Source organism: Salmo trutta, chromosome 22 (assembly GCF_901001165.1).
Source record: "Salmo trutta chromosome 22, fSalTru1.1, whole genome shotgun sequence".
In the NCBI taxonomy this organism is placed as follows: Eukaryota; Metazoa; Chordata; class Actinopteri; order Salmoniformes; family Salmonidae; genus Salmo; species Salmo trutta.
In genome coordinates, this window is record NC_042978.1 from 27018976 (window position 1) to 27091064 (window position 72089).

Here is a 72089-nt window from a genome sequence, read left to right on the forward strand (position 1 = left end):
ACTTCCCTCTGGGCAGGTGCCTAGGGCCTTGCACTGGGCACACATGGAGCAGGAGGAAACATAAACCCTCACGTCCTTGGCCAAGGTGGACCCCCAGTACTTCCCACTAAGACAGCGCACTGTCCGACCGATGCCAGGATGACCAGAGGAGGGTGACGTGTGGGCCCAATAAATCAAATGGTCGCGGAAAGCAGACAGAACGTACAGACGCCCAGCTGGACACTGGAGGGGAGTGGGCTCTGTACATAACGCCCGCTCGATGTCCGCGTCCAGCTCCCACACTACCGGTGCCACCAGGCAAGAGGCCGGAAGTATGGGAGTGTGATCTATGGACCGCTCCTATGTGTCATACATCCGGGACAGTGCGTCTGCCTTAGCGTTCTGGGAACCTGGTCTGTAGGACAGGGTGAAAACAAAACGGGTAAAAAACATGGCCCACCTTCACTGGCGAGGGTTCAGTCTCCTCGCCACACGGATGTACTCCAGATTGTGGTGGTCAGTCCAGATGAGAAAAGGGTGTTAAGCCCCCTCAAGCCAATGTCTCCACGCCTTCAGAGCCTTGACAACAGCCAAAAGCTCACGGTTCCCCACATCATAGTTTCGCTCTGCTGGGCTGAGCTTCTTCGAAAAGAAAGCACAGGGGGGAGCTTTGGTGGCTCCTATCCCACGTGTAAAATATGATTCTGGCCCGCGATGGCAAAAATATATTCTAATATGGCCCTCAATGGAAAATAATTGCCCAGGCCTGTGCTACTGACTCAGTGTTTACTGGAAGACTCCAATTTACCTGGCTGAGCACTGAGGAGAAACGCATGTGTGTTTCCGCTATTGGAAAGCTGTGCGTATGTCGGGTGTGTGTGCGCGTGTGAGGCTGGTTAGCAGTTATTCATAAAAGGCAATCAATCTCACAGAACTGTGAACAACACAACTTTTTCACACTACAATCTTAGAAAAAAAGTGCTATCTAGAACCTAAAAGGGTTCTTTGGTTGCCCCTATAGGAGAACCCTTTGAAGAACCCTTTTTGGTTGCAGATAAAACCCTTTTGGGTTCCATGTAGAACCCTTTCCACAGAAAGTGTACACAATTCTTTCACTACGTAACTACAACGCTTTAACAATATAACCACAACTATCACATCATATGGGTAACTACATCACTTTCACAATGTCAATGCAACCATTCCATAATAGTTTCTAAACGACAGATACGTTGTGTTTGCTAAAACGCAGTGAGAACATAACTTCACGGTTGCTAACAACCCCCCAGGGAAAATAAATCCCATAATGCTTGTGGTTGTCTGGGTCAGAGTTTACTCTTTACAGAGGTAAGAAAACACATCTAAGACCCCAGAAATATTTGGGTGCTTTGCACCTGTAATGCCTGACTGCGGGTCTAAATATAGTATTGTTAATGGGTGTGTGTCAATACAAGCTGGACAGACCTCCACAGGGACACAAAGTTATGAAACATGTATAAATACCATATAAATAAAGTATAAATAATATCAGAGAGGAAGACTCACACCCTTCCTCATCCTCGCCTATTTCCTTATGGTTCCTGTTTTCAGGAAGTACTTTATAGAGTATCAATAATGCACACACACACTCTACAGCCCTACTCTAGAGGAAACAGGGCTGTTGTGAACGTTTAAACAAAAAGACAATTTTAGAAAGTTCCTCCTGAGCAGGGAAACAAAGGAGGGAAGAGAGATGACGTCGCACAGCAGGAACTAGAGGGTCAACTTTTGGCACGGACGACACACCCAGGGACTTCACAGTACAAAGTTTACACACACACACACTTAATGTAACCTTTCACACATGTAATACACCCACATTAATAAACACACACACCCAAGGTCTTCTGTGCCGGTCTTCTTATAGCCGTTTCCTTTTCCTCTATGCTTTGGTGGGAAGGATATTTACTGTAGGGGTCATGAGGATGTTGTATCTGTGTGTGTATACTGTGTTTTTATAGCTATATTGGGATGCATTTACAGTTGAAGTCGGAAGTTTACATACACCTTAGCCAAATACATTTAAAGTTTTTCAAAATTCCTGACATTTAATCCTCGTTAAAATTCCCTGTCTTAGGTCAGTTAGGATCGCCACTTTATTTTAAGAATGTGAAATGTCAGAATAATAGTAGAGAGAATGATTTATTTCAGCTTTTATTTATTTCATCAAATTCCCAGTGGGTGAGAAGTTTACAATGAGTATTTGGTAGCGTTGCCTTTAAATTGTTTAACTTGGGTCAAACGTTTCGGGTAGCCTTCCACAAGCTTCCCACAACAAGTTGGGTGAATTTTGGCCCATTCCTCCTGACAGGGCTGGTGTAAATAAGTCAGGTTTGTAGGCCTCCTTGCTCTCACACGCTTTTTCAATTCTGTCCACAAATGTTCTATAGGATTAAGGTCAGGGCTTTGTGATGGCCACTCCAATACCTTGATTTTATTGTCCTTAAGCCATTTTGCCACAACTTTGGAAGTATGCTTGGGGTCATTGTCCATTTGGAAGACCCATTTGCGACCAAGCTTTAGCTTCCTGACTGTTGTCTTGAGATGTTGCTTCAATATATCCACATAATTGTCCTTCCTCATGATGCCATCTATTTTGTGAAGTGCATCAGACCCTCCTGCAGCGAAGCACCCCCACAACATGATGCTGCCCCCCCCATGCTTCACGGTTGGGATGGTGTTATTCGGCTTGCAAGCCTTCCTCTTTTTCCTCCAAACATAACGATGGTAATTATGGCTAAACAGTTCTATTTTTGTTTCATCAGACCAGAGGACATTTCTCCAAAAAGTATGATCTTTGTCCCCATGTGCAGTTGCAAACCGTAGTCTGGCTTTTTCATGACGTTTTTTTAGCAGTGGCTTCTTCCTTGCTGAGCTGCCTTTCAGGTTATGTCGATATAGGACTTGTTTTACTGTGGATATAGATACTTTTGTACCTGTTTCCTCCAGCATCTTCACAAGGTTCTTTGCTGTTGTTCTGGGATTGATTTGCACTTTTCACACCAAAGTATGTTCATCTCTAGGAGACAGAACGCTTCTCCTTCCTGAGCAGTATGACGGCTGCGTGCTCCATTGGTGTTTATACTTGCATACTATTGTTTGTACAGATGAACGTGATACCTTCAGGCATTTGGAAATCACTCCCAAGGATGAACCAGACTTGTGGGGGTCTACAATTTTTTGCTGAGTTCTTGGCTGATTTATTTAGATTTTCCCATGATGTCAAGCAAAGAGGCATCTTGTCATGTCCTGACCAGTAAAGGGGTTATTTGTTATTATAGTTTGGTCAGGACGTGGCAGGGGGTATTTGTTTTATATGGTTTTGAGTGTGTGTTTATGTAGAGGGAGGTTTGATTTATGTATTCCGGGGTTTTTGGTTTAGTTCTATGTTGTATAGTTCTATGTTTAGGTAATTGGGATTGGGGCCTTCAATTGGAGGCAGCTGGTTATCGTTGCCTCTGATTGAAGGTCCTATATTTAGGAGTATGTTTGTTATGGGTATTGTGGGAGGTTGTTCTTAGCACTGCTGTATTTAGCCTGTAAGACTGTTAGTTCGTTTGTTTCTTGTTTTGTTTATTTAAGTGTTCACTAATAAAGTTAAGATGAGCACTCGACCCGCTGCGCCTTGGTCCATTCACTACGACGAGTGTGACACATCTGCTGCTGCTGATGGTAATTAGTAGTCTACTAAACTTTATAACTGCCTGGTACTCAGCACTCTATTGTCCCTCTAATCACTTTGACATCAATGCAAATGTATTGAATATCTAATCAAACACTTCATGAGAGCCCATGAGCTCATGTTGCGCAACATTTCTATAGGCTATGTAATTGTGTGAGAAAACAGACTTTTGATGGCCTCTATTAAAAAGAGGACCCCATCAGCTTTCTATAGGCTAGACCTACTATATTTATTTCTCAACTTTCCTAATATTAAGCACAATACTTATATTTACAACAGGAGTACAGCCTACCTGGCTGGCATGAAAATGAACCACGGGAAAAGCGTCCTCCATTCACTATTTAATTGCATAGATGACCTGTTTCGAGAAAGGTACATGATAATGGTCCATTCTAAATCAATACTAATTTCACACATATATTACTTAGTATATGTAAAGACAAGACTAAATCAACAATAGTGTGATGGGTGACAATATTATATTGTGAATGATATATTATCACTTGTGAATTATTTATTATCACTTGTGAATGATGCCCAACTTAAGGCAAGAAATAGCACATGCATTTTTCCAATCATAGTCACACACCTCATGTAGCCTAGCCCACAGGTCTATATATTTTGATAAGGTTTGTATCACAACTAAAGTGGCCAAATAGCTTCTTAAAATTAAGCACATTAACCCACTTTGCAACGGGTGTAGCGCCTAACTGGTATAAATACACACTGAGTGAGTTTCAAGTTGGGGAAGATCATTTTCACAATAAAAATGCACCTTTATAATATAACCATTACATACATAATCACATTTGTGGTCACTTTTGAGAATGGTGTTTTCCTACTATTGGAACATTTGCATTTATAGCCTAATGCCATGTGTGCATTGCTGCGTTTATAATGAGAAGAAATAGCCTAATACAGTGTATTCGGGAAAGTATTCAGACCCCTTGATTTTTTCCACATTTTTTTTACATTGCAGCATTATTTTAAAATGTATTAAATTGTTTTTTTCCCCCTCATCAATCTATACACAATACCCATAATGACAAAGCAAAAACAGGTTTAAACATTTTTGCAAATGTATTAAAAATAAAAAAACTTAAATATCACATTTACGTAAGTATTCAGATCCTTTACTCAGTACTTTGTTGAAGCACCTTTGGCAGTGATTACACACACACACACACACACACACACACACACACACACACACACACACACACACACACACACACACACACACACACACACACACACACCCTGCTGTGGCCTGCAGGTAGGGGGAGGTTTTTGCCTACTTCTGACAGAGTAGCTTCCTACTCTAACTCAGGACAGAGAGACTGTCCTGATGTGATTCGTGGCTATAATATATAGACAGCCAAGCTAAGCTAACACTCAGTGTATAGTGAGCTAACAGAGTTAACAGCCCAGCGGGCAAAACTGTCTGATTTATAAAGTCATAGTCAGGTTGTATACAGGTTGTATGAGGACATTTTGTTAACATCTTTTTTAGAAACCAGAAGACATCTTTATCTGGTTGATAGTAATAAATGAATTTTCTTTGACGTCTTGATGTCGTCATGAAAAAGACGTCTTTACCCGGTTGGGACAGAGACCAGTTGGTTGTAATCTAGTTTTGACATCTCCTCAACCAGAAAGCGGCGTCATTAAGACACACACACACCAACTTTAAACGATGATCTAACACCAAACTTCTCACACATTTTTATTTTCCTCTCTCAGACAGGAAATGAGAGACTTGTTAACAAAGAAGAGTTATGTGTTTCTCTGTCAGCCATATTACGTGTCAACCACAACAATGACGTGACCACTGACTGACCAGCACTAACTATCTGGACAGAAGATGGCTGCTAGAAACTCTAGAAAGTTCTGCAGGCCAAGCAAGGCACCGTGCTGTTCACTCTGGGGTTAGTGGTGTTCAGTATTTGTCGCCATTTGTTGGTGTCTTGGTGTGAGACATTTTGGAGCATTTAATTTCACACAAACATGCATGTGGTGGAGATGAATACTATGCAAAAGTCCATCTGACCCCTCCCCAGTCTCACTCAGAGGGACTCGGGTACCTGTAGGTCTGAAAGACCTGCTGTGTGTGAGACCTGGTCCCAGTTAGACATGGTGCTCGGACCAGAGATCAAACCATATATCAAAGCAGAAAACACACACACCCACAAACACAAAGAATACAACTGAGCTTTCCAAGAATTCCTCACTTACCCAACAGTGTGGTGTGGGGTCCCTAAGGATAGGTCTGAAAACCACTGTCCTAGAGTGTGTGATTGTCAGGCTGTGTTTGTCTGTCAGTGGGTACACAGATTCATATAAAAGCGTAAACTGCATGGGCACTTAAAGGGACAGCCCCGTGGCACGCAGACAACTCGAGTTGAAACCCAGTTGGTCATATATTCTACCCCCTGAAGAAAGTAAGTTGTAGCAACAAGAGAAAATACCATGTTGAAGCATTTATCAACTAGGAGAGAGAGAGAGAGAGAGAGAGAGAGAGAGTTACAGTATGAATAATGAGCTGGGACTCCACTGCCTAATGACAGAGACCTGCTTTACGTTAAATTAGCCCCTTCAAAAAACACACGCAATCACTCAATACAGCAAACACACACACACACTCACAGGATAACGGTGCAGGAGGCCATATCTGCTCTGATAATCTGTTGCCCCTGGCAATGGGATCAGATGTGCTTTGCTCCAGGACAGCTAATCAACAACAGAGAAAGAGAGGGGGGGGGAATGGGAGAAGAGAGACATAAAGTGGGAGAGAGACAGAAAAAGCAACATAGAAAGAGAGGGACATGTGTAGTCTATAGAAAGCTTGTCCGATATTTAAGTTCAGCGAGGGGCTGTGGCAAGGGTGCAGAGATGTGTCCTTGTTCTCTCTGCTACCGCACAGCAAGCGGTACAGAGGCACGAAGTCTGGAACAAACAGGACAATAAGCAGTTTCTCCCCCAGTTTCTAAGCCATAAGACTGTTAAATAGTTAGTTAAATATACTGCTCAAAAAAATAAAGGGAACACTTAAACAACACATCCTAGATCTGAATGAAAGAAATAATCTTATTAAATACTTTTTTCTTTACATAGTTGAATGTGCTGACAACAAAATCACACAAAAATAATCAATGGATATCCAATTTATCAACCCATGGAGGTTTGGATTTGGAGTCACACTCAAAACTAAAGTGGAAAACCACACTACAGGCTGATCCAACTTTGATGTAATGTCCTTAAAACAAGTCAAAATGAGGCTCAGTAGTGTGTGTGGCCTCCACTTGCCTGTATGACCTCCCTACAACGCCTGGGCATGCTCCTGATGAGGTGGCGGATGGTCTCCTGAGGGATCTCCTCCCAGACCTGGACTAAAGCATGATGTCCCAGATGTGCTCAATTGGATTCAGGTCTGGGGAACGGGCGGGCCAGTCCATAGCATCAATGCCTTCCTCTTGCAGGAACTGCTGACACACTCCAGCCACATGAGGTCTAGCATTGTCTTGCATTAGGAGGAACCCAGGGCCAACCGCACCAGCATATGGTCTCACAAGGGGTCTGAGGATCTCATCTCGGTACCTAATGGCAGTCAGGCTACCTCTGGCGAGCACATGGAGGGCTGTGCGGCCCCCCAAAGAAATGCCACCCCACACCATGACTGACCCACCGCCAAACCAGTCATGCTAGAGGATGTTGCAGGCAGCAGAACGTTCTCCACGGCGTCTTCAGACTCTGTCAAGTCAGTCACGTGCTCAGTGTGAACCTGCTTTCATCTGTGAAGAGCACAGGGCGCCAGTGGCGAATTTGCCAATCTTGGTGTTCTCTGGCAAATGCCAAACGTCCTGCACGGTGTTGGGCTGTAAGCACAACCCCCACCTATGGATGTCGGGCCCTCATACCACCGTCATGGAGTCTGTTTCTGACCGTTTGAGCAGACACATGCACATTTGTGGCCTGCTGGAGGTCATTTTGCAGGGCTCTGGCAGTGCTTCTCCTGCTCCTCCTTGCACAGAGGCGGAGGTAGAGGTCCTGCTGCTGGGTTGTTGCCCTCCTACGGCCTCCTCCGCGTCTCCTGATGTACTGGCCTGTCTCCTGGTAGCGCCTCCATGCTCTGGACACTACGCTGACAGACACAGCAAACCTTCTTGCCACAGCTCGCATTGATGTGCCATCCTGGATGAGCTGCACTACCTGAGCCACTTGTGTGGGTTGTAGACTCCGTCTCATGCTACCACTAGAGTGAAAGCACCACCAGCATTCAAAAGTGACCAAAACATCAACCAGGAAGCATAGGAACTGAGAAGTGGTCTGTGGTTACCACCTGCAGAACCACTCCTTTATTGGGGGTGTCTTGCTTATTGCCTATAATTTCCACCTGTTGTCTATTCCATTTGCACAACAGCATGTGAAATTTATTGTCAATCAGTGTTGCTTCCTAAGTGGACAGTTTGATTTCACAGAAGTGTGATTGACTTGGAGTTACATTGTGTTGTTTAAGTGTTCCCTTTATTTTTTTGAGCAGTGTAGTTAACCGAACAACTACCCAGACTACCTGCACTGACCCTTTTTTAGCTAACTTTGACTCACCACATACGCTGCTGCTACTGTTTATTATCTATCCTGTTGCCTAGTCACTTTATTCCTAATTCCTATTCATACCACTTAAATTCTAAATGGATTACATTTATTTTTTCCTCACCCATCTACACACAATACCCCATAAGGACAAAGTGAGAACATGTTGAGAAATGTTTGCCAATTTATTGAAAATGAAATACAGAAATATCTCATTTACATATATTTTCACACCCCTTTGCTATGACACTCCAAACTGAGCTCAGGTGCATCCATTTTCCTTTGATCATCCTTGATACGTCACTACAGCTTGATTGGAGTCCCCCTGTGGCCAATTCATTTGTTTGGACACGTGTAGTACAAGGAATTGCAGGTTCTGTGGGTCGAGCGGGCACGAGGCAAGGGATTGTGATGAGCCAAAGGCTTGCCACGGGTGTGGCTCGGTTACACACCTGTGGCGGAATTGCCCGGCTCGTCACGGGTCATACGCGTCTGCAGCTGGAGGGGGAGCAGGTGCGGGGGATGGGGGAAGTAGAGGAAGAGGAGCGGACATGGGATTTCGAACAGGATCAGAAGGGAAGACAACACGGAAAGAGGAGGAAAAGGTGCCGAGAGGAGCCGTTGAAGAAGAGGAGGAGAAGGAGCCGAGAGGAGAGGGAGCTGTTGAAGGAGAGGAGGAGCAGGAGGAGGTGGAAAAGGTGTTGAGAGGAGAGGGAGCTGTTGAAGGAGAGGAGGAGCAGGAGGAGGTGGAAAAGGTGTTGAGAGGAGAGGGAGTGGTTGAAGGAGAGGAGGAGCAGGAGGAGGTGGAAAAGATGCTGAGAGGAGAGGAAGTGGTTGAAGGAGAGGAGGAGCAGGAGGAGATGGAAAAGGTGTTGAGAGGAGAGGGAGTGGTTGAAGGAGAAGAGGAGCAGGAGGAGGACGGACACAGGAGAGTGGAGGGACCAGAAAGGACAGCAGCGGAGAAGCAGGAGACTGAGAAGGAATCGGAGGTGGGACCAGAAGGAGAGGTGGAGGGGGGAGAGGGCATAAAGGAGTGGGGGGACAGTGAGGCATCAACTGCCCGAGTAGAGGAGATGAGAGGGTTGGTGGAGGGGCTGGCGAGGGGGGGATAGGGTCATGCCGATTTCTCCTCCAAACAGGAGGACGAGGAGGAAGGGGCGCTTGGACAACAGGGGGAGAGGGGATGGTAAACGGGGGGGGCTAAGCAGGAGCTGGCGGGGGGGGTTTCTCCCTTGCCGCGGTCTCCTCCGAGAAGGAAGATAAGGGTGGAAGAGCTGGAGATGGGAGAGGGTGAAGTTTCGGAGCCCTGGGTGGCCCCCTCTTCGCCTTCTCTTTCACCCCTGTCTGAGATAGACCTCCCAGGCATGGCCCAGGGTTGGGCAATGGAGGGGGGACCAAGCTTCCTGTTTGGGGATGCGGGGTCCTCGGTCTAGAGCCCGGAGGGAGGCAGGGTGGTGGATTTTGGAGTGAAGCACATGATGCGGGTTGCGCAGGTGCCGGGCGCCGGTCCTGCATCCAAGGGTGAGGGTATGGTGGTTGAAGGGGGGCAGTTAGGAGTGGAGAAGACGTCCTCGTCGGTCGGGTGAGATTTTTTCTTTGGAGTGCTTATGGGTGGTTTGTATGTGAGAAGGGGAGGGAAGATGCTCCCCTGATTATTGTTTCGGTTATGGTTTATTAGTTTTGAAATATCCATTTGGATTTTGGTATATAATTGATTTTGTTTGAATCATTGGAGGTACTTGTATGAGAATTGATGGTAATAAAAACTTTTCAAAAAAAAAAAATGGAATCTGTAAATCTCAGAGATAGAATTGTGATGAGGCATACAGTACCAGTCAAAACATTTGGACACACCTACTCATTCAACGGTTTTTTATTTTTTACTATTTTCTACATTGTAGAATAGTGAAGACATCAAATCTATGAAATAACACATATGGAATCATGTAGTAACCAAAAAAGTGTTAAACAAATCAAAATATATTTTACATTTGACATTCTTCAAAGTAGCCACCCTTTGCCTTGACAGCTTTGCACATGCTTGGCATTCTAAAAAACAGCTTTATGAGTTAGTCACCTGGAATGCATTTCAATTAACAGGTGTGCCTTGTTAAAAGTTAATTTGTGGAATTTCTTTCCTTCTTAATATGTTTGAGCTAATCAGTTGTGTTGTGACAAGGTAGGGGTGGTATACAGAAGCAAGCCCTATTTGGTAAAAGAACAAGTCCATATTATGGCAATAACAGATCAAATAAGCAAAGAGAAATGACAGTCCATCATTACTTTAACCTGTCTGGGCCAGTGGGACGCTTGCGTCCCACCCTAGTCAACAGCCAGTGGAATCGCGTCGCGCTAAATACAAATACCTCATAAATGCTATAACTTCAATTTCTCAAACATATGACTATTTTACACCATTTTATAGATACACCCACGTTGTCCGATTTCAAAAAGGCTTTACAGCAAAAGCAAAACATTAGATTATGTTAGGAGAGTACCCTGCCAAAAATAATCACACTGACATTTTCAAAGCAACTAGCATGCATCACAAATACCCAAAACACAGCTAAATGCAGCACTAACCTTTGACAATCTTCATCAGATGACACTCCTAGGACATCATGTTACACATTACATGCATTTTCTGTTCGATAAAGTTCATATTTATATATAAAAACAGCATTTTACATCGGCGCATGACGTTCAGAAAATATTTTCCCTCAAATGCTTCCGGTGAATCAGTGCTACAATTTACAAAAATTACTATTCGAAAACATTGTTAAAATGTAATATTGTCATTCAAAGAATTATAGATTAACATCTCGTGAATGCAACCGCATTGCCAGATTTAAAAATAACTTTACTGGGAAATCACACTTTGCAATAAACGAGGTGCTATGCTCAGAAAAATAGGCTAGGTGATACAGGTTAGCGCCATCTTGGAACCATCTAAAATCAAATATAATATTGTAAATATTCCCTTACCTTTGATTATCTTCATCAGAAGGCACTTCCAGGAATCCCAGGTCCACAACAAATGTAGTTTTGTTCGAAAAAGTTAATAATTTATGTCCCAATAGCTCCTTCTTGTTAGCGCGTTCCGAAGGCTACTCATAATGTACGAGGTGCGCGGGACTTGTCGTCACGAATGTGCAAAAAATATAGATTTACGTTCGTTCAAACATGTCAAACGTTGTATAACATAAATCTTTAGGGCCTTTTTCAATCAGAGCTTCAATAATATTCAAGGCGGACGATTGCATTGTCTTACTAAACATTTCGGAACGAGAGGGTACCCACGGGCGCCCGCATCATAGTAGTAATGGCCCTCCCCCTATGACCAACTTTCCAGGCCTCTCGTTCGGTCAGATTTTACCGGAGAAGACTCAAACCACTTTGTAAAGACTGTTGACATCTAGTGGAAGCCTTAGGAAGTGCTAAATGAATCCTAACTCACGGTGTGTTTCATAGGCAAAGTGTTGAAGGTGATTCCACAAATCCGATTTCCACTTCCTGCATGGAATCTTCTCAGGTTTTGGCCTGCCATATGAGTTCTGTTATACTCACAGACACCATTCAAACAGTTTTAGAAACTTTAGAGTGTTTTCTATCCAAATCTACTAATTATATGCATATTCTAGTTACTGGGCAGGAGTAGTAACCAGATTAAATCGGGTACGTTTTTTATCCGGCCATGCAAATACTGCCCCCTAGCCCCAACAGGTTTTAAGACATGAAGGTCAGTCAACCCTGAAAATGTCAAGAACTGAAAGTTTCTTCAAGTGCAGTTGCAAAAACCATCAAGCACTATGATGAAACTGGGTCTCATGAGGACAGCCACAGGAAAGGAAGACCCAGAGTTACCTCTGCTGCAGAGGATACGTTCATTAGTTAACTGCACCTCAAATAAATGCTTCACAGAGTTCAAGTAACAGACACATCTCAACATCAACTGTTCAGAGGAGACTGCGTGAATCAGGCTTCATGGTCAAATTGCTTGAAAGAAACCACTACTAAAGGACACCAATAAGAAGAGACTTGCTAGGGCCAAGAAACACGAGCAATGGACATTAGACCGATGGAAATCTGTCCTGAGAAAAAGGCACGACACGCCGGAAGTTTGCAAAAAGGCACTTGAAAGACAGATCAGAAAGCAAAAGATTCACTCTTGGCCTTAATGCAAAGTGCTATGTCTGGAGTAAACCAGGCACAGCTCATCACCTGTCTAACACCATCCCTACCGTGAAGCATGGTGGTGGGAGCATCATGCTAAGGGTATGCTTTTCAGCGGCAGGGACTGGGAAACTGGTAAGGATGAATGGAGCCAAACACAAGCAAATCCTTCATGAGAACCTGCTTCAGAGTGGAAACGACTTTGGCGAAGATTTAGATTCCAACAGGACAATGACCCCAAGCATACAGCCAAAGCAATGCTGGAATGTCTTCAGAACAAGAACGTACCTCAGTGAAAATGTGTGGAAAGACTTGTAGATTGCTTTTCACCACCGCTCCCCAATCTACCTTAACAGAACTTGAGAAAATCTACAAGGAAATCCAGATTAGCAAAGCTCTCGAGTGGCGCAGCGGTCTTTGGCACTGCATCTTAGTGCTACAGTTGTCACTAAGGACTCTGGTTCGATTCCAGGCTGTATCACAAGTGGCTGTGATTGGGAGTCCTATAGGGCGGTGCACAATTGGCCCAGTGTCGTCTGGGGTTAGGGTTTGGCCGGGGTAGGCTGTCATTGTAAATAAGAATTTGTTCTTAACTGATTTGCCTAGTTAAATAAAAAAATACAGACATACAAGACTGCCAAAAGTGCTTCTACAAAGTATTGGCTCAGTGTATACTTTTGTAAATTTCATTTTCAATAAAATGTTCTAAAAACTCGTCCAGTTTGTCATTATAAGGTATTGTGTAGAAGAGTGGACCCAGAGTAGCCAAGGGAGGTGATAGGTGGAAATGAGGAGGATACAAAGTAATACTTTAATATATTACAGATGCAGGATTTCAGGATACATGGCTTGTCTCAAACAGTTGTCAATAGCAGCAACATTAATGATACAAAAACTCACAAAAATGACAGACGATGGCAAGTGTAAAGCTCAGCCCCTCAATAGGGTTCCTACTGCAGCTAATACTAGGCTTAAATACGAATCAAATCAAATCAAATTTATTTATTTAGCCCTTCGTATATCAGCTGAAATCTCAAAGTGCTGTACAGAAACCCAGCCTAAAACCCCAAACAGCAAGCAATGCATGTGAAAGAGGCACGGTGGCTAGGAAAAACTCCCTAGAAAGGCCAAAAACCTAGGAAGAAACCTAGAGAGGAACCAGGCTATGAGGGGTGGCCAGTCCTCTTCTGGCTGTGCCGGGTGGATATTATAACAGAACATGGTCAAGATGTTAAAACATATCTTGGGATTACTCCTTTTTCCAGTTTTAAACAGAGTCCAACTGTCCCCTTAGCAGAACTAAAGAGAGTCTACAACGTCCTAAAGCAACTGCCTGTACATACATGATGCAACAAACTGCTATGGCGCACAAGGTAAATTGGTAAATTGGTGTTCAAGCGGAGAGAAAAGGAAAGCATTTATCGCTGTACACCTCAACACTGCCCACACGTACTAACCAATGAGAATGAGCATTTAATGACAACGACTTTACTTTGTTAATTAGACCAGGAAAGAGGATGGAAACTATGATTGAAGTTATTTGCATTCATTAGCTTAAATAACCATATTTAGTCATTTACACTTAGTTTACAAGACAGTGCCACATCTAATACAGGGGTGTAAAACTCATTCCATGGAGGGCCTAGTGTCTGCAGGTTTTGGGTTTTTACTTTCAATTAAGCCCTAGACAACCAGGTGTGGGGAGTTCATTACTAATTAGCAACCTTAATTCATCAATGAAGTACAAGGGAGAAGCGAAAACCCGCTGCCACTTGGCCGGCCCTCCATGGCATGAGTTTGACACCTGTGATCTAACAGAACAAAGCATGGGTGAACTACACGCTAATTATCTAACGCAGCACACCTGGCTTAAACCTGAACAACCAACTCAGTAGCAAACAATAAAGGGCAGGAACACCTACACTGGTAGATAGCTATGCATGGCAACGGACTAGTACACTTTATATAAACCACACTTTAAGCATCTTAGATAATATCAACTAAATACCTTTAAAATGGTGATGAGGTCAGTCTAAGGCTGTCTGATCACAATAATTGTTATTTAAATCCATTTTGAATTCTGGCTGTAACACAACAAAATGTGGAATATGTCAAGGGACAGGAATACTTTCTGAAGGCACTATGTACATATCTACCCGGTACCCCGGCACATCGACTCGCTACTGGTACCTAGTGTATGTAGCCAAGTTATCATTATTTATTGTGTATTTATTATTACTTTTATTTATCTTTCTCTGCATTGTTGAGAAGGACCTGTAAGTAAGCATTTCACTGTTAGTGTACACTTTTTACAAAGCATGTGACCAATAGAATTATATTTCTGTAGTTGTTTAGGGCTCTAGAGGGATTCTGAGTGTGGGTTTGGTTGCAGTGGTAGTCTGTGTGTGTGGATGGTTAGGACCCCCCCACACATCCCTGGGTTCCTCTTTTCAGTAATCTGCAGCTAGCGACTGGAACAAGCTACAAAAATCACTCAAATTGGACAGTTTTATCTCCATCTCTTCACTCAACCACGTCACTCAATCACGGACACTTAATGACAGTTGTGGCTGCTTCTTGTGATGTATCGTCTCTACCTTCTTGCCCAATAATGTTTGAACCATGTTTTTTGTAGCGACCATGTTGTGCTGTTGCCATGTGTTGTTGCTATGCTATGTCGTTTTAGGTCTTTATGTAGTGTTGTCTCTTGTCATGTGTGTTTTGTCCTATATTTTTAATCCCAGCACCCGGCGTCATTGTAAATAAGAATTTGTTCTTAACTGTCTTGCCTCGTTAAATAAAATAAATACAAATGGGGGGGGGGGGGATCTGTGTGTTGATTAGGTTCCAGGGCATGTTTCTGTGTAAATGTCATGTGAATCAATAATGTTCTCTGGGAGATCATCACCACACTGTCTCTAATTAATTAAATGTACCCCAAATCTTACAAACACACACACAGTATTGCAGTATGAACATGGAGTACCGCTGCCATCTGCTGGTGAAATGACAGTTTCTTTGATAAATGTATTTTCAGTTCAAAGTTAATGTTTTTAGATGATACATTTTACACATGCTACAATCACATGTATGACAATGATTAAGAGACCGTAGCATTCACACAAATCAACAAAATAAAGGTAATTTTGTCATGTTAATTCAGTAATTCATGTTAATTCAGTGATGCCAGCAGCACAGGAAAACATTTAAAGAAGCTCAAGTCCTTCAGTCAAAGTGAATTTGGTTGTCATCTGTGTAACTAACTTCTAGGTTAGGAGGGTGGTGATTCTACAGTTGTGTGCACCCAGCAGGGGACAATTCAGGATAAACTCAGTAAATCCAGGAAGTGAATTGCAATTTTGACAGGACTGACAGAGTGACCTGGAATGTTACCAACAGGAATATGGACACAAACTACCCAAAGCGCCATCTATACCTGGTATTAAGATGCAACTTAAATGATCCAACCAAAATGATAATGCTAGGTGTAACATCTGGGATATTCCTCCGACCAACCCCAGGGTGCCCCATTCCTCTCTATATCAGGCATATGTTGTAGAGGTGTGGGTCTGCTTCCTCAGATCATATATGTTAGGTTTGGTCTACAGCTTGGGTGAAGGAGGACCAGTAACCCTCAGGCCTCCAACAACTTCCTCCTTCCATAATCCTCCTCCTCATCGCTTCTCCAGTTTTTTGAACTTGGCCTCTGCAGAGAAACAGAAAAAGAGATGAACTCACTCACCTTCCTGCAGTTAGTCACACACAGGAGAAGTGTATTTTTAGCTGCTGATTTGGGACAGTGTGCTAGCGCTCTCTGCTGTTGGACCTCAGGGTGGAGAGGTAAACTCAAATAGCAGAGGGCACTCTCAGGCTGTCCTAAATCAAATCCCTAACATTAATGTTGAGCTGAACACTGGATCATGGCTATTATTAGTACATCTACAATAGAGACTAATAAGAGATGCTAATAAAGATGCCATAGAAACTCAATGAAAATACAGATATTTATTTCTATCGACCACGTCAGTCAGTCTGGTGAGGGTTACACACTGGAACTCAGTAGGCTCTTCTCCCCTTACAGCCCTGGTATAAATATAGACCTGCAATATGACGATATGGTCCGTCTCTCCACAGGCATGCTACTGTGTGTGTGTGTGTGTGTGTGTGTGCACGTGCGTGTGTGTTACCCAGTTTCTTGGAGTAGGTGTCCAGTTTGTAAGCAGCCTGCTCCAGAGAAGACACTTGTTCCTCTATTTGATTTATCTGGTCTAAGTAGGGCTGCAGGCTGGCGTCTGCAACACACACAATTCATTTTTAAAAAGTCAGCTAAATTAAGGTTATATTTTGTTTTCGTAAAGACCTATGAGAATTTCGTCCCCTTCACGTCTGATGGACTAATAAACATACACTTATGGTTGAGGTCCTGCAGGTTCCTGCTGATGTTGATGCTGATGTCTTTCATCTCCATGTACTTCAGACTGGTCAGCTTGTTCATGTTCTCCAGTAGATGGTAGTCCTCACAGGTGCCTGGGAAGAGGAAAACGGGGGAGCATGATAATTACATTTTCTCCACAACAGGAGATTCTTATGACAGTTGTTGTTATCCTGAAGACAAGACAGTATATAGTATGTGACTATATAGGCCTGTATAGACAACATAGATGAACAGACGGACAGACAGACAGATATTCAGACCAGTGAGTTCTCCTTGTAGGAAGACAGCCATCTTATCGAACATGTCTGTACATAGTTCATTGATGTCTGGCTCTGCTGGCTCCACGGCCTCCTCTGCAGTCTCCACCCCACCGTCACCTACACACAGACGTATAGTAGTTACACCATTTTCATTTCTGAGAAACAGCCCACCTCCTGATGATGTTGCTGGCCACTCCCTCAGATTTTAACTAACAGGTCTCTAAATTCTCTAATGAGGAAGGACGAATTTGCCACTCCCTTAGTAGGGCTACTGCATTCGAATGTGTTGGTACTAACACCAAACTCATCTCAGCAGATAGATAAATGGTCACAGAGCAATCAAATAGTTAGATAGCTAAGTTGCTAATCTTCTTCCTTTCAATAACTAAAACAGTGCATCAACTTGCAGTTAGGACTTGTCTTTTCGTCCATCTGTTACCATTTGAGGACAAATTTGCTCTTGAAGCCAAAACAGCCAACTCAATCTTTAGACGTGAATCAATTGAATTGTAGTACGCTTCTAGAAACATAAATCCCTCTTTCACTTCACATCAAAAATAAATAAATGCAAAACACAATTCAGACCGAGCGTATGTGCTCTTAACGAAGACCCTTAAGTCCAATTACTTATGTGTAATGGAACTGAGAGTCATGAACAAGGGCTAGCTAGCAAGCACCACTCACTGCTGTTGGTGGGCTTCTTGGGCGCCGCAGTCACAACCTCCTGGCCCTCAGAGGCAGTCTCGCCAGGCTCTCCCCGGGGTTCTGAGCTCCCTCCCAGGCTGAGGACGGTGGGATGGGCCAAGGAAACTCTTGAGATGCAGTCCATCTCAGCAGCCTCCTCTGCCGTGGCCGCCATTTTGCATCTACTCCAGTCACATGATACAGGGCTTCACGTGACATTATTTTCCTCCCCCTACAATTCCAAATTCGAGCCACACCCTTTTCCTTGACAGGTGCCTTACCATCACACAAACAATACTACCACGATTAATGTAGCTATAGGGTTCCTATTCATGTTGACTGATAGTTTTATATTCTATTGTTTTCAGATTGTTCGAGTGTAACGTTAGTGAGCTCGAGCTTTCCATGCTGTTTTGCCTGTATTCATTTTGCATTATAAACACTTCGAATCATGTTAGTTTGACAAGTGTTTGCAGAGTTAGTCAACCTTACGTTATATATGTTTTGAGCTAAAAAGGGGGAAAGAGGGCTCCTCTGTCCTCTGGTCTTGTAATGGGTGGGTCAGGGTGGTGACGCTCTACACAGGAAGCGTCCAGTGAACCATCGTGACAGCCTGTGTGTGACTGTAAACATGGCGCCGTGCACGGTTACAGGGCTGTGCTGTTTTACACCCCGTTTCTAGCTAGCCTGAGACGCACACAACCTAACAATGGAGACAGAAGAGGAGCAACACATGACGACCCTCCTCTGCATGGGTTTCCCAGATCCTGTGGCTATACGCAAGGCGCTACGCCTGGCGAAAAACGACATCAACGAGGCTGTGGCGCTCCTGACCAACGAAAGCCCCGGGCTTGGGTATGGATATGAGCCGATGGAGAGTGGCCCTGCCCCGGGCCCATGCGGAGACGGGGAGACCACCGGGCGGACTGGGACTGGAGGGTTCGACCCACCTCCCGCTTACCACGATGTGGTGGAGAGCGAGGTAAGGCTGAAGGATGGTAGCTCGCTGGTTACGTTAGTTAGCGAGAACACCAAGCTAGTTAGCATCAAAGCTACTAGCTAGCGATGCCGGCTAAATAGGGAGAAAGGGCTCGCTCATAGCATTCCATAGCGCGCTATACTCATGCCTTGCTGTCAAAATAGGGAGGGAAACCCCGCGGCATGCGCGACTTAATTTCTCAAAATCGGGCTACAAAATTCGAAAGACCTCGGCTAGTGGAGTTACAAATTCAGTACTTTGATGATCAATATTGAAAATGGGTGCACTAGCCAACATCAGAAACGTAGATTTGCCTAGCTTGTTGGTTACTGTATGTAGCTAGCTATCCCAACGCTTGGGGGAGGGGATATGGTCGTTGCGCGAATCTACATGGGCAAACCAGCAGGTTAGTTTACTTTAAACACCTAGTTAGTGTTTTGCAATAGTTGCCGATAAAGGTCTGCAGAGAGTGAATGTGGTGAACTCCGCACTTTTGGGAAAATGAACGTCTGCCTACAGCTGAGCAGAATGTAATGGAGCTACGCTAGCTGGCTATGTAGCTGTACTGGTGGAGTGAGACGGTGCGATTTCGCAACCGCCTGTGGCTAACCTGATATGGCCATTTTGTGCTAAACATTTTATAATCAAAGCTCTTTAAATTGTTTGTAGTTCACTGACAACTTGATGTCTCACGTACCCGTCAGAACCACAAGTCTAAATGTCTGAACATCAGCTTGCCAGAAGATACCGACCCTACCTTTACGCTTGTTTACAATGAGCTGCACTGGTGTTGGAACACAGTCATGGTTACATTAAAGTGGAACTGACAGCGTTTTTGCAACATTAAATCTCATAACAAATGTGTTAATATAACCCCCCAGGAAGAATATGACCCCCCCCCCCCCCCCCCCCCCCAAGCGAGAACTTGAAAATTACCATATCTAAGTGTTCATAAATTCATAAAATGTTTTGGAATCAAATATACTAAGACGTTTGTAAAAATTCTATAGCAATATAGAATGGGAAAGCGGCTGTGCCTTTGTACAATTAATAAATAAAACCTAATAAAAACATCTGTCTTGTCCAGGCCCAGAGTCTACGCAGACCTGTGCATCATAGCCAATCAGAGCTACAGTAGGCCCATATGCAAATAAACCATTTGCCACACATGCCTGCCATCATTCACTTTGAACTGGACTGTCTTTACAGGCAGTTACAACAGCATGATTATAGATCATTAGAACGCATTTGCCAAAAGCCACAAAATACACCTGAATTAATTTCTGCAAATATGTAAATACTGCAGGAGTCCTCTTGGGAACTTCACAGTCCTATTGATCAAACCATGAAAAGGTAGGATCTCTCCCTCAGTTGCCTATGCACATAAACAACAACAAGATCAAAACTAATGCTAGCTAGAGCGAGATGAGGTAAAATCTAATGAGGGAACATTGGATAAACCCTCAAACATTTTCAGCTAGTTGGCCGTCAAAATTGCACTGATAAACGATGGGGAATAGTAGCCTCCTCGTTCTTCTGCAGCTTGCCTACCAATGCATGCTTGTCCCAACCCACTTTTTGACAACTGAATAGGAACTTGCCTTCCCACCCATTTGATCGATGACAAATACATTTGATATGCTAACTGTGGATAACAGTCGTTCAAGTTCAGCATAACTAGCTAGCAAAGTGATTCACATTTCTTGCTAGCTAACCAAATGACACCTGCAGCTCTAGCTATAGCCACCGAAAAACGATATGAGGGGGAATAAGTCGGTCACGCACCCACTCCTCCAATGACATGACATCCTCCCAGAAGCTAGCTAGCTAACGTTAGGCTCTGTGTTTTTAGCTTGCTAAATAAATAGCTAGCTACATAAATAAATACGGTAGCCCAGTGGTGTCAAACTCAATCAGCGCACGGGCCATGTTTTACATAAAAACATGCAACTGCAACCCAAACTGGTCATGGTTTTATTAGAAAAAAATGTATTGCATTTTAACATATTAATACAAAAGAAGAGAAATAATATTTGTCCAGCCTTTGCTGCTTTGCTTGCAGATGTGCATAATCAAAAAGTATTTCATAACTCCAAATAGCAAATGTACCTATAGGTTGTTGTAACATTTAAACTTAGTGTCAATATGTAACGACCCAACCATATTCACATAGAAATGTGAGTTATAGATCTATCATTCTACTTGAAAGCAAGTCTAAAAGGCGGTAGATCGATTCTACAGTGGGGGAAAAAAGTATTTCATCCCCTGCTGATTTTGTACGTTTGCCCACTTACAAAGAAATGATCAGTCTATAATTTAATGGTAGGTTTATTTGAACAGTGAGAGACAGAATAAGAACAACAAAATCCAGAAAAACGCATGTAAAAAATGTTATAAAATGATTAGCATTTTAATGAGGGAAATAAGTATTTGACCCCTCTGCAAAACATGACTTAGTACTTGCTGGCAAAAAACTTGTTGGCAATCACAGAGGTCAGACGTTTCTTGTAGTTGGCCACCAGGTTTGCAAACATCTCAGGACGGATTTTGTCCCACACCTCTTTGCAGATCTTCTCCAAGTCGAGGCTGACGTTTGGCAACTCGAACATTCAGCTCCCTCCACAGATTTTCTATGGGATTAAGGTCTGGAGACTGGCTAGGCCAGTCCAAGACCTTAATGTGCTTCTTCTTGAGCCACTCATTTGTTGCCTTGGCCGTGTGTTTTGGGTCATTGTCATGCTGGAATACCCATCCACGACCCATTTTCAATGCCCTGGCTGAGAGAAGGATGTTCTCACCCAAGATTTGACGGTACATGGCCCCGTCTATTGTCCCTTTGATGCGGTGAAGTTGTCCTGTCCCCTTAGCAGAAAAACACCCCCAAAGCATCATGTTTCCACCTCCATGTTTGACGGTGGGGATGGTGTTCTTGGGGTCATAGGCAGCATTCCTCCTCCTCCAAACACGGCGAGTTGAGTTGATGTCAAAGAGCTCCATTTTGGTCTCATCTGACCATAACACTTTCACCAGTTGTCCTTTGAATCATTCAGATGTTCATTGGCAAACTTCAGACGGGCATGTATATGTATTCTTGAGCAGGCGGACCTTGCGGGCGCTGCAGTATTTCAGTCCTTCACGGCATAGTGTGTTACCAATTGTTTTCTTGGTGACTATGGTCCCAGCTACCTTGAGATCATTGACAAGGTCCTCCCGTGTAGTTCTGGGCTGATTCCTCACCGTTCTCATGATCATTGCAACTCCACGAGGTGAGATCTTGAATGGAGCCCGAGGCCGAGGGATATTGACAGTTCTTTTGTGTTTCTTCCATTTGCGAATAATCGCACCAAATGTTGTCACCTTCTCACCAAGCTGCTTGGCGATGGTCTTGTAGCCCCTTCCAGCCTTGAGTAGGTCTACAATCTTGTCCCTGACATCTTTGGAGAGCTCTTTGGTCTTGGCCATGGTGGAGAGTTTGGAATCTGATTGATTGATTGCTTCTGTGGACAGGTGTCCTTTTTACAGGTAACAAGCTGCGGTTAGGAGCACTCCCTTTAAGAGTGTGCTCCTAATCTCAGCTCGTTACCTGTATAAAAGACACCTGGGAGCCAGAAATCTTTCTGATTTGAGAGGGGGCCAAATACTTATTTCCCTCATTAAAATGCAAAAAAATTTCTAACATTTTTGACATGCGTTTTTCTGGATATTTTTGTTGTTATTCTGTCTCTCACTGTTCAAATAAACCTACCTTTAAAATTATAAACTGATTCTTTCTTATCAGTGGGCGAATGTACAAAATCAGCAGGGGATCAAATAATTTTTTCCCCCACTGTATTTTTGGTTATGGAAAATATATTTAGATGGTTCAATGATTCTCTACACTATACTAGCTTAGTATAGTGCTATGGGCTATAAACGGGGTACACTAAAGCAGCGCAAATGAAGTTGAATTCACTGATGCGAGCGCATTAGGCTGTAATTTTAGAAGTAGATGAGTCAACTGCCTCATTTATACTCGCTTGTTTGTCCTATTCGGCCCGCGATCCGTGTTTTTGACACATGCGCTAGCCTATTAGCCACTTTATGAATGACTTGTGATTATTGCCCTTGCTAGTTTGATTGTATTAGTTACAGTCGTCCGTTTTTGTTCAAAATATTGATTCATTGAAACAGTGCATCTTGAATGGGTGGAGTCAGCAAACGATGTACCAGACCAGCTGTGATTTACAACCTGATACCAATATTTTTTGGACTACCAAGAAAGGTGTTGATGAATTATATTAACAACAATGCCTTACTGTACATCATGGAAGTTTGAGTAAAATCAAACCTATTTTGTAAACCTCTTATAAAGTTGGTTTTGAAGCATAAACCGGGAATATGGTATTTTTGACTGATTGTTTCATATCCGCAAAGTATTTATAACGTTGTCATTTCCGCTTTAAATGCGTGGTTTATCCCATGTCTGCAGTGGCCATACAATGGCCATGTACTATCTCCACCCGGCACAGCCAGAAAAGGACTGGCCACCCCTGAGAGCCTGATTCCTCTAGATTTCTTCCTAGGTTCCTGCTTTTCTAGGGAGTTTTTCCTAGCCCCCGTGCTTCTACATCTGCATTGCTTGCTGTTTGGGGTTTTAGGCTGGTTTTCTGTACAGCATTTTATGACATCTGCTGATGTAAAAAGGGCTTTATGAATACATTTTATTGGTACAGTATTTACTGTGATGGGGCCTCCACAGAAGTCAGAGCGTTCATACTTCTTGCGCTACGGGGAGCTGTCATACGCGTCCAATAAATTGGTCTGCACCGCACCACTCGTAGTGATTCAGGGCTAATCTCTACAACCATCCAGCTAATTACAAGCAACTGGCTAGACGAAAAGACAAGACCTTACCTCTTCTGAGATGTTGGAGTCCCTTTCCCGGTGCTTAACATAGGAGCTCAGCCAAGATGGCATGAAGTAAAAAGACAGCACTGTTTTCCCACCTGCTTCTCCATCCCATATCTCCCCATTGCCCCCCCAGCAAAATTAGCCTACATTTAGGCTATTATTTATGTGTATTTCACATTGTCGAGGTAAAAATCAAAATATAATGCTTGTATGGATGTCAATCCCAATACATGTTCATGTCATCAATCAACTGCATTACAGTTAAAAACTACTGACTACCACCACTGATTTCTGTATGCTAGCTATGCTACCAGCTTATACAAATGGGAGTCAGCATTTAGCAGTCAATTTTTCTAAACCTGAAAAGAGGCAACTTCTAAATGTTATGCAGTGAAAACAGCCAAAATTATCCAAATCAGAATTTAGTAATCATATTGTTGGCCTGTTACAATGCATCAATCATGACGAATTTGACAAATATCCTCTTTGTTAGATCAGATTTGATAAATGTTCTATCCCCACGGTCTAAATTCCATTGACCTATTTACCGCAACTATTCCCATTACCTCCCGATCTCTTTCCAGGAGTTCACTCATTTTCATGTCTATGAAATCCCTACATGAGGTATCATAAAGATGTTTTTTTATTTGTGAACTTGTTATGATATTCTTTTGTCAAAGTTCTCCATGTTTGTTGTCAAGGAAGTGAGTTTGTGTTATATAGGAAATACCGCCCCCACCTACCGTCAACCAATCATGTCAATGCGGCGCTATACGGAACCCCCTGCATTGCTACAAAGTCTGGGAGGCGCACGGCATCGCCGTACGGAGCTCGTTTTGGCCTTCACAAGCCTCTGGAGGCTCCGCAATTGCTTCACACCCTCCGGACTGCATTGCAGGATCAAACATAAATTGGCCTTTAGACACGGTGGAGCTGGCGCAAGATATGGGTTGGAAACTTACCTCAATGCAGGGATGGGATTAACCCAATATTGGACTAAAGGAGCCGAATGTTACTCCTTAGCCCATGTTCTGTTTAAAGGGGAAATGGCTCTGGAAGCCAAAACAGACAAATGCTCCATCTAAATGTGAATAGATTCTCAATTACGGTTCTAGAGACATAAATCCTTCTACTTTCATATCACATCAAAATTATTTCACAAATACAAAATACACACTTACTGTGCACTGTTTTAACACCATTGCAGCCAACAGTATATTTCAGTGACAACAGGTTTGTGGCTTCCTTTTTGTTTCAGAGATGCAGATACAGTGCCTTCAGAAAGTATTCATACTCTTGACTTATTCCACATTTTCTTGTGTTACAGCCTGAATTCAAAATGTATTAATACATATTTTTTTTCTCACCCATCTACACACTACCCCATAATGACAAAGTGAAAACATGTTTTTAGAAATGTTTGCTAATTTATTGAAAATGAAATACAGAAATATCTAATTTACGTAAGTATTCACAACCCTGAGTCAATACATGTTAGAATCACCTTTGGCAGCGACTACAGATGTCAGTCTTTCTGGGTAAGTCTCTAAGAGCTTTGCACACCTGGATTGTACAACATTTTTCAAGCTCTGTCAAGTTGGTTGTTCATTATTGCTAGACAGCCATTTTAAAATCTTGCCATAGATTTTCAATTCGATTTAAGTCAAAACTTTAACTAGGCGACTTAGGAACATCCAATGTCATCTTGGTAAACAACTCCAATGTATATTTGGCCTTGTGTTTTAGGTTATTGTCCTGCTGAAAGGTGAATTTCAGTGTCTGTTGGAAAGCAGACTGAACCAGGTTTTCCTCTAGGATTTTGACTGTGCTTAGACCTAGCCCGTTTCCATTTATTCTTAAAATATACTCCCAGTCCTTGCCGATGAAAAGCATACCCATAAAATGATGCATCCACCACCATGCTTGAAACTATGAAGAGTGGTACTCAGTGACGTGTTCTGTTAGATTTGCCCCAAACATAACACTTTGTATTCAGGACATTTTCTACAGTTTTACTTTAGTGCCTTATTGCAAACAGAATTTGTAGGCCGCCATTGTAAATAAGAATTTGTTCTTAACTAACTTGCCTAGTTAAATAAATAAAACATTTTTATTCTGTACAGGCTTCCTTCTTTTGACTCTGTCATTTAGGTTACTATTGTGGAGTAACTACAATGTTGTTGATCCATCCTCAGTTTTCTCATATTACAGTCATTAAACTAACTGTTTTAAAGTCACCATTGGCCTTGTTGTGAAATCCCTGAGCGGTTTCCTTCCTCTCCGGCAACTGAACTAGGAAAGACGTCCTTGTAGTGATTGGGTGTATTGATACATCATCCAAAGTGTAATTAGTAACTTCACCATGCTCAATTCAATGTCTGCTTTTTAAAATTTTTACCCACATACCAATACGTGTTCTTTTGCGAGGCGTAAGAAAACCTTTGTGATCTTTGTGGTTGAATCTGTGTTTGAAATTCACTGCTCGACTGAGGGACCTTACAAATAATTGTACAGTATGTGTGGGGTACAGAGATGAGGTAGTCGTTCAAAAATAATGTTGAACACTATTGCACACACAGTGAGTCCATGCAACTTATTATGTGACTTGTTAAGCAATTGTTTTCCATCTGAACTTATTTAGGCATGTTAAAACAAAGGGGTTGAATCGTTGACTCGACATTTCAGCTTTTCATTTTTTATTAATTTGTAAATATTTTCTTAAACAACTCCACTTTGATATTATTGGGTGTAGGCCAGTGACCAAATATCTCAATTTAATTAATTTTAAATTCAGGCTGTAACACAACACAATGTGGAAAAAGTCAAGGGGTGTGAACACTTTCTGAAGGCACTGTAGCTAATTGGCACAGGTAGTCCACTCTGTCTGTTTTCCGTAAACAAGCGCTGTAACATGGAAATATGGCCGTGTGGAAATACTAACCCTATAAAAGTGTGTAGCGATTGAACCTTTTTTAGTTTTTAGAAAATTATTTCTCACTAATATGAAAGGTAAAGTCCTTATGCTTCCAAAACCGTACCGCAAGTGATGCTTGGCAATGTTCAGACCGAGCGTCGGGGCTCTTAACAAAACTCCCCCGTACAGAAGACGCATTCATCCATTGACTCATATGTGTAATGTAATGGATCTGAGAGTCATGATCAAGGGCTAGCATGGGACATGCCACTGTACTCCAAATTGTACCTTTATCCACACTGCTCCATCAAGAAGATTGAAATACTGCTGGTTTTCCTGGAGAACGGACCATTTCATCCTCATTCTAGCTAGCACTGGCTACTGCAGCCATTTTGGAATTCGATTCTCACGATTCTATATGTATTGCGATTTGATACTATGATTTTATTGCAATTCGATGTTCCAAACATATTGCTGCTGCAGAGGGACAAGAGAGCGCACTGATTTGAAATGAGTTTTGAGCAGTCATGGAAATGAGTGCTCTAAACAAATTGTCTCCCTATTTAAAAAGAAGTTAAAGAACAAGCTATGAAGGAAAAATACTGGAATTTTGGTACAGGTACAGCAAACTAGTGAAAAAAATGATATTGCAATATTGTCAAAACGATACAATATATAATGAAAAATAATATCCCGATATGCAACTGAATCAACTTTCCCTCCATCACTAGTGACATATCCCATCCCTGCAGAGGTACGTTTTCCGACCCATATCTCGCGCCGGCTCCACGGTGTCTTAATGTAACCATAATTCCGTTCCGACCCCAGTGCAGCTCAATGTAAACAAGCATAACCGTAGGGTCGGTATCTTCTGGAAAAGCACCAGCATAGCTGCAGTCTTAGCCAGCTAGCGTCAAGTGTTTCCAGCTAGCCATTTTCTGAACATTAACGTTACAATGCCTGCAAAGACAACTAGCTATCTATGTAAGCGCTGTACAATAAGCAGCTATCTAGTTAAAATACATGCTGATTCGATACATCAGCATGCATTTATGAATCTCAATGGATCGCTAGAGTTTTGCATCTAGTGCATTGATTCAGTATCATATACAATCTCACTGTTTCATCAATTATGACTTCACATTTGATTGGTTGTTTGACACAATTGTCGTGTGACGACCTCAGCTGGAGGACAGCTGTCAATCATGTACAGAATAGAGGGAGGGGGTGGGTGCTTCAACAGTAAGTCAACAGTTGTCTGTTTTCACTCAGTAAATGCCATGCATAGAGAATGCACACCTGGAGATGCAGTTTTGCAAATCATTTTATTTCCAAACTTGACAGGTGAAGGTGAATGGTATTGGCTCTCACTAATCCAGTTCTCTCAGATAAGTGCTAATGAAGGAGTTAATGGCTCAGTAGACTATTGAAAGGAAGGAGAGGAGATGAAGCCACTGTAGTACAGATGAATCTAGGGGAGGATTGTTGAAGGACGAGGTGGAGAGGAAGCCTAATGTGTAGCGGCCACCAGGTGTGTATCTCTCTAGGGTTCGGGTGGGTACGTCTCTGTTCTCTACACACAGTAGATCATGTCAGATGTCTTCATCGCTGTGGGAAACGGTGTGTAGGGAAACGGTGTGTAGGGGGACGGTGTGTAGGGGGACGTTGCTCACCAGGGTGTGTCTGGTGTTGTTGATTTAGTGGGATGTTGAGGCGCTGAAGAAAAGCGGTCCCTAAGAAGAAACATGACACCGGGGTTGCATTTTGCAGGGCACAGCGTTGCAAAATGTTTTTAAATGTACCCCATTTTCCAGGAACAGTGCACTATGACATTAAAGCAACCTTGTTTTGTTTTTAAATTAAACGTGTCCGTCCAGGTTAGAAAAATATTTCACATTCAGACCATTGTACCAGACACCCTCCCTCCCTCTATCCCATTCTTTCTCCTCCATCCTCTCCCTCTCCAGCTTGTTATGTGTCTCTGCTGTTTGTGCCTTAGGATACATGTCACAGGTCTGTGGCCCTGCGTTCCCATCCTAATTATAGCTCTACACACACAGCCCTGCAGTCTCATATGCCAGACATACTAGGGGCTCAGTTACTTAGCTGCCCTGTGCAACACACACACACAAAAACACACACACCGGAAAGACACAGACACCACACCCTGTCCCCCTGAGAGAATCCCAGAGCTCCAGTCCTCCCCTTCTCCTCATGCAGGAAAACAACACTAGTCCTGTTATTATTACTGTGTTAATAGGCCTAATGCTGACAGGAAACAGTGCTGTCTATTGGATCAGCAGCAGCTAGTTAATACCTGGGGCTGTTTTTCTATCTATTAACCCAGATTAGTTTATTTCTAGACTAAAACATCTTTCTATGGAGATTATCCTATAAACATGCTTAGTGATCCTGGAGTTGACTCAGTCTGGGAAACTGGCCACTTGTTAATCCACAGTTATTCTGTAAGCGGTAGGTCAACAGTTGTCCATTCTGTCTGAACCTCAGATAGAGGTATCTGATTGGACTGTGCTGTTCGGAGGTTTCTGATTGGTAGGTGCTTCCCAACCATGGAATGTTTGGCTGTTGACCTTTGCGTCTTAGAGAAAGGCTCATCTCCATGACTCCCTCCATCCAGACTTTAACGCTCCACTTCTTTCAATGAAGGAGGAGCGCTGAAACCTGGTGCTTCTCTCTCTCTCTCCTCCTTCCATCCATCATATATTGGTATGCATTACTGAATGGGCAGAACACACACACACACCCTCCTCTCCATCATTCTGTTGACACTGTCATAAAGCATCATAAGTACAGTAGAACTATAAAGTGTTTGTGTTTCAGAGGAATAATGATGAGAATGGGAACTGTTCTGGGAGCAGTATGGAGTTCCCCACCACTAACCTGTATGAACTGGAGAGCAGAGTGTTCACTGACCACTGGTCCATCCCCTACAAGAGAGAGGAGTCACTGGGCAAATGTCTGGTCGCAGCCACCTGCCTCGCCAAACACGGTAAGAGAGAGTGTGTGGGTTTTGGGTCATGTTGTCCCTGTTGAATGCTTTTCACACATTATTATTTTGCACCCAGTTGTCAAACAATAACTACAGTCTGTCTCGCTTTCTCCTCTGCTCACTTTCTGTCTCTCACACGCTCTCTCTCAGGGCTGGCAGATGCAGATGAGAACTGTAAGCGGTTTATGGACCGGTGTATGCACGAGGCCTTTAAGAAGGTGAGTCGTGTGTGTGTGTATATGCATGCATGAACCTTTAAGAAGAAGAGGAGGAGGAGGTGTGTGTGTGTGTGTGTGTGTGTGTATAAACATAACACTTATGAGTGAGCGCTGTATAACCTGTTTATAACACCAGTTTCAAGAAAAAAAAATATTTTAACAGGACTGTTTGGTATAATTTTGCCACTTTCACTGACCTGCTGCCCTCGCTCTCCCCCTCGTAGCTCCTTACCAGTAGTGCGGTCCATAAGTGGGGGACAGAGATCCATGAGGGGATCTATAACATGTTGATGTTACTGGTGGAGCTGGTGGCTGAGAGGGTCAAACAGGAACCCATACCTGTTGGGCTGATGGGAGTACTGGCTATGGTGGGTATACAAACACCTGTTACATATAGTACACACACGCTACTCCATCACACCTCCCTTACAAAGGAGAACCTGTCTCTCTCTGTCTCTGTGTGTAGGCCTTTAACCCAGACAATGAGTACCACTTTAAGAACCGTATGAAGGCGTGTCAGAGGAACTGGAGCGAGGTGTTTGGAGAGGAAGCCATGTTCGCTGTTTCGCCTAGCAACAACTACCAGAAGGTGAGGTCACATGGTTGTTGCTCTAGGACAAACAAAATGACTGACTGATCACCTATGTATGTGTGCTTTTGTTTCTACAGGAGCCTCATGGCTGGCTGGTAGACTTGGTCAATCTGGTAAGCCCCACCTACACACACACACACACACACACACACACACACACACACACACATATCAGTGATGGTTCAGTGTTGTTGCTGTATTTAGTGATGTGACAGTGTGTTTCTCTCTTCATGTCCTTTTTTTCTTGCTCTCTCTCTAGTTTGGAGAGATGGGAGGGTTCACTGCTATCCAGGCTAAACTCAATACAGAGGAGATAGAGATCGGGGTAAGGACACACACACACACACACACACACAGTCCTGAAGCCTCGCTCAGATAAATGCTCCGTTGTGTGGCTACTCTTAGGCCTCCTTGTGTGAATCGCTCCTTTTCAGGATCCTAACCGGAACCACACACACACATTTGATCCCTCTCACAGCCCAGACCATCTCCACCATTAGCATGTTAATCTCTCTCTGGCACCGGAGAATGCAGCTGCCCAAGCCCCCCCACCCCCTCACCCGTGGGAGACCACCACTCTGGTTTTTGAGAGTATGTGTGTATGTAACTGTGTGTGTCTCTGCAGTGTGTGTCTGCTCTGGTCCAGCCTCTAGCTGTGTGTGCAGAATACCTCAACTCCAGCCTTGTGCAGGTAACACCTTTTCCTCCAACATGTGTCAAACGTTACATCCTCAGCATTGTTGATTAGTTAATGAGGCTAATAATGACGTGTGTGTTTGTAGCCCATGTTGGATCCTGTTATCCATAAGATGATCACCTACGTTCAGAACCTTGAGGAGAAAGATCTCAAAGACAAGGTACCACAATGCCCTGTTCTACATACCCTGGAAAGCTCCCGGAAACTTTAGAAATATAAGTGTCCAAAATCGTTCATTATGAGCTTCCATGTCTGAAGCAACTCTTTGTTTCCCAGTCAGACTGTTCAGAGTTTCCTATGAACGCAGCGTAAGGTGATGGCTCATCATTTCTATTCCCCTCACCTCCTGTAGAGGCTGGTGAGCATCCCAGAGCTGCTGTCGGCCATCAAGCTGCTGTGTATGAGGTTCCAGACCGCCCTGGTCACTGTTGTGGACGACCTGCGCCTGGACACTCTGCTACGAATGTTGAAGACTCCTCACTTTTCCACCAAAATGAACTCCCTCAAAGAGGTGCGAGGTCAGGGGTTGCAATGTCAAGAGTTAGAGGTCAAACCGCTCTCCTTATTATTATGCTACTGTCCATGTGGACGTTTCTTGTTATATAAACTTTATAAAATGTGTTTGTGTCTAGGTGACTAAGCTGATTGAGGAGAGTACTGTGTCTAAGACAGTGAAGAATGCCATTGACACAGACAGACTGCTGGACTGGCTGGTGGAAAACTCTGTCCTCTCAATAGCACTGGAGGGTAAAGACAATGTTAACAATGGAACAACATATTATTACTGTTTATGTTATTCTATTATCTTGACTAGTGATTCCAGGTAACATAGACCAGTAATATAACTGTGGAGTGTGTATTCCAGGTAACATAGACCAGTAATATAACTGTGGAGTGTGTATTCCAGGTAACATAGACCAGTAATATAACTGTGGAGTGTGTATTCCAGGTAACATAGACCAGTAATATAATTGTGGAGTGTGTATTCCAGGTAACATAGACCAGTAATATAACTGTGGAGTGTGTATTCCAGGTAATATAACTGTGGAGTGTGTATTCCAGGTAACAGACCAGTAATATAACTGTGGAGTGTGTATTCCAGGTAACATAGACCAGTAATATAATTGTGGAGTGTGTATTCCAGGTAACATAGACCAGTAATATAACTGAGGAGTGTGTATTCCAGGTAACATAGACCAGGCCCAGTATTGTGATCGAATAAAAGGCATCATTGAGTTGCTGGGCAGTAAACTGTCTCTGGACGAGCTCTCCAAGATCTGGATGATACAGGCAGGACAGTCGTCCACTGTGATTGAGAACATCCACACCATCATGGCTGCGGCTGCCGTCAAGTTCAACTTCGAGCAGCTCAGCCACCTGTTTGTCCTTATACAGAAGGTCTGTATGTGTGCTTAGGAACGTTTCTGTGGGACGGTAAATTGTGTGTGTTTGTATGTGTTAGTGATGATTGTGTGTGTGTGTGCGTGTGTGTGTTCCAGAGCTGGGAGGTAGAGAGTGACCGTGTGAGGCAGAAGCTGCTCAGTCTGATCGGGAGGATTGGTAGAGAGGCCCGCTCTGAGGCCACCACAGGGAAGGTGCTGGAGGTGCTGTGGGAGTTAGCCCACCTGCCAACCCTGCCCACCTCCCTGGTACAGCAGGCGTCTGAGGAACACCTGGCCATCCTCACCGACGCATACGCTGTGAAGGAGACTGTCAAACGCTGCTACATCATCAAATGTATAGAGGACATCAAGAAGGTGAGAAACACACTGTTTCTCTCAAGGTTGAAGCGCTATGTCACTCACAGCTTTCGAGTTCAAGTCTAATATCAATTGAACACACACACAACCTGAATAAGCCAGTTTATGTTTATAGACTCAGACTGAGGAGGAGGGTAAAACCAGCGACACTCAGACCTCATTTCTTACTGGCTCCTGGGGCAAGAAGAAAGCCAAAGAAAACTCATTGGCCAAAGTAAGAGAAGCCCCTCCTTAAAACTCTTAATGACCAATCAGCATTCACCTACAATCTTTTCACTGCTCACACCAACCAATCCTGGAGGAGGGCTGGATGGGGGGGGGTTGATTTGTAACTGAATGATTACTGTATTGTTGATTTTAACGAGCTGTTCCAGTACTACAGTGGGTGTGGGTTGGGCCAGGCTTCATTGAGGTTGTAAGGGGTATGTGTGTGAGTCAAGGTGTGAGGGGTGAGTTATTGGATAAGTGATGTGCGTGTATAGTAGGAATGTAACGACTCACCGATACACATCGGTCCCGCTCCAACTGTTTAAGATCTGAGTGCATCGGTCCATAGAACCTCAAACCCATCCAAATGGAGCGTGCATCAGTCAGAAAATCCATTCAAACATTATGAATTGCTGGTTCACTCAAATGTTTTGCTCAAATAAAAAAAATTCTACCTCCCGAAAATATGTGGACACCCACCTGCTCGTCGAACATCTCATTGCAAAATCATGGGCATTAATGTTCTCTCACATTCTCCACAGTCCTTGTTTTCCTTTACCCCTTAGTCACACACACACACACACACAGTTCATTCCCTTGTTCTCAATCTTGTCAGTTCCTCTGTCACATCATGTTTACCAGGCAGGGTGTGCATGAACTCAGCATCACAACACAACAAACTGGACAACAGCCTGTGGGGGGGAGACAGAGAAAGACAATGTTCCTGTACTATTAGACACCTTGCTTTATCCTCCTCCTCTCCTTCCTTCATCTGCTCTGTATTACAGCAGTCACAAAGGAGAGGAGGAAGGAATGCCTTTGTTTTATTCATATTAGAATGTGCTTAGTGAAGCCTGCAGAGAAGTTCTGACCCGATGGGGTTGAGGTCAAGACTGTGTGCAAGCTCATCAAGTTCTTCCACACTGATCTCAACAACCCATTTCTGTATGGACCTCGCTTTGTGCCTGGGGGAATTGTCATGCTGAAACAGGAAATGGCCTTCCTCAAACTGTTGCCACAAAGTTGGAAACACAGAATTGAATTGTCTAGAATGTATGCTGTAGCTTTAAGATTTCCCTTCACTGGAACTAAGGGGCCTAGCCCGAACCATGAAAAACAGCCCCAGAACATTATTCTTCCTCCACCAAACTTTACAAAAATTGTGGGGTGGTAGATGATGATGGGGGGGGGGGTGCTACTCATCTAGTGTCTAACCTGTGTGGGTGTGTGTAGTCTTCTCAACAGGGCAGTCCCCAGGCGGTCTGGGTGGTTCCAGCTCTGCGGCAGCTCCATGAGATCACACGCTCCTTCATCAAACAGACCTACCAGAAACAGGACAAGGTACACACACACACACATTACCCCTCATCCCCTCTCTCGCAAGAGAGCCCTTGTCCAAGATGGCAGCAGTCGACAGCATTAAAAATACATGAATACAGCACATTAACGGAATGCATTTAAAACTAACAGACTAGAGCCGGACCCATATGTGATTTTTGGATTCCGATTCCAAAAAAATAAAAAATAATTATTGACATTTTCACAGATAACCGATATAGCTGGGGAAAAAATTAAGTCTATATGGATTGTGCTTAAAGCAGCCCTACAAATATACTCAAAGTTGATTTCTTACATTTGAGGAAAGAAAGTGAATGTAAGCCCCACACAGAATTTAGGAGCACTGAGAAAGATTTTTTTTTTTAATGGAAAAATTGTGTATTCCTCTAGTCTAGTAAAAATAGGATAAACTGCACTGATTCCAGCTAAAGATTTGACTTGGCTCTGAAGAATGTGCTTCCTCATACTAGCCAGCTGGAAAACAACGACATAGGACACATTTTCAATGTATTAGTATTTAGCTATGTTTTCTTCGATTGTAGGGCTTTAGCCACTAAATTCTGGTAGTTGTCACTTTAAGGAAAAACCTCAATCACAAAATGACTCGCTGGCACAGCGCTGCATCTCGCACCAAGCGTTGCCTAAGTGCTATCTGGAATCCGTGGGACATCCCCTACAAATGGTTACGCTAAGGTTTGGGTTAGGGTCCCAAGGATTCTGGATAGCACTAACCCTCCGTGAACGGCGTCAAGTACTCTCTCACACAGCTAGTTGGCTAACTAGCACGTGTCATGGAAAGGGGGGTGATGATTGGCGAAATGTGAATTTGGACCAGTCCCTATCAAGTGGCAATGAACCCATACATCAAAACGTAGCTACAAAGTTCTACTTTGTATCCTGTAAAGGTAGTTTTTTTTGTCTCTGAATACATTTGAATAACATTGGTTGAGGTATAACCTTCACAATGAGCAAATATAACACCCCAGATTTCACTGGCTTCACTAAAGGGCTGTAACGGCACTTACTTTACATTTGGGCATAGCATCAATTGTTGTTTCATGACACTATACGTTACAGTATATGGCCGTGTGCATTTTTGGCACTTTACTCAGCACTCACCATAGAAACAGTAGTTAGTTCACTCTCCTCCCGGGTTGCCAGGTATAGCAAACATTTTTAGCCCAATGACTACTCAAAACCTGCCCACAAAGCCTGAAAACTAGCCCAAAATGTTTTTCCTGCCGCAAGAGAGGAGTTGCCACATTTAGCCAATAAACCCTTTTTCCATAAGGTTGACGTAAGAAGCAAAATTCAGTTTTCCATCAAAATAATAATTGTCAGCTAACGTGACTAATAATGGAATTTGAATATGCCGCAAGAGAGAAGATAATTTGCCCTTATTAAACTCGCCAGATGTTTTCCATCAATGGATGTTGATTTAACTTGTTTGACTGCTATGATTAAGCAATAAGGGCTGAGGGGGTGTGGTATATGAACAATATACCACGGCTAAGGGCTGTTCTTATGCACGACGCACCGCAAAGTGCTAGGACACAGCCCTTAGCCGTGGTATATTGGCCATAACCACGAACCTCCAAGGTGCCTTATTGCTATTATAAACTGGTTACCAGCGTGATCAGAGGGGTAAAAATAAATGTTTTGTCATACCCATGGTATACGGTCTGATATACCATGGCTTTCAGCCAATCAGCATTCAAGGCTCGAACCACCCAGTTTATAACTGTAAAAAATCCCTTATGCGCATGTCCATAACAGTAGATAAATCCAACCAAGGGTTTGCGGGATGAAAGTTTGACAGAGGATCTCAAAATCTCTGTTCAAAAAACACTTGGACAAATTTCAAAATAATGTTAGGCTATTTTCTGGCAATTGCGGTCTTATTATGTGCAAGATGTTAAGACTACAAACCGTTATAAATGGCCTATTTGCGATTTCAGTAGGCATAGGCCTACTAAAATCAGGGTTTATGATTGTAATTCAACTTGGTTTAGCTAGCCTATAGCCCCTGATAGCCTACATTAGCTTAGGCAAGATGTAAGATGAATGATTTAACAGCTTGCTTAGTTCATATTGACAGACTAATGTATTTAACATGAATAACGAGGTGATTTTGAGGTAAGAAGTGCTTCTGTTGCCCGATAGCCTGCTGGAAGAGGCTACTGAGGATGGGGTCTTAATTTCAATCACTGAATCATATATTAACAATATGGATATGAACTGAAAAGGCTTGTCAACAACAGCCAGTGTTTTTAATTTATTTTTAATTTATGTTTACCTGTAGCCTAATCTGACTGATTTTTCAATCTAATGCATTGTAACAACAGCTGATCTGCAATTGTGATAGAATTGTGACCCATGATCACAATTGTTAACTTCCAATTTCACTAAATAAATACAGCCATTAATAATTGCATAATAACACAAGGCTACAACAACAATGAACTGAAGTTAAAGGCTATTTATTAAATCTGACTCCAGTGATATCGTCATTTCAACATAGACTGCTGCGCCACTCGGGAGGCTAAGGCACTGCATCTCAGTGCTAGAGGCATCATTACAGAACCTGGTTCGATTCCAGGCTGTATCACAACCGGCCGTGATTGGGAGTCCCATAGGGGGCGCACAATTGGCCCAGCGTTGTCCGGTTTGGCAGGGGTAGGCCGTCATTGTAAATAAGAATTTGTTCTTAGATGACTTGCCTAGTTAAGTAAAAATAATAAAATAAAACATGGCATAGAAATGAATGTATCCGATGTATCACTCCACATTCAATGTCAGTTTCATTGTGTAGCACTCGAGACCCAAGAACGGAGCATGCATAAAACCCTTCACTTGATATGGTTTTCCGTAAGCAAAGTCGACATTAGAGTGCAGTTTAAACCACTTCCAATCAAATTTATCTAATGTGCTCCAGAGCGCCTAAAGTCGTTTTCTTTAGCATTGTCGCCTTATTTCAGTTCTAGCACATTAATGTTTTATAGAAAAAGGGTTGGGAATAGGTGTCTCCATAATGACAATCCAAATAGCATACGGTTGGGAATAGGTGTCTCCATAATGACAATCCAAATAGCATACGGTTGGGAATAGGTGTCTCCATAATGACAATCCAAATAGCATACGGTTGGGAATAGGTGTCTCCATAATGACAATCCAAATAGCATACGGTTGGGAATAGGTGTCTCCATAATGACAATCCAAATAGCATACGGTTGGGAATAGGTGTCTCCATAATGACAATCCAAATAGCATACGGTTGGGAATAGGTGTCTCCATAATGACAATCCAAATAGCATACGGTTGGGAATAGGTGTCTCCATAATGACAATCCAAATAGCATACGGTTGGGAATAGGTGTCTCCATAATGACAATCCAAATAGCATACGGTTGGGAATAGGTGTCTCCATAATGACAATCCAAATAGCATACGGTTGGGAATAGGTGTCTCCATAATGACAATCCAAATAGCCTACGGTTGGGAATAGGTGTCTCCATAATGACAATCCAAATAGCATACGGTTGGGAATAGGTGTCTCCATAATGACAATCCAAATAGCATACGGTTGGGAATAGGTGTCTCCATAATGACAATCCAAATAGCATACGGTTGGGAATAGGTGTCTCCATAATGACAATCCAAATAGCATACGGTTGGGAATAGGTGTCTCCATAATGACAATCCAAATAGCATACGGTTGGGAATAGGTGTCTCCATAATGACAATCCAAATAGCATACGGTTGGGAATAGGTGTCTCCATAATGACAATCCAAATAGCCTACCAACAACTGGTAAAAGTTGTCATGACGTCGAGTGCTGCTCATGTGACTCCTGCGTGCTGCAGCGCTCAGTCTCAACATAGTCTCAGTCTCCGCCCCCTCCCCACCACTCACACACTCAGCAACAGGCTGCCTTACTACCTGATAGTAAGCAGCAGCAGGTCACAGTGAAATATATATTTTTAAGAAAAATGCCATGGCGGCCGCGGTGCAATTTAGAAGTTGCCCAAAAACCTCCAACCCGCGACCAACACATTTTCATCCATTTTCACCCACGACATCGTTTTGAAAGTAGCCCAATTTGTAGCAAAACCGCAGACATGGCAACCCTGCTCTCCTCTGACTGGTGTAGTTGAGTTGGCCCGTTGGTAGTGTCCCGTCTTAAAGGTGCTCCATGGTCAATCCGACGTCTGCATTGGTCATGCAGCATTTACGGTGATACGGCCTCTGCAGAAGTCAGGGCATTCATACTTCTTGTGCTTCATGGAGCAGCACAGAGCTGTTGTGGAGGAAGTTGTTAAGGAAGTGATTTTGTGTTTATACAAGACTTCCCACCTTCAACTACCATCAGCCAATCATGTCAATGCGGAGCCATACGTAGCCCTTCACATTGTTACAGAACTTGAGGCACATGGTGAAAGGGTACGGAGCTGGATTTGGCCTCTGTATGTCTCCAGAAGCTCTGTAATTGCGTCGCACCCTCCATACAAAGCCTCCGACCACATTTCAGGATCAAGCATAAATGTACTTTTAGTGTAGCGTGCCAAAGCAATATAGGCTTATAGCTATTTAAAGAGCGACCTCTTCAGTACAAATAACAAAATGCAGAAAACGTCAACTTCTATGAAGAACAGCGTTTTCGCCGCATCTTATATCGGTCCTTTTCAATGGATTAAACGCTGATACAAATACATCGGTAAAAGGCTAATATCGGTCGACAATATCGGTCAACCGATAAGTCGGGCTCTGTTACAGACATCAAAATCCACAGACACATCTTCATAGCACATGTGCTCCCCCAGCAGAGCATCATCCAGGACTTGAAGAAAAACTTTGAGATCGTCAAACTGATTACAGGATCTCTGGTGGTCTGTCATCGACTAGCGGTGTCTGCCGCTGGGAACAACGGACTGACCGGACACACACTAGTGGACGGACGATACACCTACCAGGAGGTACAGTTCTGTCTGTCTGATTTGCTTTGGTAGAAGTTTATGTGGTTGAGATGCTGGATGATGGATTGAGGATTTTGATATCTGTGAGATAAACACATGAAGTCCTTGCTGGTTCCTGACTCACTCTCCCTCCCCCTCCAGTATCTAGATGGCCACCTGAGGTTCCTGGCCTTCTTCCTCCAGGAGGCCAGCCTCTACCTGGTCTGGAACAGAGCCAAAGAACTATGGGACTGCCTGGTCTCTGGACCCGAAGTCTGCGAACTGGACAGAGAGGTACATGCACGTGTTACATACTCTATATTCCATAGTCTACTCCATCTATATCTATACACTAACTTTAGCTGTGTGTGTGTGTAGATGTGTTTTGAGTGGTTCACTAAGGGCCAGCATGATCTGGAGAGTGATGTTCAGCAGCAGCTCTTCAAAGAGAAGATCCTCAAACTGGAGCCCTACGAGATTACTATGAATGGTGAGACACACACAATCACACACACATTTGATACATTATTTCGTTAACATTTTTGTTGATGACCCACTCTCTTTTTAATATTATATACAGTGCATTCGGAAAGTATTCAGACCCCTTGACTTTTCCACATTTTGGTATGTTACAGCCTTATTCTAAAATATGGGGTATTGTGTGTAGATTGATGAGAGAAAATAAATCATTTAATCCATTTTAGAATAAGGCTGTAACGTAACAAAATGTCTGATTACTTTCCGAATGCACTGTAGAGCTTACATAGTGGCTTTAACCAGTGTTTTATTTGGGATATTTCAGGCTTTAATCTGTTTAAGACCTTCTTTGAGAACGTCAACCTGTGTGACCATCGCTTGAAACGCCAGGGGACTCAACTGGTGAGTCAGTCCACGCTGGGGTTGCCAAGGGAGAAGATAGAACTAGTAACCTGTAAAACCATACCATTCTTTGTTACTTTCAAGGATTTTATAAAATGTTATCACATGACGACATGTAGTGGCGTCATGTGTGGGACTTAGAAACCCTAACCCTGTTGTGTGTGTGTGTGTGTGTGTGTGTGTGTGTGTGTGTGTGTGTGTGTGTGTGTGTGTGTGTGTGTGTAGTGTGTGGAGCGGCTAGACCTGGCTGGGATGGACTTTATCTGGCGCATCGCCATGGAAACGCCTGACGAGGAGATCGCTAACGAGGCCATACAGCTGATCATCACATACAGCTACACCAACCTCAACCCCAAGATGAAGAAGGTGTGTGTGTGTGTGTGTGTGTGTGTGTGTGTGTGTGTGTGTGTGTGTGTGTGTGTGTGTGTGTGTTATGTGTAGCAGGACTACAGTCTCTGGTATTCACTCTTTGTGTCTGTGTAGGATTCTGTGTCTTTACACAAGAAGTTCATTGCTGATTGTTACAAACGACTGGAGGTGAGTTCTTCATTCATCACAACTATCAGATGGAATGTGTTTAACTTCTTATATAAGATAATTACATACTATGCTAATAGAGCTTACTGACTTGATGAAATTAAAAGTCTCCTTGCCTTGTTCTTTCTCTCTCAGGCGGCCAGTTCAGCTCTAGGAGGGCCCACGTTGACTCATGCTGTTACCAGGGCAACCAAGATGCTGACCGCAACCACCATGCCGACTGTAGCCACGTCTGTCCAATCACCTTCCAGGTCCACCAAGCTGGTGATCATTGAGAGGCTGCTGCTATTGGCTGAGCGTTATGTCATCACTATCGAGGTAATCCTCTCTCTGGCTCTGACATCACACTGACCAAGCAATTTCAACTGGTTTTCACCCCCAACATATCACCCGTAGTTACAAACTATTTGCATTTGAGTGATGAGAAGGGGGGTGAAAGAACGAGATGGACACATGAAAAGATGACTCTGTGTTTCTATGTGTAGGACCTGTATTCTGTGCCTCGTACCATTCTACCTCACGGAGCGTCGTTCAATGGCCACCCTGTCTCTCTCCATGTCACCTATGAGTCCACCAAAGACACCTTCACCTTGGAGGCCCACAGTAACGAGACTATAGGCAGCATCCGCTGGAAGATTGCTGAGCATCTCAACTGTCCAGTCGACAACGTTCAGATCTTTGCCAACGACAGTGTGGTGAGTGTGTTATTTGTGTCTCTGTAAGCCAAAAGATGAGTGGGGGTGTGTGTGTGTGTGTGTGTGACTGTGTGTGTGTGACTGTGTATCATATGTAACTATATGTGTGTGTTTTGTGTAACTCTCTCTGTCTGTAGTTGACAATGAACCGGGACCAGAAGCTGCTGTCCCAGCTGGGGTTCAGTGATGAGCAGTCTCTGACAGTGAAGAGCTCTGGTACAGGGACACCCTCTGGTGGCAGCTCAGAGTCCTCCGTCTCCGCTTCCTCCTCCAGCTCCGCTGTCTTCAACTCAGCCTATGCTATGGAACAGGTACGCCACACACATGCGCGCACATGTATATAGAAACACGTTGAGTTAATGTTTGATTATGTGCTAACGGTGTATATGTGTGTAGGAGAAGTCCCTTCCAGGTGTTGTCATGGCGTTGGTGTGTAACGTGTTTGAGATGCTCTACCAGCTGGCCAACCTGGACGAACCACGGTGAGTTACTCACGCAGATACTTCAAGGATCTGAACCTGACTCCCGAATGGTCAGACATGTATATCGTTCTGTGTGTGTGTATTCCAGGATAATTCTGCGTGTGCGTAAGCTGCTGCTGCTGATCCCAACAGACCCAGAGGTTCAGGACGCTCTAGATAACTTTGTTCCCAAAGAGTCCAGTGTCTGGAGTCACCAGGTACATATATATTAACTAGTTCTATAGCTACTAACACATCAGTACTATTCTATTCTAGTCCTGTACTAACAACCATCAGGTCGGGCCCAGTGGGTAAGGCTGTGTTTAGGTTGAAATTATGATGAGAGTTAAACTCCTCTGACCTGAGCGTGTGTGTGTGTGTGTGTGTGTGTGTGTGTGTGTGTGTGTGTGTGTGTGTGTGTGTGTGTGTGTGTGTGTGTGTGTGTGTGTGTGTGTGTGTCCTGTAGAAGACATTGTTCACCCTGGGTCAGGGGTCAGGCTCTCGGTCTCCGTCTCTGGGTTCTAAGCAGCAGCACCAGCCCAGTGCTGCCTCCATCTTGGAATCACTCTTCAGATCCTCTGCTCCCGGGATGTCCACCTTCAGAGTCCTCTACAACCTAGAGGTACACACACACACTAAATATATACACACACACACACACAAAATATAAACACACACAACACTCATATTTGTGCACGGACACATTTCTTCCTTTGAAATCTCTCTCTCTCAATAGGTGTTGAGTTCTAAGTTGATGCCGACCTCAGATGATGAGATGGCTAAGACCAGTGTCAAGTCTTTCTGTGAGAACTTCCTGAAAGCAGGAGGACTCAGTTTGGTGGTGAACGTGATGCAGCGGGACTCTATTCCCTCTGAGGTGGACTATGAGACCAGACAGGGAGTCTACTCCATCTGTCTACAACTGGCCAGGTATACACACACACACACACACACACACACAGCACATATGTTTTTCTAGCCTTGTGGGGAGCTAACATTTATTTCCATTCAAAATCATATTTTCCCTAACATTTAACTCCTAAACTGAACTCCTTAGCCTAAAATAGCTTTTGCCCTCATGGGGACATGGGAAATGTTCCCACGAGGGAGAGGTTTTCCTTGTTTTGCTATCCTTGTGGGGACTTCTGGGGATTTCTGGTATCCACGAGGATAGCAATACAAGCCCACACAAACACAAATATATATATATATACTGCTCAAAAAAATAAAGGGAACACTTAAACAACACATCCTAGATCTGAATGGAAGAAATAATCTTATTAAATACTTTTTTCTTTACATAGTTGAATGTGCTGACAACAAAATCACACAAAAAATAATCAATGGAAATCCAATTTATCAACCCATGGAGGTCTGGATTTGGAGTCACACTCAAAATTAAAGTGGAAAACCACACTACAGGCTGATCCAACTTTGATGTAATGTCCTTAAAACAAGTCAAAATGAGGCTCAGTAGTGTGTGTGGCCTCCACATGCCTGTATGACCTCCCTACAACGCCTGGGCATGCTTCTGATGAGGTGGCGGATGGTCTCCTGAGGGATCTCCTCCCAGACCTGGACTAAAGCATCCGCCAAGTCCTGGACAGTCTGTGGTGCAACGTGGCGTTGGTGGATGGAGCGAGACATGATGTCCCAGATGTGCTCAATTGGATTCAGGTCTGGGGAACGGGCGGGCCAGTCCATAGCATCAATGCCTTCCTCTTGCAGGAACTGCTGACACACTCCAGCCACATAAGGTCTAGCATTGTCTTGCATTAGGAGGAACCCAGGGCCAACCGCACCAGCATATGGTCTCACAAGGGGTCTGAGGATCTCATCTCGGTACCTAATGGCAGTCAGGCTACCTCTGGCGAGCACATGGAGGGCTGTGCGGCCCCCCCCAAAGAAATGCCACCCCACACCATGACTGACCCACTGCCAAACCGGTCATGCTGGAGGATGTTGCAGGCAGCAGAACGTTCTCCACGGCGTCTCCAGACTCTGTCACGTGCTCAGTGTGAACCTGCTTTCATCTGTGAAGAGCACAGGGCGCCAGTGGCGAATTTTCCAATCTTGGTGTTCTCTGGCAAATGCCAAACGTCCTGCACGGTGTTGGACTGTAAGCACAACCCCCACCTGTGGACGTCGGGCCCTCATACCACCCTCATGGAGTCTGTTTCTGACCGTTTGAGTAGACACATGCACGTTTGTGGCCTGCTGGAGGTCATTTTGCAGGGCTCTGGCAGTGATCCTCCTGCTCCTCTTTGCACAAAGGCGGAGGTAGCGGTCCTGCTGCTGGGTTGTTGCCCTCCTACGGCCTCCTCCATGTCTCCTGATGTACTGGCCTGTCTCCTGGTAGGGCCTCCATGCTCTGGACACTACGCTGACAGACACAGCAAACCTTCTTGCCACTCCTCGCATTGATGTGCCATCCTGGATGAGCTGCACTACCTGAGCCACTTGTGTGGGTTGTAGACTCCGTCTCATGCTACCACTAGAGTGAAAGCACCGCCAGCATTCAAAAGTGACCAAAACATCAGCCAGGAAGCATAGGAACTGAGAAGTGGTCTGTGGTCCCCACCTGCAGAACCACTCCTTTATTGGGGGTGTCTTGCTAATTACCTATAATTTACACCTGTTGTCTATTCCATTTGCACAACAGCATGTGAAATTTATTGTCAATCAGTGTTGCTTCCTAAGTGGACAGTTTGATTTCACAGAAGTGTGATTGACTTGGAGTTACATTGTGTTGTTTAATTGTTCCCTTTATTTTTTTGAGCAGTGTACATTGTTAGAGAGGTTGAATGTGATTGGATCTTCCTTTTCCCTGCAGGTTCTTATTGGTTGGCCAAAGTATGCCATCGTTGCTGGATGATGATGTCATCCGAGAGGGCGACACGCTATCTAGTCGGCCATTCCGTAACGCAGGGCGACCGGGGAGACAGCTGTCGCTGTGTGGAACGCCTGAGAAGAGCTCCTATAGACAGATGTCTCTGTCTGAACGCTCCTCCATCAGAGTAGAGGAGATCATCCCTGCTGCACGTGTAGCTATACAGGTACACACACACCTCTAATGCATACCTACCACACACACACACACACCTCTAATGCATACCTAACACACACACACACACACACACCTCTAATGCATACCTAACACACACACACCTCTAATGCATACCTAATACACACACACACACACCTCTAACCCTGTCTCTCCTCTGTAGACCATGGAGGTGGGGGACTTCACCTCGACGGTGGCGTGTTTCATGCGTCTAACCTGGGCAGCAGCTGCCGGCCGATTGGACCTCGTCGGCAGTCCTCAGCCAATCAGACCTGAACACAGCTCACTCCTCCCCCTCGTGGTCCGCAGCCGTGTTAGCAGCACTGGTGAGACCACACACACGCGCACACACACAGAGACACACACACACACAAGAAACTGATGGATAATAATGGCACCGACAGCCTGAATTATCAGCAATGAAATGGATTATCGCCTGTTACTCTGGTATTCTGATTGTTTTGCCTTCTACTGATGTCTGTTTCTCTTTCTACAGGAAGTAACTGCAGCTCCAGCAGTGAGGGTGAGGCGCCGCCCACAGCGTTGCATGCTGGGATATGTGTGAAGCAGCAGAGTGTTTCTATTAAAGACTGCATCATCGCTAGAGAGGCCCTGTCTCTACTGGTCACCTGCCTACAGCTACGAACACAGCAGCTAGGTAACACGTCGCGCACACACACACACACACACACACACATACTCTGTCTCTACTGGTCACCTGCCTACAGCTACGAACACAGCAGCTAGGTAACACACACACACGCACGCGCACACACACACTATCTTGTGAAGACCGAATGGTAACAGTGTTTCTCTCTATCAGGGTCATTCTACAACCTCCCCTGTGTCAGCGACTTCATCATCGACATCCTGCTGGGATCAGCCAGTGGAGAGGTAGCTGGGGTGTTGGGGGGTGTGAGGTGAGACTGAGTGTGTGTCTTATAACCCGTGTCTCTATGTCAGATCCGGCGCGTGGCGTGTGACCAGCTGTACACTCTGAGCCAATCGGACACGTCTGCATTCCCTGAGATCATCAAGCCTAACGTGTTCCTGCTGCAAGTCGTCCTCACCTCCCAGCTGCCCCTCTGGAGCCCCACGTCTGTCATGAGAGGAGTCAACCAGAGGTACACACACACACCTGTTGTCGTTGCTGCTGGGAGGCAGTAGGAAGTTATGTTTGACAACAGATGGTGCCAAATTATCTGTGACCAATGATAGATTGACTAAATGGAAAATCTAATTGGAAGCTGATATGTAGTGTCATATAGCTATAGTTGGTTATAAATGTATTTGGATGTATAGCGCAAGGGCCCATTTTGTTCAGTGTGTGTCTGTCTATCTGTCTATATCTGAGTGTATAATATTGTTCTGTCTGTCCAGGTTGCTGTCTCAGTGTACTGAGTACTTTGAACTGCGATGTCAACTATTGGATGATCTGACCAGTGAGTTTACAACACGCGCGCACACACACACACGCACCAACAGTTTTCCAACACTGTCATTGACGCATGAGGAATGCTCCTGTCCCCCTCCCTCAGGTTCGGAGATGGAGGTGTTGTCAGTGAGTGCGGTGGCCATGTTGGAAGATGAGATCAGCTGGTTGGATAACTTTGAGCCCAGCTGGAGCTCTGAGATGGAGACCAGTGAGGCTGACAACATCCTGCAGGCTGGACACCTCCGCCTCATCAAAACACTACTGTCGCTCTGTGGCACCGAGAAGGAACATCTGGGTGAGAACACACACAAGCATGTTTTGAGATTTTGATTGGGAGGTCGTACGGCCATCTGGAGCTCGTAGACGGTGTGTGTTCTGAAGTCTCTGTCTGTGTGTGTGTGTGTGTGTGTGTGTGTGTGTGTGTGTGTGTGTGTGTGTGTTCTCCGCAGGTCCCTCTCTGATCCAGCAGCTGTTGGATGACTTCCTGTTCCGAGCGTCCCGCATCATCCTGAACACGTCTGACCCCGCCTCTAGCTCCCCCCCCAGTCACGACTTCCACCCCAAGTGCAGCACGGCCAGCAGCAGACTGGCAGCCTACGAGGTGCTGGTGATGCTGGCAGACAGCTCTGTGGCCAACCTACAGCTCATCACCAGAGAACTGCTGTCCATGCACCACCAGTCAGACCCCTCGCTCAGCAAGGAGTTTGACGTGAGTCTCCCACACATGCTTGCATACACACACACACAACAAAGAAACAGAGGTGAATGGAGAATTGCGTGATAGAACTGAAGTGTTAGGGGTGCATGAGAACTGAAGTGTTAGAGGTGCGTGATAGAACTGAAGTGTTAGAGGTGCGTGATAGAACTGAAGTGTTAGGGGTGCATGAGAACTGAAGTGTTAGAGGTGCGTGATAGAACTGAAGTGTTAGAGGTGCGTGATAGAACTGAAGTGTTAGAGGTGCGTGATAGAACTGAAGTGTTAGAGGTGCGTGATAGAACTGAAGTGTTAGAGGTGCGTGAGAACTGAAGTGTTAGAGGTGCGTGATAGAACTGAAGTGTTAGAGGTGCGTGATAGAACTGAAGTGTTAGAGGTGCGTGATAGAACTGAAGTGTTAGAGGTGCGTGATAGAACTGAAGTGTTAGAGGTGCGTGATAGAACTGAAGTGTTAGAGGTGCGTGATAGAACTGAAGTGTTAGAGGTGCGTGATAGAACTGAAGTGTTAGAGGTGCGTGAGAACTGAAGTGTTAGGGGTGCGTGAGAACTGAAGTGTTAGGGGTGCGTGATAGAACTGAAGTGTTAGAGGTGCGTGATAGAACTGAAGTGTTAGAGGTGCGTGATAGAACTGAAGTGTTAGAGGTGCGTGATAGAACTGAAGTGTTAGAGGTGCGTGAGAACTGAAGTGTTAGAGGTGCGTGATAGAACTGAAGTGTTAGAGGTGCGTGATAGAACTGAAGTGTTAGAGGTGCGTGATAGAACTGAAGTGTTAGAGGTGCGTGATAGAACTGAAGTGTTAGAGGTGCGTGATAGAACTGAAGTGTTAGAGGTGCGTGATAGAACTGAAGTGTTAGAGGTGCGTGATAGAACTGAAGTGTTAGAGGTGCGTGAGAACTGAAGTGTTAGGGGTGCGTGAGAACTGAAGTGTTAGGGGTGCGTGATAGAACTGAAGTGTTAGAGGTGCGTGATAGAACTGAAGTGTTAGAGGTGCGTGATAGAACTGAAGTGTTAGAGGTGCGTGATAGAACTGAAGTGTTAGAGGTGCGTGATAGAACTGAAGTGTTAGAGGTTTAGAACGTTGTATGAAAGGCTAATAGGTCTTCTTGATATAGTCAGTCTACCTTCAACGTGTCTTTCTCTTCTGTTCGCTCTGTGCCCCTCTCTCAGTTCCTCCCGCCGGTGGACAGTTGTTCTGTGTCGGGGTTCGTAGGGTTAAAGAACGGTGGAGCCACCTGCTATATGAATGCTGTGTTCCAGCAGCTGTACATGCAGCCTGGCCTGGCTGAGGCCTTTCTGTCTATAGAGGACGACACGGAGCAGCCAGACGAGAGTGTTTTCTGTCAGGTCCAGTCTCTGTTCGGACACCTGATGGAGAGTAGGCTGCAGTACTACGTCCCTGAGAACTTCTGGAAGGCATCTAAACATGCGCACGCACTACACACACACACACACTCATTCTAATACACAGCACATACCCAACTGACTACCATGTTTGGGTCAGAAATAACAGCTGTACGTGTTTCTGTAGATCTTTAAGATGTGGAATAAGGAGCTGTATGTACGGGAGCAGCAGGATGCCTATGAGTTCTTCACTTCACTGGTGGACCAGTTGGACGAGCATCTCAAGGTAACACACAATAGCAAAAGGCACTTGTCTTTTCCCACTAGCACTGACTTTGCTGATAAATACTTTGTGGAGGGAAAATGTACTTGATACGATTGTGATGTGTTGTCTCAACTAGCTAGTTTATGACTAAAATGTCAAATGTAATGTAACACGCACTCTCCACTATTCACATCTACTTAACACGTGTGTACTACAATGTAACACAACACACACCTTTATTATTATAGAGATGTTGGGTCTGTCTTGTGTTTCAGAAAATCGGCCGTGAGCAGATCTTCAAGAATACTTTCCAGGGAATCTTCTCTGATCAGAAGATCTGCAAAGACTGTCCTCACCGGTGAACACACACACACACACACACACACACACACACACACACACACACACACACAAACAAAGGCAGCCATCACGTATAAACTCCTAACTATAACCTGTGACCCCTGATCATAGATATGAGCGAGAGGAGACGTTTATGGCGCTGAACCTGGGTGTGACTTCCTGTCAGAGTCTGGAGATCTCATTGGACCAGTTTGTCAGGGGGGAGGTGCTAGAAGGAACCAACGCCTACTACTGCGAAAAGTGCAAGGAGAAGGTGTGTGTGTGTGTCTTAATGTGTGTGTAAAGAGGGTGTTTATTAAGTCGCTGTCCAGTGTTGTGTGTACATGTATGTTAACGTGGTGTGCGTATCTCTCCAGCGTACCACAGTGAAGCGGACCTGCATAAAGTCCCTACCCAGTGTTCTCTGTATCCATCTGATGCGCTTCGGTTTCGACTGGGAGAGCGGACGCTCCATCAAATACGACGAGCAGATCAGGTTTCCCTGGGTGCTGAACATGGAGCCCTACACAGTGTCTGGCATGGCTCGTCAGGATGGGGGGGCGGAGGGGGGAGACGGCCGGGGCGAGGCAGGGGGCTCACCCAGGAAGAAGGTGACCATCTCAGAGAACTACGAACTGGTGGGAGTTGTAGTCCACAGTGGACAGGCACATGCTGGACACTACTACTCCTTCATCAAGGACAGACGGTAAGAGAGACACACACACACACACACACACACACACACACACACACACACACACAAACACACAAACACTTAAGTATCATAAAAAATATCTCACGTTTAAGACAAGTACTTGTACTTTTAACACAAATGATCAACTTATCATCCTGTCCTCTCCCTCTCTGCTCTCCCTCCTTTCCTCTCCTGTCCTCAGCAGTGCTAGGGGAAGGTGGTATAAGTTTAATGACAACGTGGTCGAGGAGTTTGATATGAATGACGAGACTCTGGAGTACGAGTGCTTTGGAGGAGAGTACCGGCCTAAAGTCTACGACCAGTGTAAGTCCTATTTAACAGGTAGACCAAGTAGTGGATGTCAACAAAACATTCTCAGCAGCAAAAGTTGTGATGTCCCTCGGGTAGCGTCCTTGGTACCCCTCTCTTCCAGTTCCTTCTGTACATTAGTGGTAATATGTAATTTGGGCGACCCGACCAAATTCACATAGAAATGGGAGTTATAGATCAATCATTCCATTTGAAAGCAAGTCTAAGAAGCAGTATATCTGTTCTATGTTCAGTATTTCTATGCTTCCCTTAAGTTTTGTTTTTGTGTCTTTTACTTTCGGTTTTGTACACCAGCTGGAACAAGAATGTTTTTCACAGTGGTTTAGATGGTACAATGATTCTCTACACTATACTATCTTATTTTGTAACATAAACTGAAATTTGGCGAACAATTAGAGTTTTAGCAACCAGTAAATGGTGGAGCGATTTCTGCGTAGTGCACCTTTAATGACATGAAAGATCAAACATCCCATTCTAGGTGTGTGTGTTGGTCTGTATCTGTGTGTGTGTGTGTAGCTAACCCCTACCCTGACGTGCGGCGCCGGTATTGGAACGCCTACATGTTGTTCTACCAGAGGATCAGTGACCAGAACTCTCCTGTCCTTCCCAAGAAGAGCAGAGTCAGCGCCATGAGGCAAGAGGCAGAAGACCTCACACTGTGAGTCTCACACACACACACACACACACACACACACACACACAGTCTAAATATACACAACTCATACACCCACACAACTCACACTTTAACCCTCTCTCTCCCATGTAGTTCAGCACCCTCTAGCCCAGATGTCAGTCCCCAGTCGTCCCCTCGGCCCCCCAGGGCCAACAATGACCGTCTCTCTGTCCTGACCCGCCTCGTACGGAAGGGAGAGAAGAAAGGACTGTTTGTGGAGAAGATGCCTGCTAGGATCTACCAGGTAAATACACTGGTTCAGTGGACCACGGTTTTTTATCAATAACCTTGCTTGAGACCTGAAGAGTTTAATAGCACACTGTGTTCATGCTTAGGCTTTAGCTATAAAAAGCTAACAGACTCTCTTGTGGTACACAGACAAACTTCTCTCTCTGTTTGTCTTTGTGTGTAGATGGTGAGAGATGAGAACCTGAAGTTTATGAAGAACAGAGATGTGTACAACAGCGACTACTTCAACTTCACTCTGTCACTGGCCTCCGTCAACGCGGTACGTGTTTGACTGTGTGTGTGTGTAGGATAAACAGAGACGGTGTCAGCATAATTCAAGTTGTGCCTGCCTCTCCAAACTGTTCTTATAAGCAGTGTGTGTTGTACTGCAGACGAAGTTGAAGCACCCAGCCTACCAGGCCATGGCCAGAGAGAGTCTCCAGTTGGCGGTCCATTTCCTGTTCCACACCTACCTCCACACCAAGAAGAAGCTGCGGGTGGACACCGAGGAGTGGATGGCTACGGTGGAGGTGCTGCTGTCTAAAAGCAGTGAAGCCTGTCACTGGATGGCTCAGTACCTGGTGGGACCTGAGGGACGAGAGATCACCAAGTCAGTACAACTATAATACTACTACACTCCACACAGAACCACTGCAGTACTAACATAACACTACTGCTTATAGCACTTACATTACTACTCATCAATCCAACTGATCTTCTCTTTCTCTCCTCCCCCCAGGGTGTGTTTGTTGGAGTGTGGGGTGAGGGAGGTGAGGGTCGTAGTGGCAGCCATCTTGGAGAAAACCTTAGAGAGTGCGCTCCACTTCGCTGACTCTGGATTGGACAGCCTGACCGACGCGCTCCTCTCCCTATTGGACAAAGACGTTCCTGAGAACGTCAAACACTGCAACCAATACTTCAGCCTCTTCAGCAACTTTGCTCAGAGGGTAACACACACAAGCACCATATGAACACATTACATGCACACATAGACAGACCCACTCTGATATCCAGTATCTCTTTCTCCCAGGGCTCTGGTCCGTGCCAGTTGTTGTTGAAACACTCAGCGTATCGCAGGATGCTCATCTTCCTCCTCGGACCCAACAGACAGAACAACCAGGTACATGCACACACACTCAGTTCCTGCTCATCTGCAGAGAAATGGATATGACAGGATGTTGTTGTTGATGGTTCTGGAAGCTCATCACCTTTTTCCCACTCCCTCTATCTTGCGTCCTCTCTATCTCTCTTTCGTTCTCTCGCTCTAGAATCGGAGGTGGAGTCCAGCCCAGGCCAGAGAGTTCCTGCACCTGCACTCCACTCTGGCCCTGATAACTCTCCACTCAGACCTCAACACACAGCACACACATGGTAACACACATACACACACACACACACACACACACACACACACACACACACACACACACACACAGAGTGCACACATGGTAACACACACAAAGACACATTACCACAGTTAGGATGCTTCCATAATACGCTGATGTGTGTAACCTGACGTGATTGTGTGTTTTTCTCAGATCAAGGTGTGTGTAAGCTGAATGTGAGCAGTGTCCCTGCCTCCTCCACCCTCCTCCAGCTCAACGCTGACATCATGGCCTCGCTCTTCACCCCCGAGGGACAGCCTTACCTGCTGGAGGTAACATACAGTCTCATGTGCACACACACACACATTGACGCATCTATATGGAAGAGGTTGTATTTGTAACTTTTTCCGTGTGTGTAGGTGATGTTTGCTGTGCGGGAGTTGTCCGGCCCTCTGACTGTGCTGATAGAGATGATGACGTACTGCTCCTTCTGTAACGAACCCTTCTCCCTGGGAGTACTACAGCTGCTCAAGGTAAGAACTACAACTCCCAGCATTAAACAAATCCATTATCACAGATAACTACAAATCCCAGCACAAAACGCATCCAATACCGTGTGTGTGTGTAGACTCAGTTGGAGACCGCTCCGCCCCATGAGCTGAAGAACGTGTTCCAGCTGCTGCAGGAGCTGCTGGTGAGTGACAGCTGGCAATCAAACCTTTCTGCGTGTCCTTGGAAACACACTGAATAATGCCAGCTCCAGACTGCGTGTGTAATGTGTGTGTGTGTGTGTGTGTGTGTGTGTGTGTGTGTGTGTGTGTGTGTGTTCTCAGGTGGTGGAGGATCCTCTTCAGACTCAGAGACTGAAGTACGCCTTCGAGTCAGAGAAAGGCCTGCTAGGTAGGCTACCTTCCACCCTTCACTGGGCTTTTGTGTGTGCGTGTGTGACTCTGTTCTCTTGTTTGCAGCATTGATGCACCAGAGTAACAATGTGGACAGCAGCCGCTGCTATCAGTGTGTCAAGTTCCTGGTTACCCTGGCACAGAAGTGAGTTTCTCCAGAGACCGTTTTGAGAAATATGTTCATGTCGCCACAATTGTCTCAGGCTGAAAATATTGAATGGGGGTAGATTTGACTGTTGCCGCAAATACATCAAAGTAATGCACATTTTTCAGTTCTGTGAAAACCTCTCATTTCACACTTCCTGGTTTCACCACAACGTGTGTCTGTCTCCAGGTGTGTTCCTGCTAAGGACTATTTTAAAGATCTGTCTGGTCACTGGAGCTGGGCAGTGCAATGGCTGCAGAAAAAGGCAAGCATCAAGCACAATATAACACACATAATCCAGCAGACTATTTCAGACCTGTCTCTCATATGTACGTGTGAGTCACAGGAGGCTGCTGAGGGGAGGACAGATCATAATAATGCCCGGAAAAGAGCCAATGGAATGGCATCAAACACCTGAACTATGAGTTTGATGTATATGATACCATTACACTTACTTCAGTCATTACCACGAGCACGTCCTCCCCAATTAAGGTGCCACCAACCTCCTGTGGTGTGAGTGTACATGCGTGTGTGTGTGTGTGGGAAAGTAGAGTATGCGTTAGAGTAACAGTGTGTTTCTCTGTCAGATGTCGGAACACTACTGGACTCCTCAGAGCAACGTGTCCAATGAGACGTCCACAGCCAAAACATTCCAGCGCACCATCTCAGCCCAGGACACGCTGGCCTACGCCACTGCACTGCTCAACGAGAAGGAGCCGTCTGGCAGCAGCAACGGCTCTGACGGTAGTCCAGCCAACGAGAACGCCGACCGCAGCCTCCGACAGGTACACAGTCTGACAGTGTGTTTATGGAAAACTTCAGAGGTAGAATGTATAAAGAGAACAGTAACAGCCCAAGAATAGAGATATTGTCACTTCTCAGAACGGGCCTCTAAATCTAGGCTGGAGAGTTTCGTATGAATCGATTTCATAAAAACTATATCTACATATCTCTTTACTCTGAAATGCCACATCTCATGTAATCCTTCTCCCCCCTCTCTCTTTATCTCAGGGTTCCGAGTCTCCCATGATGCTTGGTGATTCAAAGAGTGATCTGGAGGACGTTGACCCTTAGATCCTCCTATCAGACACAATGACAAGACCGCACGGCTTCATACAGCCAATCAAAGACTGCTTTTCACCTCTGATTGGCCAGAATATGGAGGGAGAGGGGCCCGCTACAGCCAATCAGAACACTTATTCTCCTGGTAGCTGGGGTAACAAAGGATGCGTGAATAATCATGTGACTTTCTGCCAGACCAGACTAATGGAATCAGAGCTGGAGGAGAGTTTAGAGACCTGACTAATGGATTACAAAGCAGTTTGTTCTCTTACTGGGAGTCTGAAATGTCACCCAGTGGAGACTGGTGGGAGGAGCTATAGGAGGACAGGCTTATTGTAATTGCTGAAATGGAACGGCGTCAAACATGTGATTTCCATATGTTTGATACCGTTCCATAGATTCCTTTCCAGCCACTACAATGAGCCGGTCCTCCTATAGCTCCTCCCACCAGCCTCCACTGGCGTCACCCTGTTGCTTATAATCCACTACTTTTGACCAAAGGTTCAGTGACATATGTAGTGCTCTATATATAGGCAATAGGGTGTCTTCAGATGTAGCCAGTATTGTCTCACAAGGAAGGGACGGGGTTGTTGGTTTTTTAAGTTGTTGCTCATATTTGCCTATGTAACTAAATAGACATTCATTATTGTAAAGAGCTGTTCCATAGCTGTAATTTGAAGTGTAAGATATTTTAAAGTGTCCTGTGCTCCAGTCTGTAGAGGTGTGTATGTGTGAGGCTGTGGTATAAGGTATAACCTGCGCTGGAGGAAGTGACACACACGTTTAACCGGGGTTTTTAAGTATGCACTTTATAGTCCACCCCAGTCTATATTGAAGTAGAGAAGCAGGGATTATGTGTGCTAGACCAGCTTAACCACCCTCCTCACACACCTCCTTTTATCACATCAAACTGAGTTGTCAATGCTTTACACACACACACAGCTGATACCTCCTCCATAGAGAACACGTGCTCCTATGGCTGTGTCTATCACTCCACTAACCACAGTGGGATTTATGGTAATGCGGTCTATGGAGGGTTCTAGAACACAAACGGAACCAAGCCAAGGAACCAATCTGCGCTCTCCTCCCCGTCCAGCTGATGAACAGTGACTCACAGTGCTGGATTTTAGTTATTTTTTTTGTTTCGTTTGTTTATCAGTTGACATCACTGTACTCATGCCTTATGCCACCACAGCTGCCCTTTGACACAGACACACACAAGACAGCAGAGGGTCAACGTGCCAACCAGAGGTGAGATCAGAAGCAAGTTTAATTTTGGGTGCCAATGAAATACTCTCCCTCTTATATACACACACACACACACACACACACACACGTGCAGCGTACCCTCTGTGCTTGATGATTACATTATCATTATTCAGGAGCTTATTTGCAAACTGGGTTTCTCTTTCTTTGCCTTTGTTTATCTTTGCCATTGGGACACACAGAGGGGGCATGACCTCTGACACCTAAACCCCTCTTATTGACATCACAAAGTTCAAGGCTGACCATGGTACTGCAGGCATTGTTGCAGAAAACAAGATCCCCCATTATAGCGAATGGGAATATGGCAATCTTCATGTAATAAAAAATGGAAGACAATCATGGTACCAATAATTGCTTCTATTACACCAGATATATGTCCTTGTACCGATTCTTTTAAAATTGTATAGTAGCCTGCAATACCCTGCTCTGCCTTCAACTTGAGAGTCGATGAGAGGGGGCAGCACTGAGCTAGCCTGCAACGTAACTCAAACTGCACATGTTGTCTACATAAATCTCCCACATGAGACACCATCTTAACGACTTCCTTAGCTTCAAATGCGCTATTGAATCTTCACATAGGAATGAATAGTGTCATGTGATCGATTGCTTTGTCCATTCATATATATGTCATTGCTCTGACATCAAACAACCCCACTCTGACCACTAACCTCTTGACCTAGCCCAACCCCTGGGAGAATTCAAGTGCCTTCATCTCCCAACTCCCCTCACCTCTCATCCCTCTTCACGCCTCAGGCCCTTGTCCCTCCTCTCACCCCAATCCCATACCTGTCCACAGATGACTTGCTATAAAGAACTGTGTGAATGTGTGACCATGCTGCGTATTGTCCTGGTCTCAGAAGACTGTGTCAGAGTGGTCAGGTGTGCCAGTGACACAGCACTCCCCACTCACAGTGCAGAATGTTGTTTGACCCTCAGCAGCACCTGTAGTCCTTCTCAACTGTACCAACTAATCAATAATTTATTTTTTATCTGCGTGATAAGGGAGGGGTGAGGAAGGAGGGAAGGAATGACATGGATCCAGGATTTTATTCTGTCAGTTTGTCTGCTTTGAGCATTACTCCTGCTGATGGCCAGTCCGCTGAGGCAGAACCCTGCATGTTGAATCCCTGTTGAATCCCAGTTTTCATTTGTACATCAGAGTTTGATTATGGGGAAATTTGATATAAAATAAACTGGAATGCACAGCCTTTTGTACACTTTGTGTTCTTTGTGTGTCTGTGTGAAGCAGGAGTGATCACAGTAAAATATAAAATCACTGTTTATTTCAGGTCAAGCTAGTTGCAGTATGGGATAGTTGTGAGAGGAATGGAGGACCAGAGGCACAGAACCAGAGTCAGTAATCTGGTTGGTCAGGAGCTCAAGAGGGGGCAGGGCCACAGATCCTGACCTTGTCATCAGTGGAACAGAGTGAAGGCTGAGAAAAGGGAGAAAAATGAGTCTAGAAGATTATCTCTCCCTGAAGCTACATCACATCGTCAATATACAGTCATGATCATCTTACTTCCTAGTAATACTACATATTAGTATGTTGCAAGTGTGTGTATACAGTACATGGTGTTCTTCTCCCCTGCAGCAGCATCAATGCTGTCTTCAGTTCCTCTCCTCTGGGCTCTGAGAGATCAACACCACCTGACAGAAACACAAGCTAAGATTTGATTATGCGATTTGTTTACCCTGTGCACACTCATTTTGTGTTTATGTCTCTGGGAAAGACAGTGGAGACAAAGACCACACGCTACTACTACATCACAGTTGTATAAACCTCCATCCTATTCAACACTTTCTCTCTTTTATAAACAGATGCAAGGTGGTTCAGTGTTTGCTTGATGGTAACCTTACCTGAGACCTGAAAACTTGTGTTGGCTGCCTCCTCGAGGTAAGTTCTTGTTTTACCTTTGCCTAAACACACACCTGTATGTCCTTACGTTAGGGTAGCACTGGAATAGGCTCCATCCTGAGTCATAACAAACAGACCAACTAACGACACACACAGCCCCGCCATACTGCTACCCTAAACCTGACCCCTGACCTCTAACCGTAACCCACTATCAGGGACAGCCTTAGGATGCAGCCTAGTTTACCCAGGGTCAATCACAGGTGCTGTATTAGCTAAGATTTGATCTATTAGAGTTAGCTAAGCTATACTAATGTATGTGTTAGTTCTAAGTTAGACTGTTGTCTCTGGGTCAAACACTGAAGGTGAGGGAGAGGAGAAAAGGAAGAGGGGGAGAGAGGGCAGACAGTTCCACTCTGCTGGTTCTCACAGCCTGCAGACAACTGTAGAGCAGGGGTTGTGTGTGTGTGTGTATGTTGGCTAGTGTGTCACCTTGCCCAAGGCCCACAGCTCAGCTCCCCAACTCTCTGTCCTATTTTCCTCTCTCCTTGAGAAAGCATTTACTTCAAGTGTAAGTGAGGTTAGAACAGAACAAAGAAACTGAGTAATAACACACTGTACTTAGTCCAACTGAGACAAGAACCACTCGGAGATCTTTGGCTATTCATTTACTAAAGTTGATCATGACATCACAGTCAAACAGGAAGTGCAACAGTGGATAGAATGGAACCCTGCAGCAATGGGGCAAAGAGAGAGAGAATAATGCTGTGGATAACTGTGTGCTGTGACAACAAGCGTCTAGTGCTGTAACAACAAGGCACTTCTGGTTGAGATCTTCTGTCTATCCTGATGTCAGCTGTGTGAATAGAAATAATCCATGGTGCATACATGACCACAGAAACACACCTGCACTCACACACTGGAGAATGACACAACCTCCCCAAGCAGTCACAGCACTGCACTCACACACTGGAGAATGACACAACCTCCCCAAGCAGTCACAGCACTGCACTCACACACTGGAGAATGACACAACCTCCCCAAGCAGTCACAGCACTGCACTCACACACTGGAGAATGACACAACCTCCCCAAGCAGTCACAGCACAAACAGCTAATGGAGTCCAAAGCAGCAAAAAAGTCAGACAGTGGTTTTAAAGGCTGGGTTATCCATTTGGACTGGTAATAAAGGCTGAGTGCTGCTGCATAGAGAATGCTTAGTGCTGGGTAGATGCTGCCAGCTGGCCTCGCTGCCTGGTGTAGCTCAGTGTGCCACTACAAATATATGGGCATCAAGCGGACTTCAAAAGTGACATAAACAACTTCAGGTGGTGGAAAGTAAGAAAAATATATATATTTGTTATATATGTCTTTATAGGAGTGCAGTGTATCACACTGTAGTAGTCTTAATAGTAGCATTATAAACACACTCCTCATTCTTCAAACAAATATGTAAACCTGTCATGTTAACATGTAAACAACGCTGAGGCGCCCAACCCCTTACAGCCCCTCCATTCCAGAACAACGTCTCTCCCAGCACGGTGTGCTTGATTTACTTCACTGTAATGGCACAAAGGGAATAGTCCAAAGTTACAGAACAGTAGAGTATAGTAGTCTCCTCAGCCCTCAGAGGTCAGAGGGACCCCGGCTCTTCATGACAGAGTCGTAGGAGGGGGGTGCCTCCAGGTCCCAGGGAGGAGGGGTGGGGGGCAAGGGGAGGGGTGGAGAGGGGGGCACTCGCACAGAGTCCTCAGACATCTCTCTGCGTATCCGGTCCAACCTTCTAGAGAGAGAGAGAGAGGGAAGGATTATTTGGACAAAGTATACTACATGACCAAAAGTATGTAGACACATGCTCGTCGAACATCTCATTCCAAAATCATGGGCATTAATATTGAGTTGGTCCCCCTTTGCTGCTATAACAGCCTCCACTCTTCTCGGAAGGCTTTCTACTAGATGTTGGAACATTGCTGCGGGGCCTTCCCAAAACTGTTTCCACAAAGTTGGAATCACAGAATTGTCTAGAATATCATTGTATCCTGTAGCATTAAGGTTTCCCTTCACTGGAACCAAGGGGCCTAGCCCGGACAATGAAAAACAGCCCCAGACCGTTATTCCTCCTCCACCAAACAATACAGTTGGCACTATGCATTCGAGCAGGTGACACTCTCCTGGCATCCGCCAAACCCAGATTCGTCCGTCGCAAGATTCATTACTCCAAAGTCCAATGGCGGCAAGCTTTACACCACTCCAGCCGACGCCTGGCATTGCGCTTGGGGATCTTAGGCTTGTGTGCAGCTGCTCGGCCATGGAAACCCATTTCATGAAGCTCCTGACAAACAGTTATTGTGCTGACGTTGCTTCCAGAGGCAGTTTGGAACTCGGTAGTGAGTGTTGCAACCGTGGACAGACAATTTTACGCGTTACGCGCTTCAGCACTCGGCGGTCCCGTTCTGTGAGCTTGTGTGGCCTACCACTTCACGGCTGAGACGTTGTTGCTCCTAGACGTTTCCACTTCACAATAACAGCACTTACAGTTGACCGGGGAAGCTCTAATAGGGCAGAAATTTGACGAACTGACTTGTTTGAAAGGTGACATCCTATGACGGTGCCACATCGCTCTTCAGTAATGGCATTCTACTGCCAATGTTTGCCTATGGAAATTGCATGGCTGTGTACTAGATTTTATACAACTGTCAGCAACGGGTGTGGCTAAAGTAGCCGAATCCACTAATTGTGTCCATATACTTTTGTATATACAGTGCATTCGGAAAGAATTCAGACCCCTTGACTTTTTACACATTTTACAGGCTTATTCTAAAATGGATTATATTCTGTTTTCCCTCATCAATCTACAGGTTTTTAGATTTTTTAGCAAAATAGAAATAAAAATAAAATATGATATCACATTTACATGAGTATTCAGACCCTTTACTCAGTACTTTGCTGAAGCACCATTGGCAGCTATTACAGCCTCGAGTCATTAGGTCTTCTTGGGTATGACTCCTCAAGCATCGCACACCTGTATTTGGGGAGTTTCTCCCATTCTTCTCTGCAGGTTGGATGGGGAGCGTCACTGCACAGCTATTTTCAGGTCTCCAGAGATGTTCAATCGGGTTCAAGTCCAGGCTCTGTTTGTGCCACTCAAGGACATTCAGAGACTTGTCCCGAAGCCACTCCTGCGTTGTCTTGGATCGTTGTCCTGTTGGAAGGTGAACATTCGCCCCCAGTCTGAGGTACTTAGCACTCTGGAGCAGGTTTTCATCAAGGATCTCTCTGTATTTTGCTCCGTTCATCTTTCCCTCGATCCTGACTAGTCTCCCAGCCCCTGCCGCTGAAAACCATCCCCACAGCATGATGCTGCCACCACCACTCTTCCTCCAGACCTGACACTTGGCATTCAGGCCAAAGAGTTCAATCTTGGTTTCATCAGACCAGAGTATATTGTTTCTCATGATCTGAGAGTCCTTTAGGTGCCTTTTGGCAAACTCCAAGCAGGCTGTCATGTCCCTTTTACTGAGGAGTGGCTTCCGTCTGGGCACTCTACCATAAAGGCCTGATTGGTGGAGTGCTGCAGAGATGGTTGTCCTTCTGGAAGGTTATCCCATCTCCAAAGAGGAACTCTGGAGCTCTGTCAGAGTGACCATCGGGTTCTTGGTGCCTTCCCTGACCAAGGCCCTTCTCCCGATTGCTCAGTTTGGCCGGGCGGCCAGCTCTAGGAAGAGTCTTGGTGGTTCCAAATTTCTTCCATTTAGGAATGATGGAGGCCACGGTGTTCTTGGGGACCTTCAATGCTGCAGAAATGTTTTGGTTCCCTTCCCCAGATCTGTGCTTCGACACAATCCTGTCTCGGAGCTCTACGGACAATTCCTTCGACCTCATGGCTTGGTTTTTGCTCTGACATGCACTGCCAACTGTGGGACCTTATATAGACAGGTGTTTGCCTTTCCAAATCATATCCAATCAATTGAATTTACCACAGGTGGACTCCAATCAAGTTGTAGAAACATGTCAAGGATGATCAGTGAAAACAGGATGCACCTGAGCTCAATATCGAGTCTCATAGCAAAAGGTCTGAATACTTATGTAAATAAGGTATTTATGTTTTTGATTTTTAATACATTTGCAAAAATGTCTAAAAACCTGTTTTCACTTTGTCATTATGGGGTATTGTGTGTAGATTGAAGAGGAAAAAACATATTTAATCCATTTTAGAATAAGGGGTCTGAATACTTCCCGAATGCACTGTATAGTGTATCTCCATTTACTGTACCAAATCAACCAAAAGTCAACCAAATCCATCTTGCGCTTTAATAGCAACCGTTCCTTGTCTCCCAGAATAATTGTATTGTCTCCTGTCCATCTTGCTCAGTGACGTAATAAGGCATGAGGCTGAAGCCAAACGGTGGGATGATCTAGTTAGCTTTTATGTTATCTCCGAACTAACCAGGCTGAAAAAAGCAATGTGAGGTGACTGATGGCTGTTCTATACTGAGCCATAGTAATGACAGGTTGGTTGTTTAGCGAAAAGAACGACGCGTGCAAAACTATGGGGTAAAACAGAAGGGGTTGGCTTAGAATGTTGACAACATGTAAACGATATTTTGGAAACGATATTTTGCAATAAATGTGTACAATGACCACTTGTTGTCTCTCAAATACATCGTTACAGTTGTTGGTTAGCTAGATAGCGAATTTTAGCCATATTAGTATTGACATGAAATCAATCAAAACACCTCAAAACAAGACATGGTATCAAGAACAAGATGAAACTAGATGAAACAAGCCACGATTCTCCACATGATAGTTTCTTGTCATTGTTGCTAGCCATCTGGCCGTCCAGAATCACAACACCTCACGGACATCTGCCCCTTTAAGGCATGCGCATTGTTTTCGTGAAGTTGTCAGCTAACCCATCTCTGTACCCACTGAAGAATAGATTAAAAGATACAGTTTATTAGTGTTGAGCTCCTCTGGTTAACATCTGCTTCAATAATAATAACCTGATGTTTCAGTGTTCCTGGCTGCTACTCTGCTCTTTATCTCACTCTGTGTGTGTGTGAGCGCTCATGCATGTATGTGTTCGTGCATGAGTCGGTTGGACACTGAGCAGAACTAACCTTGTTTAAACTTACTGACAGTTACAACAGAGCAGAGCAGGCGAGGCTAGGGGAGTGTGTGTGTGTGTGTGTGTGTGTGTGTGTGTGTGTGTGTGTGTGTGTGTGTGTGTGTGTGTGTGTGTGTGTCTGTCAGGATTTCCGTAAGGAAAATGTGGTGCCTGACATTTGACGGGCAGCATTTTACTTTACCGGACATTTGAGACATTTACCAGACCTATATGCATTGGGTACGTAACCTGATTAGGGTGTCCACCCACGGTGCTCAGAATGACAAAAATGACATCTATATTATGGTAATTCATAATTTCAGGATGCAATTGTGTGTGGTCCTTCTTACCAAATTCTGATGCGCACTTTGAAGATATTAGAATAAGTGACCAATGAGTCTGATGCAACATATTAGAACATTTAGCTTAAAACATTGATAAACTATTATTTCTTCACATTAAAACCGCAGGAGTGCGCACAAGGCAGTAGGCTACGTGCGAATGTTTGTTCCATAATTCAATTAGCGGAAAAACACCATTGTCAAAAGCGCACATGCGAGCGGTTTAATGTGACAGATTAAAATATCCGTTTTAAATTGGGGAGATCTAATATGCAACAACTAGCATGGGTGGCTAAATGACTAGGATTGTGCCTTTGGCATCTGGACAATGAAAGTAAGTTTTATATAAATAAATTGACTCCACGGATATGGTCTGCTTTTGGCTAGGCTACTTTGAAGCAAGGTAAGACATACCTCATAATATGTAGTAAAACGCTCAGGTTTCAAACAATTAAGTATGTTTTCAAAATGCATACTGCCTCTAGCTTATTTGCAAAGTGGTGTGCGACGCGGTAATAAAGCCTGCCTTCCGGTGCCTATGCATTTGCTGTTTGAGATGTAGCAGCTGCTCTCACGCTGTCTGAAAGATTTTCCGGTCAAAGGCTCTCTATCTGTATGTTGTAAGCGTGTGATAACATACAATACATAACGAATATACTGTAGACGCGCTAATTTCATTCCACTAAATTAGTACGGGATAATCAACAAGTGGCTATGCGTTCTATAGAAATGAACCTTTCACGGAGTTGCATTATTTTCCAGAGAACACATAAAGCTCTGAGTTGATTATCCCTTTTATACCATGGCTATAGTTTAACACATTTGCTGCTAAAAACGTGTTCATTTGCTGATAGAAATGTGTTCAGCATCCACTGAAGTAGCTGGCAAGTTTACTAGATAGCTACAGTAGTTGCCTGTGGCAACTAAACAAACAGACTTGTTAGTTTAGCTAACCAAACCATCAGTCCTAGCTTGCCATTATGAAAATTGAATTCAATAATGACAATGTTTTCAATTCGACTTTTGCTTTCAAAAGCAGCTCAAACATGAACATGTAAGAATTAACTATAGCCTTTGAACTGTAAGGTGCAATTATACTGTGCCTTATAGGGAAATAATGCATGCTCTAGAATGCCCTTCAAGCCAATCAGAAACATGTATTCAACAATGCCATGGTATAATTAAGCAATAAGGCCAGAGGGGTGTGGTATAGGGCCAATTAACCACGGCTAAGGGCTGTTCTTATGCAGGACGCAACACAGTGCCTGGATACAGCCTTTAGCCGTGGTATATTGGCCATATACCACACTCCGAGGTGCCTTATTGCTATTATAAACTGGTTACGAACTTAATTAGAACAGTAAAACGTAATTTTTTGTCATACCCATGGTATCAGCCAATCAGCATTCAGGGCTCAAACCACCCAATTTATAATGCAATTTAACCTATAGACCGATAAGCTTGATAAGTCAAATGTATTTACATCGACTGGTATTTACATCAATGAATAGGCTAAAAGGCATTATTTCTCAATGGGATTTTTTTCTTCTTCTCCCGGACAATTGGCCGGTGTGAATTTTATTAATCGGCTTTTCTATTTTCCGATCGGCCAAAAGCCGGCTATTACCGGCTAACAGAAACCCTGGTGTGTTTGTACCTCTGGATGGCTAGGGCCTGGTGTGGGCTATAGCGCGTTCCTGTGCGGGGGTGTAACAGGAAGTGTCCAGGTACATCCGACACCTGTAGCGTTGTCATTAAAATACAGAGCCCAGCGATGGTCAGTGTTGCCCCGGTAACAGCCATCAGCACCCCCATCCACAGCCCTGGACCTTGCAGAGTCAGGAAAGTCAGGAAACCCCCTACTACCTACACACACACACACACACACACACACACACACACACACACACACACACACAGTAAGCCAGGACACCATCTACAATTTAGTTAACATATTATTTTGGTAGTAAACACACACACACACATCTAGAGTGCGGCCCCCTCCTACCATCATCACCGGGCCTAGAGATAGCAGCACACCCTGGGGAGATGGCCGCTTTCTCTCCTCCTGCCTGCATGGTGCTTCCCCCTGGCTTGGCTCACACACACCTCCACACTCCTCCTCCAACACCATCACACCATCATTCACAATCTGAAGGAAAGAGAGAGAGATCAAAGACAAAGGGTTGAGTTATCAGATGATCACGTGTTAATTGAACTGTCGGAGGGCACATATAATCTCACTACTTTACCTTCTGAAGAGGCTTCTCCAGTGCCGAGCCAGGGATAAAGGATAAGGAGATGATTATTTACTTTCTAAACCTCTCCGTGTTCTTTTTACTCCATTTTTCCTCAGCTAGTTGCACTTCCTTTTTGCTTTCCATGTGGCGTGCGGGGATCTTATTGTTATCTAAACAAACATGAAGAATGTCAAGAATCAAAATGTTCCAAACAACCGAGCAAGCTATAACTTAAAACTCATCCCGCTTGCTTTGCCAGAGAGCCGTTAAATCCGTTAGAACGGGACATCGCGGTCGACATATTGAATTTGTTTTGCTGTGTGGGCAGGGCAGGACACTTTCCCCGGGTAGTCACACAGCCCCGTTCTGCGCCTGGTCAGAGGAAGTCGGTTTCTGACCGTTATTCAGGAGGAAAGGAGAGAACAGAGAGAGGAAGGGGAGGGAGGTGGGCAGGGCAGTGGCGGAGAACAGAAGGATCTGAAAGTCGTCAGTGTTTGTCAGAAATATGTTTGGATGTTGTCTGAACTAGAGGACGCTGGCTGTCATCCCACAGGCACAAACGGATTAAATCAATGTTGTTTCAACATAATTGTACAATTTATTGTGTAGTGGAATATACGTGGAAAATACATTGGATTTGAAAATGTTTTTACAATTTATTGTGTAGTGGAATATACGTGGAAAATACATTGGATTTGAAAAAAGTAATCAACATAAACTATTGTTTTAGGGACACTTTTCACTCCACTTCGATGCAAAGTGTTCGTAGCATGTTAGGAAAGCATTTTTGATAACCCGAACCCGAACCCTTTTCCTGACCTCAGTCTCCTAACCTGCTATCTTAATTCTCCTAACCTTACTAAAGTATCGTGAAGAGTGTTTGCTTTTTACATTTTTGACATTTAGCAGATGCTCTTAGCCTCTTATCCAGAGCGACTTACAATTAGTGCGTTCATTTTAAAATATGTGGGACGACCGCATATCACAGTCATAGTAAATACATTTTCCCTCAATAAAATAGCTATCAGCAAAGTCAGAGCTAGTAAGGAAGAAAAATGGTAGTTTACGAAAGGCATTTTTTGGGGGTGCTGTGGGATTATTTAAAATACTCTTTGAAGAGGTAGGGTTGTGTTTTCGGGAAGATGGGCAGGGACTCTAACCTTTAAAACAATGTCAGATCTTCAATGTTATATCCACTATCAGAAAGAAAACTCAAGGCTGGGCAGCACCTCCTACTGGAGAGCTACCCTTTGGTCTCCCATCCAGGGTTTTAACCAAGACCAGCCCTGATATTTGTCACTGGCTATTACTATTGTGAGAGTGATTGTTGAAAGATCTCCTCTTAATTAAGTAGATTCACTGTTGCTATCGAAGTCATTCCAAATGGTAAGTTTAACAGAGCAAATTAAATGTCACCATACTTTATCACTCATATATCATTAATGATGCTATTTAGGCCTACAGTGCCTTCAGAAAGTATTCACACCCCTTGACTTTTTCCAAATGTTGTTGTGTTACAAGGTGGGATGGAAATGTATTTCATTGTCATTTTTTTGTCAAAGATCTACACAAAATACTGTGTAATTCTAACATTTGTAAAATATTTATGACAAATAAAACGCTGATATATGTTGATTACATAAGTATTCAACCCCCATAGTCAATAAATGTTAGAATCACCTTTGGCAGTAATTACAGCTGTGAGTCTTTCTAGGTAAGTCTCTAAGAGCTTTGCGCACTTCGATTGTACAATATTTGCACATATTATATATTTATTTATTATTCAAGCTCTGACAAGTTGGTTGTCGATCATTGCTAGAAAGTGATATTGTCTTGCCATAGATTTTAAATTAGATTTTAGTCAAAACTGTAACTAGGCCATTCAGGAACATTCAATGTCATCTTGGTAAGCAACTAGAGTGTATATTTGGCCTTGTGTTTGAGGTTATTGTCCTGCTGAAAGGTGAATTTGTCTCCCAATGTCTATTGGAATGCAGACTGAACCAGGTTTTCCTCTAGGATTTTGCCTGTGTTTAGCTCTATTCTATTTATTTTTATCCCAAAAATCTCCCTAGTCCTTGCCTATGACAAGCATACTCCTACATGTTGCAGCCACCACCATGCTTGAAAATATGAATATGTGCTCATTGATGTGATGTGTTGGATTTGCCTCAAACATAACACTTGGTATTCAGGACACAATTAATTAATTAACTTTTTTTTTGTTGCAGTTTTACTTTTGTGTCTTTGCGAACAGAGTGCATGTTTTGGATTATTTTACTCTGTACAAGCCTCCATCTTTTCACTCTGTCATTCAGGTTAGTATTGTGGAGTAACTACAGTGTTGTTGATCCATCCTCAGTTTTCTCCTATCACAGCCAATAAACTCTGTAACTGTTTTAAAGTCACCATTTGGCCTCATGGTGAAATCCCTGAGCGTTTTCCTTCCTCTCAGTTAGGAAGGATGCCTGTATCTTTGTTGTGACTGGGTGTATTGATACACCATCCAAAGTGTAATTAATAACTTCACCATGCTCAAAGGGCTATTAAATGTCTGCTTTTTTAAAACCCATCTACCAATAGGTGCCATTCTTGCGAGGCATTGGAAAACCTCCCTGGTCTTTGTGGTAGAATCTGTGTTTGAAATTCATTGCTCGATTGAGGGACCTTACAGATAATTGTATGCATGAGGTACAAAGATGAGGTAGTCATTAAAAAAGCATAATAAACACTATTATGGTACACAGAGTGAATCCATGCAACTTATTGTGACTTATTAAGCAACATTTTACTCCTGAACGTATTTCTCCTTACCATAACAAAGGGGTTGAATACTTATTGACTCAAGACATTTCAGCTTTTCATTTTTAATTAATTTGTAAAAACAATATATATATATATATGTATATATATATATATATATATATATATATATATATATATATAAAAAAACATAAATCCACTTTAACATTATGGGGTATTGTGTGTAGGCCAATCTCAATTGAATCCATGTTAAATTCAGGTTATAGCATAACAAAATGTGGAAAAAGTCAAGGGATGTGAATGCTTCTTGACTATTGTTTCAATTCAACCCAGAATTCAACAAAACATTGGAAATACAATAGGCCTATAGTTTCAAGCTCTGGTTGATTTCAAATGTATGATCTTTAGTGATATTGAATTGTGTTTGGTTGTCAACAGAACCAAATATCAACATTTGAAGGACATGTGTCTTCTGCTTGGATAGTTATATCTGTGCCACTGACTTAATAGGCTTTAATTCCAGTTTGTCTACAAATTAATATTGATATATTAGATTCACATCTCCATCTCAACCAAAAATCTAAGTTAAAGAATAGGCATTTCAGTGCATTTAAAGATTGATTTGATTTAGTCTTATTCTTTAACTTGGATTTTTGGTTGAGAACGAGTAATGAATCCAACACATCCAATACATTTTTAATTTGTAGAGAAACTAGAATTAAAGCCAGACTAAGTCAGTGGCACAGATGGAACTATCCAAGCAGAAGATACATCTCCTTCAAATGTAGATTTTTGGTTGCGTTGATAACCAAACACAATTCAATATAACTTTTGAAATACAATAAATAGCCTATTAAATTGGAAATTCAACTAAGTTTTGGCTGTCTTTTCGATTGGTTGAATATAGGTTGTAATCTCATTGATCAATGTCTCAACCAAATATTACCCAACTAGTCATGATGAAATGATGTGGTGTGCCCAGTAGGATGTGTGTGTTTGTGTGTGTGTGTGTGTGTGTGTGTGAAAGAGAGCGAGAGACACTTTTGTTTATTTTCTATTTCACTTGCTTTGGCAATGTAACATGTTTCCCATACCAATAAAGCCCTTTGAATGGAATTAAGAGTCAGACAGACAGACAGACAGACAGGGAGAGAGGGAGAGAGGGAGAGAGGGAGACAGACAGGGAGGGAGGGAGAGAGGGAGAGAGGGAGACAGACATGGAGAGAGGGAGAGAGGGAGACAGACAGGTAGAGAGGGAGAGAGGGAGACAGACAGGGAGAGAGGGAGAGAGGGAGACAGACATGGAGAGAGGGAGACAGACAGGGAGAGAGGGAGACAGACAGGGAGAGAGGGAGACAGACAGGGAGACAGACGGGGAGAGAGACAGACAGGGAGAGAGACAGACAGGGAGAGAGACAGACAGGGAGAGAGACAGACAGGGAGAGAGACAGACAGGGAGAGAGACGGGGAGAGAGACAGACAGGGAGAGAGACAGACAGGGAGAGAGGGAGAGAGACAGAGAGGGAGAGAGGGAGACAGGGAGACAGAGAGGGAGACAGACAGGGAGAGAGGGAGACAGGGAGACAGACAGGGAGAGAGGGAGACAGACAGACAGGGAGAGAGGAAGACAGACAGGGAGAGAGGGAGACAGACAGGGAGAGAGGGAGACAGACAGGGAGAGAGGGAGACAGACAGGGAGAGAGAGAGAGAGAGAGAGAGATATGTAATTCCCATTGTGTGGTGTAATTAATGATCAATAGACTAGTTAAAATGCGTTGGCCTATGTAGAATATTAGCTCTGAGGCCGAACATACAAACAGTCAACATACAAACCTCTGTTCATCAGGGTATTATAATCTTCAGTATACTGTAATGATTGACTGGCCAATCGGGTTTCTCTACTACTAGCATATGGTGATTGAAATATAACCTAACCTGGAATCTAATTCCCAAACGTATACAACCAAATTGCACAGAATAACAATATGTGTATTTATAAAGTACCATCATGTAATCATTAAAACGTGATGAAGTATTTGCCAGCCAAGGAGATACATCTGGGCTGTTTGTGTATGTGAAGCCTGTTTCTTTCTTTCTTTAGCTGTCCGTTGATGATGATGCTGTTCCCTATTGTTGATTAGTGACGTTATTGTGGGGTTAATCAGCCCCAGGGATGGGGCCCTAGCTGTACACTCTTATATATAAAAAAGGGGTTCTTTGACTGTCCACTTTGAAGAATCATTTTTGGTTCCAAGTAGAACCCTTTTGGTTCCACCTGGAACCAATAAGGGTTATGCTTAGGGGACAGCCAAATAACCCTTTTGGGGAAAAAATTCTAAGAGTGTAGGAAGTTGGTGTCTCTGAGCACCATTCTATTCTCCTCCTGGTGAATCTCTCCTGGAGGTGTCTTGGGACAGACACCCTGGTGGCAGGACAGGGTGACTGACCACTAGATGTCCTCGTACACACATGTATGTATCACATCTGGATTTTTCGTGTGGATTTCAATAGGATTAGATTACATGAATTCAATCCAAGTATTCAAACTATTTTGTTGAACTTTACATAATTTAACAGTATTTCAGTTATATATTCTGTTACACATGCATATACTGTTCCCGAGCTAGCGGAGGCAGGGAGAGGCCCTGAGTGTGGTAAAGTATAGGAAAAATGTGAAAATGTGTGTATGTCATTTGAAAGGCATTTTGTGAAAACATGCTAAACTACAGGTTGTTGAAGACAGACAGACAGAGACATGCTGCTATACGTGTTGATTCAGGTCCATATCATATTCCTGTCACTAACTCTGGGTTGACAGCTGATTAGAGGAGCCTAAGTGAAGGGTATGGCCACAGTGGTCCTCTTGCGGTGTGGTTGGTGGAGGCAGTGTGTGAAGTGATGTCACACTTCGAAGCTGATCTCCCGTGATTGGCCAAACAGGGGTTCCGAGGCCAGGTGTCCGTCTGAGTAGGCACGGCGCAAGTGGGTGGAGCTACAGGTGTTCTTGATGGCGACCTCGTAGGGAGGTGGGGGGCCCAGCCAGGGGGGATAGTGGGAGGGGGGGCTGAGCGGGGGGTAGTCCACATCATCACCCCCATTCACACCTCGCTGCTGGTGCTCGGTACTAGACACACAAACACACACACATAAGGAACAGTTACAGTACATGCACAGTGCGATGTGAACTTGAATTTACCTTTTATGCACTTTAAAGGCCCAGTGCAGCCAAAAATGTTATATTCCTGTTTTATACAGTGCCTTCGGAAAGTATTCAGACCCCTTGACTTTTTCCACATTTTGTTACGTTACAGCCTTATTCTAAAATGGATGAAATTAAACAAATCCTCAGCAATCTACACACAATACCCCATAATGACAAAGCGAAAACAGGATTTTAGAAATACCTTATTTACATAAGTATTCAGACTCTTTGCTATGAGACTCGAAATGTAGCTTTCCATTGATCATCCTTGAGATGTCTCTACAACTTGATTGGAGTCCACCTGTGGTAAATTCAATTGATTAGACATGATTTGAAAAGGCACACACTTGTCTATATATGGTCCCACAGTTGACAGTGCATGTCAGCGCAAAAACCAAGCCATGAGGTCGAAGGAATTGTCCGTAGAACTCCGAGACAGGATTGTGTCGAAGCACAGATCTGGGGAAGGGTACCAAAACATTTCTGCAGCATTGAAGGTCCCCAAGGAGACAGTGGCCTCCATCACTCTTAAATGGAAGAACTTTGAAACCACCAAGACTCTTCCTAGAGCTGGCTGCCCAGCCAAACTATGCAATCGCGGGAGAAGGGCCTTGGTCAGGAAGTTGACCAAGAACCCGATGGTCACTCTGACAGAGCTCCAGAGTTCCTCTATGGAGATGGGATAACCTTCCAGAAGGACAACTATATCTGCAGCACTCCACCAATCAGGCCCTTATAGTAGAGTGACCAGACGGAAGCCACTCCTCAGTAAAAAAAAAAAATAATCATCATTTTATTTCACCTTTATTTAACCAGGTAAGCTAG

General features: G+C 44.2%; 2 protein-coding genes across 4 annotated transcripts; one reads left to right on the plus strand and one right to left on the minus strand.

The window, feature by feature from the left end:
• Positions 1-15430: 15430 nt before the first annotated feature.
• Positions 15431-18051, minus strand: LOC115158484 (biogenesis of lysosome-related organelles complex 1 subunit 2). The gene is made up of 5 exons (XM_029707483.1): positions 17846-18051; positions 17162-17278; positions 16874-16993; positions 16654-16758; positions 15431-16172 (listed from the first exon to the last, which is right to left on the minus strand). The coding sequence occupies exons 1-5, from the start codon at positions 18018-18020 to the stop codon at positions 16141-16143; spliced, it is 549 nt and encodes a 182-aa protein (XP_029563343.1). The 5' UTR covers positions 18021-18051; the 3' UTR covers positions 15431-16140.
• A 97-nt stretch (positions 18052-18148) lies between these two features.
• On the plus strand, positions 18149-56965 carry LOC115158483 (ubiquitin carboxyl-terminal hydrolase 24). Of its 3 annotated transcripts, none has more exons than XM_029707480.1 (57): positions 18149-18827; positions 29470-29638; positions 29789-29856; positions 30081-30224; positions 30323-30445; positions 30526-30561; positions 30708-30773; positions 31074-31139; positions 31231-31305; positions 31498-31656; positions 31778-31892; positions 32332-32543; positions 32645-32902; positions 33021-33119; positions 34346-34453; positions 39270-39422; positions 39564-39695; positions 39780-39891; positions 40204-40280; positions 40506-40646; positions 40764-40817; positions 40953-41135; positions 41303-41512; positions 41650-41823; positions 41909-41994; positions 42083-42191; positions 42440-42595; positions 42710-42903; positions 44807-45029; positions 45201-45363; positions 45534-45695; positions 45861-45931; positions 46001-46161; positions 46418-46479; positions 46576-46767; positions 46922-47181; positions 48355-48600; positions 48716-48814; positions 49069-49151; positions 49265-49406; positions 49510-49838; positions 50029-50150; positions 50673-50814; positions 50923-51073; positions 51242-51337; positions 51450-51667; positions 51797-52004; positions 52088-52177; positions 52326-52428; positions 52596-52714; positions 52802-52915; positions 53011-53076; positions 53216-53282; positions 53351-53429; positions 53619-53694; positions 54017-54214; positions 54441-56965. In XM_029707480.1, exons 1-57 carry the CDS (start codon positions 18555-18557, stop codon positions 54501-54503), a joined length of 7857 nt encoding a protein of 2618 aa, XP_029563340.1. In that variant the 5' UTR covers positions 18149-18554; the 3' UTR covers positions 54504-56965. The 3 variants fall into 3 exon arrangements, with proteins under 3 accessions (XP_029563340.1, XP_029563341.1, XP_029563342.1); XM_029707481.1 differs by having other exon boundaries at positions 18555-18827; positions 39273-39422; XM_029707482.1 differs by lacking the exon at positions 33021-33119 and having other exon boundaries at positions 18555-18827.
• The last annotated feature ends 15124 nt before the right edge of the window (positions 56966-72089 follow it).

What these genes read in the sequence shown, in the direction of transcription:
- LOC115158484 (XM_029707483.1), bottom strand. Translation starts at nt 18,020, where the DNA reads ATGGCGGCCACGGCAGAGGAGGCTGCTGAGATGGACTGCATCTCAAGA. An exon ending in CAAGAAGCCCACCAACAGCA is followed by an intron (nt 17,279 to 17,845) that starts GTGAGTGGTGCT and finishes GTCTGTGTGTAG; the next exon opens with GTGACGGTGGGGTGGAGACT. An exon ending in CACCTACTCCAAGAAACTGG is followed by an intron (nt 16,173 to 16,653) that starts GTAACACACACG and finishes GTTTCTCTGCAG; the next exon opens with AGGCCAAGTTCAAAAAACTG.
- LOC115158483 (XM_029707480.1), top strand. Translation starts at nt 18,555, where the DNA reads ATGGAGACAGAAGAGGAGCAACACATGACGACCCTCCTCTGCATGGGT. An exon ending in CTACGAGATTACTATGAATG is followed by an intron (nt 39,892 to 40,203) that starts GTGAGACACACA and finishes GGGATATTTCAG; the next exon opens with GCTTTAATCTGTTTAAGACC. An exon ending in TGCAATGGCTGCAGAAAAAG is followed by an intron (nt 53,695 to 54,016) that starts GCAAGCATCAAG and finishes TTTCTCTGTCAG; the next exon opens with ATGTCGGAACACTACTGGAC.